Source organism: Sipha flava, unplaced genomic scaffold, assembly GCF_003268045.1.
Source record: "Sipha flava isolate LNK unplaced genomic scaffold, YSA_version1 264_pilon_pilon, whole genome shotgun sequence".
In the NCBI taxonomy this organism is placed as follows: Eukaryota; Metazoa; Arthropoda; class Insecta; order Hemiptera; family Aphididae; genus Sipha; species Sipha flava.
Genome location: NW_020272926.1, coordinates 17,656 through 89,744, shown reverse-complemented (window position 1 = coordinate 89,744; position 72,089 = coordinate 17,656). Strand labels below are relative to the sequence as shown.

The 72,089-nt window shown below is 27.1% G+C and overlaps 6 protein-coding genes across 12 annotated transcripts in view; 2 read left to right on the top strand and 4 right to left on the bottom strand.

Annotated features, from left to right (window-relative positions):
- Positions 1-10,815, top strand: part of LOC112685064 — a 19,717-nt gene extending 8,902 nt beyond the window's left edge. The window contains exons 2-5 of one of the 2 annotated variants that reach the window (XM_025556832.1): positions 4,831-4,963; positions 5,055-5,189; positions 5,629-5,784; positions 10,741-10,815. In XM_025556832.1, coding sequence (XP_025412617.1) covers positions 4,831-4,963; positions 5,055-5,189; positions 5,629-5,784; positions 10,741-10,769 — 453 coding nt within the window. In that variant the 3' untranslated portion in view covers positions 10,770-10,815. The remainder of the gene's footprint in view (positions 1-4,830; positions 4,964-5,054; positions 5,190-5,628; positions 5,785-10,740) is intronic. The other variant, XM_025556833.1, reaches the window with a different exon arrangement.
- Positions 10,816-30,277: 19,462 nt separating this feature from the next.
- On the bottom strand, positions 30,278-31,012 carry LOC112685068. The gene is made up of 2 exons (XM_025556838.1): positions 30,602-31,012; positions 30,278-30,536 (listed from the first exon to the last, which is right to left on the bottom strand). Exons 1-2 carry the CDS (start codon positions 30,792-30,794, stop codon positions 30,376-30,378), a joined length of 354 nt encoding a protein of 117 aa, XP_025412623.1. The 5' UTR covers positions 30,795-31,012; the 3' UTR covers positions 30,278-30,375.
- A 1,281-nt stretch (positions 31,013-32,293) lies between these two features.
- Positions 32,294-35,066, top strand: LOC112685065 (methyltransferase-like protein 4). 3 transcript variants are annotated; one of them, XM_025556835.1, is made up of 6 exons: positions 32,294-32,645; positions 33,056-33,443; positions 33,562-33,908; positions 33,998-34,172; positions 34,308-34,485; positions 34,593-35,066. In XM_025556835.1, the coding sequence occupies exons 2-6, from the start codon at positions 33,213-33,215 to the stop codon at positions 34,763-34,765; spliced, it is 1,104 nt and encodes a 367-aa protein (XP_025412620.1). In that variant the 5' UTR covers positions 32,294-32,645; positions 33,056-33,212; the 3' UTR covers positions 34,766-35,066. The 3 variants fall into 3 exon arrangements, with proteins under 3 accessions (XP_025412620.1, XP_025412619.1, XP_025412621.1); XM_025556834.1 differs by having other exon boundaries at positions 32,294-32,732; XM_025556836.1 differs by lacking the exon at positions 32,294-32,645 and having other exon boundaries at positions 32,897-33,290; positions 33,354-33,443.
- Positions 35,067-35,861: 795 nt separating this feature from the next.
- LOC112685077 (lysophospholipid acyltransferase 1-like) lies at positions 35,862-42,683 on the bottom strand. Its single transcript, XM_025556847.1, has 11 exons — positions 42,609-42,683; positions 39,118-39,266; positions 38,923-39,000; positions 38,767-38,858; positions 37,575-37,686; positions 37,370-37,505; positions 37,149-37,263; positions 36,759-36,964; positions 36,480-36,680; positions 36,260-36,411; positions 35,862-36,153 (listed from the first exon to the last, which is right to left on the bottom strand). Exons 1-11 carry the CDS (start codon positions 42,681-42,683, stop codon positions 36,054-36,056), a joined length of 1,416 nt encoding a protein of 471 aa, XP_025412632.1. The 3' UTR covers positions 35,862-36,053.
- Positions 42,684-45,896: 3,213 nt separating this feature from the next.
- On the bottom strand, positions 45,897-51,257 carry LOC112685079 (nucleolar protein 58). Its single transcript, XM_025556848.1, has 15 exons — positions 51,047-51,257; positions 50,881-50,957; positions 50,000-50,099; positions 49,714-49,922; positions 49,455-49,654; positions 49,207-49,352; positions 48,434-48,560; positions 48,206-48,369; positions 47,925-48,127; positions 47,717-47,841; positions 47,532-47,645; positions 47,070-47,144; positions 46,528-46,608; positions 46,394-46,453; positions 45,897-46,064 (listed from the first exon to the last, which is right to left on the bottom strand). The coding sequence occupies exons 1-15, from the start codon at positions 51,089-51,091 to the stop codon at positions 45,997-45,999; spliced, it is 1,794 nt and encodes a 597-aa protein (XP_025412633.1). The 5' UTR covers positions 51,092-51,257; the 3' UTR covers positions 45,897-45,996.
- A 5,911-nt stretch (positions 51,258-57,168) lies between these two features.
- Positions 57,169-69,430, bottom strand: LOC112685069. Of its 4 annotated transcripts, none has more exons than XM_025556840.1 (15): positions 69,194-69,246; positions 65,114-65,294; positions 64,826-65,053; positions 64,659-64,770; positions 64,222-64,430; positions 63,938-64,159; positions 63,715-63,774; positions 63,471-63,618; positions 63,330-63,408; positions 61,867-62,120; positions 61,225-61,328; positions 60,587-60,751; positions 58,180-58,337; positions 57,677-57,896; positions 57,169-57,615 (listed from the first exon to the last, which is right to left on the bottom strand). In XM_025556840.1, exons 1-15 carry the CDS (start codon positions 69,244-69,246, stop codon positions 57,220-57,222), a joined length of 2,589 nt encoding a protein of 862 aa, XP_025412625.1. In that variant the 3' UTR covers positions 57,169-57,219. The 4 variants fall into 4 exon arrangements, with proteins under 4 accessions (XP_025412625.1, XP_025412626.1, XP_025412627.1 ...); XM_025556841.1 differs by having other exon boundaries at positions 57,220-57,615; positions 68,927-69,430; XM_025556842.1 differs by lacking the exon at positions 69,194-69,246 and adding an exon at positions 67,825-68,404 and having other exon boundaries at positions 57,220-57,615.
- Between the last annotated feature and the right edge of the window lie 2,659 nt (positions 69,431-72,089).

The following is a 72,089-nucleotide window of genomic DNA, read 5'->3' as shown; positions in this document are numbered from 1 at the left end:
TATTATACGTACATACACACATACATACAGTGTGAATAAACCAAAGCTTGGCAAACATCCACCGGATGTTCTAGCAAAGATTTATATAATCTTTTGGGGCGCCTCTTTCCCAACATTTCAAGACGTTTATCTTTGTGTAGGTGATAATTATTTTCAAAAATACGTTCCAGTAATATTAATTCTCCGTCTTTTGCAGGGATACGGGTCATCGTTAATTCATTGAACTGTCTGAAGTATATAAAATTTTTAATGCTTAACTGTTTTCTTAAGCAAATAGTTACTTATCCAAAAGCAAAATACCATTAGTTCTCTAATAAATAATCTTTTATGTCTTTGAGAATAAATTCCGACTTATTGTACAAAATACAAAGAATGCATTTTTACTAGACATCATAGTATTTATGATATATTTATTTAACAAAGTGAATTTCACATAATAGTTCAACTGTATTTTTCAAACAATATACTTCTCGGAGTAAAATATTAACAAGTCAATAAAACTATATTGATTATAACCAAAAACTGTTTATAAATATCTTTCAATTTCCAATCAATTAGTGTACAACTGATAAAAAATAATAAGTTTACTCAACATAAGTGGACCCACTTAAAATGTATTTAATGTAAAAAATTTAACCTTAAAAATAAATAATAAACACTCACATAATATTAATTTTATTTTAATTATTTTTATTTTAGTATATATACAAAAAATATATAAATATATATAAAATATATAATTAAGACGGAACACTTTTAATATTATTAGAATTTTAGGTATATGATATGAATTATATAAAAAATATAAAAAGAATATTATATGCAAAAGTTACAGTACACAAATTAAAAATATACAAAATGCTAAATGTAATAGTTATATTTATATACAGTATTTTACAATAAGGAAAGCCGGTTCCGTAATGGAATCAGATGAACTACGTATTTTAGGTTCATTAGCTAAATAATTGGTGGGACACATAGGGACATGGAAGGTCATAATGTATATTAATAAGTGCGTTGTGGAACTTTAAAGATTATAAAGTTGAGTAAGGACGGGAATTCATTATTATTATCATACTTCAAATATTATAGAACTAAAAAAATATTATATTATTATATTTATAAATAATCTTATAAACTGTGAATATTATTATTATTCATATAACTATGTTGTAAAAGATTTTCATTGACATTAGTTTCAAAAATCCATAGTGTAATTTTGTCATTGAAAAAATATATCATTTTTTTTATAGAATAGGTAATTAAGAACCAACTAATTAATATTCAAATGATCATTTGGTAAAGAAAATTATTGGAGATCAAATGTCATTGTCTTCCCATATAAATTAGATCCCGTCAGCTTGCGGGTAAATTCTTACTAAAAGTTATTCCTAATTCTTCTATGCCCATCTTTGATTCTTTATTATCTCTTTCTACGCACTGGCAATACGTCCCTAAAACACTCTCCATTCTTACTTCTATTGCATTGTCCATCTTTCTATTTACTTATATTCTTCTCACCCCAACAAATCGGTTATACTGTTATGATATCCCATATAAGTCTTTAATTAATTCCCCATATATTCATATACTCCCAGACATTTAAGTTCCCATGTGATAAGTCTATATTAAATTGTGTATCCTTACTGTTAATCACCTTTTTAACGATTTTATAAGATCAAATTTCTTGAACTACTATTTAATATTCACTTATAGCTGTGTTACGGACAATTCATCAGGTTTTTCTTTTTTCATTCCCGATTTTCAACTAAAATTTGTTGACAATTGTGGTGTTGGCGACACTGTGATTGTGCTGCGGTAACGATAACCGAAAAAACGCAAGCATGGAAAACGTTTTTACATATTATGATATATTTTTAAAATAAAGTACAATAAAGGTTCTTATACTAAAACATAGTTGTTTTATTTGTGTTAAATACGCGAGACACAAAAACAATCTTCCTCGTTTTTCTTGCTCGTTTACTGCGGAATGCCTTTCTATCCTTTCAGCTCTTAAGGCAATCGAATCTCTAAATTATGACAAGTTTCTTATCACCACAGATTCACAATAAGCTATTTTCTCAATTAATTCCAATCCCTTCAAGTCTAATATTTCTCCTTTTGCCATTATATTAAAATCAATAATTTTTTCTTTTAAGTCTTTCAATCGATGCATTTAATTGTAATGGTTTCCAAGTCATTCTAGTATATATGATAACGAGATTGCGGATAAGCTTATAGTTTGCAGTCTCCACCAAATCCATCACCAGACCATCAACCCTCAATATTCCACCTTCTAATCTACTTCCCATCCTATTTATGTGTTATAAACAAGCTTGGCAAAATAAATGGTCCTCTCTCCCAATTAACTTCGCTTCTTGGTACAGACTTATTAACCCTTCAATTGCTTCTCATTCCTGGATTCATGATCTACCTCTATCTATACAATATGTAGCTCAATTCTCACGTCTTAAGTTCGGTCATAATCTTCTCCTCCCTCATGCATTCCACCTATCATTAAACCACTATCTTTTCTGTACTCGGCATGATGCGATGTTAAGTGCAATTTTTCGCATATTCTAATGACTTGTCCTTCGCTTTCAGACTCTCGCCTCAGTTAATTTAAATTTCTCCGCTAACATAATATTTATCCTGTAAATCCTTCAGTTCTCAATTCTAATTTTATTCCAGTCATTATAAGTATTCTAAATTTTATAAGAACCACTCAGTTTCTAATTTAATTTAATGTTTATTATTTATTTATTACAACTTTTTTTTTTATTTTTCTGTTCTTAAAATATTTCTCATGATCTGCATGCTTCTTATGTTATTTTTTAAAATAAGAGTTAAGCTGTTATAATTTAATAATTAAAAGTTTTGTTCTTTTTTTTTAAAAAAAAAAAGTTCTATCATTAAGTATTCTAAGCAATCCATATTATTGTCTTACTTTTATTTGTCACAAACGTATATTAAATATTTTAATTACTTATAAAATATAAATATTACCCTGACAAAACAATAAACAGCTAGAGGCAATGCTCATTTGATTAGAATTGTATTCAATAATTCCTTTTTTCGTAACTAAATTCTCATTCTCTACATTTATAAAATGAATCAGAATAATCAAATATTAAAATATCCCACAGCAAAACGTTCTCTTCTTTCTTGACCTTTAATGCATTTTTCAAATAAATTAGTAATCAATTTATTAATCATACCAATTTATAATAACCGAAATCAAAGTGTCATATTCAAATTTAAAGTTTATGAACGATTCGAATATAACATGGAACCATTGTGAAATGTGATTGTTTTGAACGACTAAAAAGATAGAAAGGTTTTAGTACTTTATCACGTACGAAAAATAAATAGTTTTTGTCCTACATTTCAATCCTTTCTTACAAAGAACCAATCAAAACATTAATTTGTTTTATAATAAAACCTTGTAAGCTTGTCTTGATTTTCAATTTTTCGTCAGATATTTTATCGAAAACTTGCATAAAATAATGTTATAAAATTCTACGGTTCACGTACAAATGATATTAATGACAAACGCTGACGCACTACAGGAACATAATAAATCTACGTAAACAAGACTAAAATAATAAATTGATTGTTATTTCATTAATTTATACAGAATAAAGTATACATCTTTTAGACTTTTATAAACATTGGACGTATAAATGTAAAAACATATATATAATTGAACTAAACACAACCGTGATTTGTGATTGAAATATTAACAATGAATTCAATTATGTTTTCAAAAATATATGGTATATAGTAGTTAGAAATTAAGGTGCGTTATATTTTTAAAATTAGTTCAACATTAACATTATTCTAAGCGTGAATGTTATTTCCCTAAAGTGTACTTGACCCCGTAGATATATTTTTGAAAATGTCACTTAAAATTGTTTATTATAACAACCTTTTTTTTAAAAAGAGGCGTGTTCTCCGGTTTCCATTTTCCGGACCCTTTTCTTTTAATATTGTTTGATTCATTATTCAAACAAACAACTCAAAATATTCTCAAATGTAGTTAAACTGATGACTATAAAATTTAAAATATGTTTATAAGTCAATTTGTATTAAGCTCAAAGCTCATTAGTTGGTATTAAAGTCTATTTTATTTTAATATATTTTTAAAATAAAAAACTGTTTGTAAGTCACTCACGTAATTACGAATCATGGCAAAAATATATATTTCACAAAAAATATAAACCTATAATGTTATTATGGTTAAATATTATATGAATTACAAAAAGAAAGAAAAACATTGTTTAAAAATGCTCTTCATAATATGTAGAGCGTTTCTAAACTGTAACGACTTCCCATATTTTACGAAGCATGCATTATTATTGATTAAGAACAAAATTCTACTTGATATTTATTTTTCTTTGTATATTTATGTACCTATTCGAACACCAATAGTTCAAATAATCAGATGTATCAGAAATTAGCATTATTAATAAAATAAATAATTTTTATTAATATCAAATTCAATATAACAATCTACAGCGTCAATCCGTAAAAAATACTCACAAGTATATGAGCAAAACAAAAAAAAATTGTTGATAATATTATCAACTGAAATACAATCGTTCTCACTGTTTGAACATAAATGGCGATAAGATGTTTTAATGTTCCATTATTAAAACTTTGAGTTCGTATCTGTGAAATGATATCACTCGATACTTTTCACATCTTTGTATCTGCTAAGCAATTTTATGTCTCACATTTGATTATTTTACTGTGAAGTGCACAAATTTTATATTATAATATACTCGTATGTATACGTAAAATATTTGAACGGAGTTTTTTTTTTTTCAGATGAAGAGTTTTAGTGTTATTATGTTTAGCATGTTGATGGCTATGCTATTGGTTGCCATTACAACAGTCAGCTCAGATAACATTAGAAAGGATGAAACACCATTGAAACGTTTGGCCAGAGCTCCTGAAAAATGTAAATGTTCCTATATTAGTTGTTCCTGATATTCTGGTGTTAAAGTAATGATGTACTTAATTTTAAATTGTATTTTATTTAACTGACACAGCCTGCCATTATGACAAGACGCCATGGTCACCGTGCGATGATAAGACAAATATGAAGACACGCACATTGACTCTAAAGGAAGGTGATGAAACCACCTGCGAAAAAACCAAGAAGATGGTGAAGAAATGCAAGAAAGGTATTTAAGAAAAGTCTAAAGTTTATGAGCCAAAATCCATAACTACTTTAAAGCATGTTTATACTATTATGTCATTTTTTTAAGCGGGTCAAATATATAAGTACATATAACACTCATAAAAACGAAACGAATCATTTTGGTCTTATTAAAAACCCATTAAAATAACCCACAGGACAGTAGATGATGATATAGGCACGAAGGCAATAAACGAATCTCTTCCTGTTTAAATCACCTCACAGTTAACGATCTCTACCATTGATGTTTTAAATAAAATAAAAATCGTACTATGATAATAACAATTACTAAATATTAACCGAGAGTTTAAGCACAACAACAACAACAACAAATATCTCAATCTATCGCCATAATACTATTATAATATTTGCTTTTTTTAAATATTAAACGCATGTGGTTGTCTTTGGGCTGTATGTTGTTTTAGCATGCAGGTATAGGAAGGGCACGTGGAGTCCATGTAACTCGCACAACGAAATAATCAGGACGGATACACTCAAGCATCCATCCACCGAAAACTCAAACTGTGAGAAGACCAGACAGATAACGAAAAAGTGCAAGAACCGTTTTCGGAATCACTTAGGTAAAAAAAAATCTTTAACCCTATAAGCCCTTCAACGGGTAGTTAAATTTATCCATCTTACCTGAAAAATATTTAAAACTCTCTATTTATTGGTTTTTACAATTTTAGAAAACATATATTATTACTTGAGTTATACTTTCATACATTCGTATATGAATATCAGTTTAATCAATTTTAAAAATATTTAAAAAAAAACGAAAGAATAACATCTACAAAAGCTATTTGAATAATACTAAAATAAAAGTTCATTCTGCGATTTTTGTAAAACCCGTTGTGAATATTTTATACTAATCGAAAACTAATTGCAACTTAATCTCTAAATCCTTACTACAAGAATTTTTCAACGAACGACATTTTTGAAATATTTCGCTTGAATATTCTGGACTTTCGGTCTACTGTTCAATAAAATATTACAATGAATACATTTTATTCTTACTTGTGTGTTAAATAATATTATCTTGCTCCTACTAAAAAAAATAAAATTATAATTTTTACCTGCCAAACGTTGTTAGTGAGTTAATAATATATATTAAATAAAAATATTTACATCATATCTGCATAAAATTGATCAAAAATAACGCCTTGTTTAGATTTCTTAAGAGTGTTTTTCAATCACAAATAACAATGTTATCGTTTTATTAAAACTAAAACAAGTATTATAGCGCAGCACACATTGTTACTTTATACGTTATTTTTAAGTGGTTATAGTAAACAGGGTTCTTTCATATTTTTTTTTTTAAACATAAAACCGATTCTTAGATGTAATCAACTAAAATGTTGTAAACATTCACTAAGGACGCCAATTTCAAACTAATGACCCAGGAACGCACATAGTACAATATTTCGATTGCTATACAGCTTATAATATTAATTACAAATTTATATTACTAATATATTATTTAATACTTTATACTTATATTTACTATTTTAGCGCATTTAACACAAATATCTATAATACTACCATAACATCCATAGCAATAAAACTGAAGATCTTAGATCTAAACGGATATCGGATAAATATTACATGAGAATATTATTAAAAGTTGGGTACATGCATGCTCTTTTAATATATGTCGTATCTCTGGAATAATTTTTCCGAAACAACGAACTGTAATTTACCAATATGAGCAAACTGCAGAGTGCAATTATGATAAACGTCATATTTGCGATTTATCATGTTACCAGATATATAATTTAGCAGCAAAAAAAAAATTATGCCAATAGCCGATCAATGTTTTTCCTATAATTTAACACGGAAAGAAAAAATAATTAGTTTCAATAAAATCTAATTAGTTTTTTTAGGACTTAGAAAAAATGTTAATTTTGCTTTTTAGTAATGGAGAATTAGATAACGCCTTATATGCTTTAATACTAATAATTGTGAGCTGACAAAATATAGAAAAATATCTTTCAGTTTCCGCTGAAATGTTATCCGGTGAGCACATGTACATATGGTTAACTTAAATAATGAAATAATAAATAATATATACAAAGGTACCCCATTAGTGTACAACCATGACTATATTGAATTCACCGAATTTTATATCACATTCGCCATGTGAAATAATATTATTCCCGGTAACGACCATAAATGAATCGATACGACTGTATATGTCTAATCGAGTTAAAAGTACATTCCGGTATGAATTTGCAAATCAGTAATCTATGCGGACGTCGTTTGTTCGTTTCCGCAATCAAAGTATTTCCGTCTCTATAGCTGCAGTTTATGTACTCGTATATAGTATTCATCCGCAACCAATAACTCGATAAAAATAATTGTTTCGAAATACTCTTGAATATATTATTCTAACGTGTTGCAATAATAAATGATGATGATATTTTTTCTTCGTTCAACGCAGTACTACTTAATTGTTGACCGAATTTAAAAGTAAAACCGAAACAATTCTCTTACAATGAAAGCGTAATCATAAATCGTCATAAAGAAACAATTGAAACGTAAACACGTACACTAAATACAAATCGAACATTTTAATTAGTGTGATATTATGATCGATAGCAGGAACCGTTAAACTGGCATCTGGCACACTTGATCACATAATGAATATTCTATTCGTATATTTTAAGAGTTGGTACTGAACAGAGGTCAAACCGAATATCGGCGACCACTCATTTTTTTTTCGCTTGTAATAAAATTCCTGTTTAATATTCAGAATAAAAAGTTATTCGAACTCCAAACCAAATTACACATTTTCAAAAAACAATTCGAAATAATAATACAATTCCAATCGCTGTTAAACTGTTATATATATATATATATATATATACATACATATATTTCACATCATATATACATTGCGCAATCAATATATATATGTATGTACGTATAATTTTCTTTTGCACGCTGTAAAGGTTGAAGGGAAAGTTAAACACGATTCGGCACTTGATTCCGGTCCAATAAACCTTTTACACTGCACCACATTACACATTTCGACCGTACGAGCGTTCTCAGTTATTGCCCAATTGGCGGGCAAGAACCCATCCAATCGTTTCGTGTACGTAAAAAATAACGGCACACTGTTTATTTAACACATTTAGCTAAAATGATTTGTATGCGGTACCTAGTGAACCTAAATGCGTTCCTCTTTTCGCTCGAAATCTGAAGTTAATAAATCTGTACGGATACATTAGTTCTGGTTGCGGGCACTCTTCCGCGGGCAAGCGAAAAAATGATCCACAGTAGACTTTCCTAAAAAACAGTTACCGATCTCGAGGCGCAATTCGGTTAAAAGTTCTGGCGCCACGCTATTACATCGACCGCCGCCATAGTCTGTTGCAGTTACCGTACAGAAAAACAAAAAAAAGTATTACGCGTATTGTTTTAAGGGAGGGTGAGAAGGGAGAGAACGTATATTAGTGCTTCGCGTATAATATCAATAATATTAAAAGTGCACTCACTCAGTACACCGAATACGTTGCATAAAAACATTTCGTATTTCAAAAGCCATCATTCATCAATACCGTTTCCTACCTTCTATTTTCATCACTAGGGCTCGGATGTTTATGCACTTAAAATGACTGTAATATTTATACATTTATGCACTGAAATATTACCGAAAAAAATATGCGAAAAAAAACAGCAAATATGGATTTTAGATTAAAAAAAAAAAAAAAAACTAAAATATTCATAGTAAATTTTATTTTACCCTTCGAATTATAATTGATGTGTATTTAATTTCGATCATATTTTATCGATCACTAAATCATCGACCAAATGACTCGCACCGGTATTTGATTCGGTAGAACGTGAAACAAATTTGTATCCAAGCTCACTTAAAATTGAATAAATTAAAAAATATACACAACTTTATAAAAATCCAAGTTTACTCTTGACCGTACGTTTAAGTAAACCCTCGAAGACTACACTGTTCAGAATCATGCGTTCAGTGATATAATAAAATCACACGTGAATTATTATTACTCTCGGAATAGAGCAGGGTACGTGAGGTGTCGATGTGAGAAACACAACATATCAACAAGACGAGATGTCCTGAAGCACAACTATGGAAAATTTAAAGAAACGTATTATGAATTGTATGGTTTAATTAACGTACACTATTAGCCTTCGGTCCAGGGTCGAAAAGGGGAAACTGATACAACCAGTGAATAATGATGTTCACTATAGTAATATAATATTTTAATTTAAAACAAAAATACAAGTGTCATTATTTCTATATTAGTATATCCAATTTAACTATATATTTTTCAACCGTCTCTTAGGTATCTTAGGTCTCTTAGGTTTCCGTAGTATTTGTAGCGAAAATGTGCTATAACGTCCGTATAAATTGCGATTAAAAACTCATCTCAACTACGTCTACGTGCATTTCAATCACGAGAAGATAAATAAATAAAATTGTCTCTCCAGCCGCCCTTCCTTGCATCCTCGCCAATGCCGCACGTGTCGATCGTTCACATCATACGCCGCAATAGAATATAAAATAATCATTATCGCCGATGGCGGTGGTAACGACAGGTCATTGGATGAAAGTCGAAAATGTCTCGACACACGTGCACAATACAAGTACACAAATGTATAAAGATCGTTTAACCGTGAAATATGCATACAGCGCGCACATGTGCCGTTTATTTTTAACAGTAACACGATCTTCAACCGTATCCCTAGGAAATGATGGCGTTTCCTGCGTCGTGCACTGCACGTGGTAGTGCTATGATATACGTTTTTACTACTCCATTTTTTTTCTCATATATATACAGGATGTGTCATTCAATGGGCTAGATTTTTAACGTATCTAACACGTACAAAGTACCCGCTTAAATAGATCACTCTGTTTATGTGCCGGGTATGTATTATACCAGTGCCCAGTAATGCATTCAAAGTGTTTTCATGGTAGGAGTTGAATAGAAAATAATACAATATCGATCCGCTGAACTTTTAAGTAGTTGTGTTGATTACAATTTCTAAAAGTTCATAATGAAAACTGTAATATTATATGTTACGAATTAACTTTTTATATCTTAATAAGTAAATAACTGTAAGCTTTTTACTACATCACAATTTCTAAATAATGATAATAATACATGTACATAATGTACTATGGAATAAATAACTACCCACATTTTTTATTACCAAGTATTTCAAATAAATCAAAAACTGAAACCATAAAAAAAATAACAAGAGGAAGTACACTTCTTTCGTCTCCGCTACAATTGAATGCACGTGTTTACGTTTTATGTTTCATGTATTATATAGGATACAAGTAAGTACGCATATAGGATATTTTAGGTACACATGCGTATATTGTTCATACCAGTATGTAAACAGTGGCTCAGTATAAAGAGAATAATAATACTAACCCCTTTAAAACTAATAAGCCATAATAGTACTAAGCTATTTAATACAAGTAAAAATTCAATGAATATAATACTTGTTCCTAAAATGGAGGTAGCTAATTTTAAATTATTTTTCATTCATTTCAGGTCACAAGAAAAACCACAACAAACAGTAATGCATATAATATACACACTACGGAGTGCTAACATGTTACAAAACAAGAAAAAATAATTGCAGTCATCTCTCCCACTACCCCACTCACTATATCAATCTCCTCTATAACTTCTTCGTCATGTGTGGAATCATTCAATACATTTCCTCAGTTTTTCGACTTTTTGCTTTAATCGTAAACATAACAATTAAGTTTAATACATATTATAAAATTATACGTATATCTTATATTGTGATTATATTTATAAATAAATAATAATAATAATAATATAATTATTATTATTATTACTATTACTAATATTATATTATGGTTACGAAGAAGTCTTCGTATTTCTCATCTAGTTAATTTTCTAGAACGTCAAAAAATGTAATTAAAAAGGATCAAATCAATATCATATTCTCGCTACATTTAAGTATTTAGCAGTTCGAATTATTCATAATAATACGGTAATCATTATATCTATTTTCGGTATTTATTTAGTATAATGGTATTCATTACGTCATGATAAAATACGCTTCATTCCAAAGGTTTGAATAAAATTAAATATTTTAGAACGGTACTCTGTTTCCGCTTTTGGATTATCATTATTATTATAATTATTTTTATTTTCATTTTTATTATCATTATTATTATTATTATATACGATTGTATGATGTATGGTTTAGTTTATAAGTTATTTTTATAGGCTTGATTTATTTAGAGTAGGATTATATTATATACTCCTAATTTTAATTTCTTCTTATTTTAGCAGCGCATGATTTTTTAAAATCAATAAAAATTTTCAAAAAAAAAACACGAATTTTTTTATTATAATTTATAAGTAATAATACTTAGTTAGTATTATAACCTAATCATTTCAAATACTATATACCCTAATTTAATGACCAAAATGTACAAAAGAGAACAGTTGAATACACACCATTTATAAAGTATATCCCATAATCAAATTGCATTTAATGTTGAATTTGTTTTATACTATTTTTTCGGATTACGACTATAATTTGTACACACTGAATATATGAATTAATGAAAACTAAGTATAGTAGTTCAGCATTTTTACTGATATAAGAAAATGAGTATATATATATGTGTGTGTGTGTGTGTGTGTGTGTGTGTGTGTGAGTGTATGTGGCTTAATATAAATTAGCTATAATATATAGTAAATACTAAGTGATGTCGACAATCAAATCAAATTAGATGTATACCTAAAGCTATAATTTTTGACAGCTTGAAATTCACCGATTATTTGAGTGGCACTCCTTTGTTCGACGCTATCAAATTAATCCAAGGTCGCTTGTGTGTCAACATTTGAAGGGGATGACATTTTGATAGGAAAAAAAATTAAAAAGTAAGGTAACAAGTTTTCGTAGTAATAATATTATGAAGATAACATACAAGTAAGTCATCATTATACATATTATATTTGAATATGTGACATAATAAATTATAGTATCAACAACCAAACTTATTTTATTAAATAAAAATAAAAATTTATAGATATTTTATCACTTTTTAGAATGCTAACCTAACATATTAATGCTGCCCAATAAAAAATTATGCTCAGACCATATAGCATATAATAAAAATTTCCATCTTTCATCATTGAACACACAAAAATAAACCTTCCGTTTATTATTTATATCCTCTAGATACCTACTTATTACACATTACTCACATTAACAAATTATATTATTGAAACGATAAATAAATACTTATTGATCTGGTATTAGGCAGTTCTACGAAGTAATGCGCAAAAATTACTTCTTCCCCGTCTGATATAAATTATAAAATATCCTGGTGGAATATTCTGTATAAAATAACCCAGTCTTAATTTGTGTATGTTATAATTGAATTTTAGAAAGCACTAAATTAATTCCAAAAATCAAGATGTATACCGTATATTTGCATATATAATAATTAATAATCCTTCATTTTGACATAATTCTACTGCAGAAATTGAACTGAAGCAGTAAATAATTAAGCATTATTCAGTTCGTATAATTAACTTATTATAGCCTTAGCAATAATTCGGGCGGTCGGTAATTGAGCCACATTTACCTGCTTCATACAAAATATTTGTTTACTTTTTACTACCCTGAAATTGGACTACAAATGAACAGCATAAAAGTATACAAATATACGTTTATTAACTAATAATTATTTTTATAATGCATAAAATACAATAATTTTTTTTTTAATAATGCCATACGTAGGATTAACAAATTTAATATAATATAAAAAGTCAATTAAGTTAGTTAAATCATAATGATTATCATCAATTTTTTTTTTTTCGTTCTTTTATCGTTTTATTCTTTTATCGTTCCTATACTTCTCATTTAAATATATACTTCGGATTGAACCTCCAATGAAACATTAAAAATTATGAATATATAAAAATTATTTTTAAAATATGAATGAAAGTATTCGATGGCAATAGTGGCCCAATCACCGGGTCTACCTGTTATGAATGTAAAACTGTAGTAGTCCAATTACCGTATACCTTTTTGAAAAAAGGTTAATTGTGTCCCGATTCCCGGGCACCCAATAATTCAATTTCAAATGATGAAATAATTAAAATTATAGTACGCTACAAAATCGAGAAAATGAGACTTAAAACCAATTATATGAAATACATAATTCGTTTTTATATTATAATATATAAAATATGTGAACCCACCAAACAATGAACTTGAGTTGAAGCTTTTCTGGTCACAAATGTTTTCCATTCGTAAAATGTTACCTTTGAGATCGATTGATTGAATACGAAATGCGGATCGATGGATTCAACACATTCCGACAAATTGATCGGAAATTTGGATTAAATCATTTTAATCCGTAATCCGGATTGATAGAAATAATGTTCAGCTTTAATACATACTTTTTCGCATTGTTAACATTTTATACTTATTTTTAAAAATGTAAAATGAAATTTGGCGTATAATTTCGAAAAGTGATTTGTTAATAGTGAACGGGCACAAATGTTGATGCATCAAATAGAGGGCTGATAGACATGTCAGATGTAGGTACTATAAAAAGCAGTGTATGTCTACAGTATTAATAATAACTGATGATTCCATTTTAGAAAATTCTAATGAGCATAACCACTCTGCAGATTCAGTTCAAAAAATCGATAGGCAAGTTTATAATATAATAATAATAGTATATATAATATATTAATAATAAAATGTTTTTTTTTTTTTTTGTTAATGTCTAATTGTTTATGTCTTTTTTTTGTTACTTTTTTTCGTCTAAATATTCTTATTATTATTGGCAAATTTGACAACATCGCATCTAATTCCATACGCAGTCGTATACATAAAAAGGTAACCCACGCGCAATCGTACTCCGGTGTAAAAATTGATTTTAATTAAGTTCAAAATAGTGTTGAGTGATTTAAATCAATCTTTTTCGTGAAATGAATAAATTTTTGAATCGATCTCCATGATCCTAATATGGATACTTATAATTAATTTTTGTGAATCAAATTGAATCGTTGATACGATATTTTATGCAAATCGATTCATTATTAATTGTTGATTCTATTTCCGATGTTTTCATAACGCTGTAAACACTACCGTTTATTCTTATCACGAACTTTTCATTCTGAATTAAATCGATAAATTTTCAAGAATCGGCCAGCACTAAAATTTACTACACGTTTTATATTTTCATCTACTTTTCATCTAGAGCACAAATCAACAAAGAATGTCATCTATTGATTTTTTTTAAAAAATAGCATACAAAATGAATCGATCTTTTGTCATTAATTTTTTTTAGATCGATATTTCCATTCTGAATTAAATCGATTCGAAATATCGATTCACTTTCAAGAATCACCCATCACTAGTTTAAAATATTAAAAATGTACGCTAGTCTATAGAAACTTAACTTTGTGGTCCAATTAATTGACATTCAACGCTTCATACGTGTAATATACCTGTATACGATTCAAGTATTATTTTCATTCGCATGCCTATTATAATATATTTAATATAATGTATCGAGCACATATAACAACGCATAAAATATACTTAACAGTTGTACGCGTAATTCTACACTGTATCATTATATATTATATCATTGTGTATTATATTATATTTTATACTAGTTTTTTCAATTACTAAGAATTTTCTCAAGTACATTATGTTCTCGTATACACTATATATAAATCTATAAAGTATAAAATAAAATATACATATTTGTACGTGTACATGATCACTAGATAACAAATTGATGCTCACTAATTAGTACATAAATGTATTAAATATCCAAATGAAAAAAGAACATATCGTACCGAAACCCAACATGAATAATCTTTGTTGTCAATGCCTCCATTCGAAAAAAATTTTTAAAAAGTTCATATGTTAAAATTTCAATTCGTTTCATTAATATTAATGATGTATATTTGATTAAATAATTTTAAATAATATCTTTATGATTCAACAATTAATTTATTTTTGAATGATGTAGATAAAATAAAATAATTTTAAAATGGGATATTTTTTTTGTAACATTGATTAATTAATTGCATTTCATTAAATCGTATTTAATCTATGTATTATCCAATTAAAATTTGATAAAATAATCGATTTCATTCAAAGGTAATTTACAAGAACATAATACACATTTCAAACTAAGCTGTTTAGAATTAGTAAATTAAAATTTTAACTATGTTTGATGTTAGGTAAATATTACTGTTATTACAATTGTATTGACTAAATATATATTTCTGACGATTAATATCAGTATAAACTATTTCTAATTAGTTCCTTTATAATCATTGCAATATACTGAAAATTAAATATGTAATTACTTTATTTTTAATATTACTGAAAAATAAACACCGTGTTGAAATATCAATGATGATGATTTCATTGGTTAGAAAATCTATCTAACTAATTCGATGGTGCGGTAACATCGCTCTCTAAACTTTTGTATATAACTTTTTGAAAACCATTATACAACAATGAATAGATAATATAGATATAGTATTTTAAAAGTTATGTAAATTGTTAGGTTACAATGATAAATCATTGCATTATAAAAACGATTCTGAGTGAAGGTCGAATTATATTTATTAAAAATCTTATCTTAATTATTCCTACAAAGTACAATTCAATGAAATACAAACATATTACACAGTAAAATAATTGTTTACAAATATGTTATTTGAATCACAAGTATTAAAACAGAAAATTAAATAGGTTCTTCTTTTATCTAATAAAATAATTAGGCGAAAATCACACTTAAAATATTTAAAGCCTACAGGTTTAATATTATTTAATGTTATATATCTAACATTATTTCATAGTTGTTTTTCAGATTTTCATTACACTTTGGAAAACTATGGAGTCAACAATCTAGTAAAAATTTGTTTAAATATTTATTGCACTATGTCTTGATATAGTAAGCATTTATGATGTCACTGACGACTTTAGCTGTTGCAAAAAATGTTTAGCAATTACATATAGTACATATGTATATATCAGTACCTACATAGGCTTAATAAAAAATAATTAAAATTGCTAAAAAATTTTTGCAGCATCCCAAGTCGTCAGTAACATTACAAAGGCTCACTATACCACGACATAGTGCAATAAATATAATTATATTATTATTTTTATACATTTTATTATTTAAAATTTTACAGTTCAAGGAAAATGAAAAGTGTATGTGTTCTACAAAGAAATTTTTTTTTCGTGTTGATATTTTATCTTTTAACCTAACCATAGGTTTCAGAAGTTTCATAATGTCTTATTTTGATTAAATTTTTAATTGCAAAAATATTTTAATAGAAAAATTTTCGATCCTAGAAATAATTTTTTTAAAAATTAACGAAAATAGAAAAAAACATGGAAATAAAATGTTAAAATAGGTTAGACAAAATACGTCAGGCAAAAAGGGTTCATGTGCTATAGAAAAAAATAAAATTGAAGAATCGAAAATGTTGAGTCCAAAAACTGTAACCATAAAAATGTTGATATTAAGCTCAAAAGAATTCTACAGATTATGATGTTTAAAGTGACATAAAGTCAATTATGTAGTCAATAAAGTAATTTACTTAACACTAGTGTATATAAATTAGTGTATATAAATAAAAGCTGTTCGTTGAAAATGTAAGGATGTAGAAAACTATTTGTGTATACCACTTAATCTCATCTAGTAACGCTTGACCACACAAACAATTGTCTATCACTTAATGTTCACTATTATAAAACGAATCAGGCGCGTCACTAACCACATCACGTTAAAGTAATAAACGATATCGTCACGGAGTTAAAACATGAATCCACACGTATGGTTACTCCTCACCACTGTAGTTTAAGGGACCGGTATTTTGATGTTCAATTCGTATGAACTAAATACGAGTTTTCTTGCGCACTGTAAATTATTATAAAAAAAAAAGCCATAGAAATTAGAACTAATAAAATACATTTTCTCACTTTATGATTTTCACTAGTACTTTCAAAACCTACAGTGCTATACCAAACGCAAGAAAAAGAAGCTCAATCCTATCTTTAACCTAAACTTGTAGACGATAACAAGCAAGAAATAATCGTAATGCCTCATATTGTCTTGGTCTCATATTATCATCACTACCTTTATTCTATAATTCTGTTTTCGAAATTAATAAAGGTTACATACACAACAAGCATATAAGTTTAAGTTATTCCGCGCGAAAATGTTGTTTCATACTTTAGTTAGCAATTCAAATAAAAATGTATAAATTGTGTACGGGAATGTTGAGAGGTCGAAATCTCAAACATTCAAATTAGGTTGTAAAAGATAACGCAGATACAAATGTTTTATGGGTATGTACCATTTAACCAGCATATATTTATCAAAGTACCTCTTAATGGTTCGAAAATAAAATGTCATTAAAACAAAAATGCTTTGAATAGTGTAACTTAACACCACAAGCTCATTAAGATACGAGTATAAACTACACAAAGACTTAAAATTAACAGTCACAAGCAACTTAATACAATCATGAAACATACACATTGTACTCAATTATGTGTTGTTAAAGTAAAACATTTGTTTGGTATTTTCAATGTAAAATTATAATTAAATGTGTTGGCGTTATAAGATAAACAACCACAATTAGCTGTCTACAAATCAAAATAGGAATTAAAAAATCAATCGAATGGCTTAATATATAGCCATAACATCTATTAAGTCTTATGATACTTGATAGGAACTTAATGACAATGAATCACTGAACATAATAACAAGGCATAATTAAATGTAAGCCAATGGTATCAATAATATCAAACAATGTAACTGTTGTGTATTACTTTTTTATTTTTATTTTCACGATCACTCGTAATGAAAATAATCGTCTCTATCTAAATCGATCGCATTATACCAAACCATAAATAATTATTTTTATTATCATTACATTTTTTTCGTATTTTACACCTTTACTGGAAAATAAAAAACTGTACAATGGTTCTCACATAATGTAATCGTTTACGATAATTCACTTAACATGACGTGTTATTCTGACAATTTAACATGCTTACATATTATATACCAATCTGAACTATTTATACTAGTCGCTATAATAAAAAATTGTTTCATGTTTAATATGGCGTATTTATGCCATTTGAAAAGCAATAAAAAATAAAAATTTCTTCACTATATAAAATAATTAGTACTATATTTATATGAAATTTTTACATAATGTGTGAAATTTTATTCATTTTAAACAGTAGAAAAATTCATAAATACGAATTTATAATGAATTATGGCATTAAATTAATTATTTCATGATAACATCTAAAACGTGAATTGAATAACATAAAAATATACATATATACTGTACTATTAATTCAATAAATGTAAAGGTATTATATAATATATACAATATAGGTTGGAAAATGTTAAATCTTATTTAAAAAAATGGTCAGATATAAAAAGATGAAAAAATAATATATTATAATATACGATACCTTAGTTATGTAAATTGTAACTTTATAAATAATTAGTTGATATTTGTTAACTGATCCAATAAAAAATTTAAAGTTATTTAGTACTAGTGTTTTATTTCCACTTTTACTTTCAATAACTTTAGCCATCATAGAATTATAAATTTTAAAATTTACGTTTTATTTTAACACACACGCAGTTGTAATACACTAATTAAACTGTGCTATCTTTTCACTTGTTCATAAAATATGTATATATATACAGTATATACAGTTTCATACCTTAGCCCTTAGATTCAGAACGAAATTATATTGATATATAATATCCAATGGATACGAATCTATGATGAACTTAACGCCATTATAAAACAATGTTTTTAAATTGCCTATGAGAATCGCCATCTAACGAAGTAGATTCTGGGAAGAAAATCCTACCGGTTATTTTGTATTTTTAATCAGTAATCAACTATTCAACGATTCAAATTATAATACGATACTTCGAAAACCCATACGGTTGGCAATAAAGTTAATCCTATGGACACCGTTAATTGGTAGACATTTAAAAATATTAAGAAATTTATATTTTTTTATACAATCAAAATAAAAATCATTTGATAACAATAATTTTCCATTATTTTTTATTTAATACTTAGATACATAATATATATAGTATTGTTTATTATTCAATGAGACAATATCTAATATTAAATATCGCCGAAATATACAATCTATCAGTGTTGTACATTCATAAGTTGCAAACTCTCGGCCGGAGCGACTAAAAATGCATAAGTACAATTTAAATTGCACTTATTGAATTAATTCGTGTATAAATAATATTATTCATTAAAATATTATTTTTTTATGTTAAGATCAATACTTACACGTTGTATGCCAAGAAAGTTAAAATTCTTATAACCTCCAATGAAACATATATATACTAAAACAATCTACACAACTTCCTAGTAAACAATATTCTTCGCTGATCCATTAGTAGAAATCAAAACCACCAAGCTACTGGGTGAGTTTACATGTAAGCTACGTTGGATTGCTAACGTGAAAATCAGTTTTCTCTCAAGTCTATTCGCACAAATTTGAGAGTGCCCTTGAGACTTGTTTATATTCATTACAAAATAGACTTTGAGGAGAAACTATAATCGTTTAAATTCAATCGGTAGATCATTAGGAGTTAAAGAAATTCGTGACACAATACAGATTTTCTTCGCGCACATCCAGTCAAAAGTTGTTGTTTCCAATATATTCCGATTTAAGGCTTTGACTTTCAGCCTGGTACTGTTGCACAGTTTACGTGGTGTTAAATTGCACAACAATATAATAGGGATTCCCACACACGGAATATGATATAGTATACCTAGTGGTCTCAACGAATTTAAAAATTTGACAGAATAATTTATGGCGTAGATTATGTAGTGTCTATTGAAATGTATAATTTTTCTTTCTTCACAAAATACATCAGCAAAATATCATCAATAACAGCCAATTGAAATTTTTTAGGATAAGTATTGCACATTCACCCAATCTTTCCATAAGCTTATCATGAATATGTGCAATATCTTGATATATTTTTGATATTGAGGCTGTTGTTGCAGGAATTGTCAATACTAATTGAATAAGTTTCGTAACTTTTTGATATACTTCTTGGATCTCATTTAAAAGAATATTTATAATTTATTTGAAAAATTATTAAAAATATTTAAGAAATGTTTGAGGTTCTTACTTATAAATATAAAATCAATAAATTCCATAAGAGCAAAATATTTCAATGGATCTGCATATATTATGTAAAGCTCATTTTTTAGATGATCTTTATCAAAAGTATCTGGATAGTGTTTAAAAAAAGTTGTCTCGATTTTTCTTCTAGAAAATGAACTTTATATGATGCAAACATTTTTTTTCATTTTTTTATTTCAACAAACTCCAGTTTTTCAAAATCTTTAAATATAATATTTATTTGAACAATTAATGAATCGATAATTTCATATGTAAGTTGACGTAAATTAGCTTTTTCCTCATTTATATACTTTAAATCTGAGTTTAATTCAATAGAACATTTTATTATACCTATAAAATTAAATCTATTATATTTATTTTATACTTTTAATTTCATTATCACAATATTTAATATCAGTAGTTGATTTATTTTGTAGAATACAAAATGTGTGATCAGTAAATATAAATATTTTACCAAAAAGTACCAATAAGTAAACAAATTTTCAATTGTTCATAATGCTTCAATGTATCAGATGCAGTACAAACAGAAGTAAAATCCCAGCCAGGGTCATCAACTACTTGAGATATGGCATTTTGTAGTTCATTGAAATTAGTTTTTATAGTTAAATCAGCTCTAGGATGATAATTACAACGTGTATTGTATGAATTTGGTAATTCAAATCCTTAATAAAACACTTATTTTAGAGGATTTACTAAAAAATGTGTGGAACATGTTAAGGTTTGCTATGAATAATTTAACATATTTTATTGATTTTGCGCCACGAAGTAGAACTAAATTCAATTTATGAGCATAACAATGTAAAAAGTAGGTAAGATCCACTCCATGTTCCACTATTGAGGTATAGGATTTATGCCCTCCATTTAACATCAGGTGCATGTGGCTTGCTGGTAAATTCCTTCTAAAATCACTATCCCACAGCGATCATCACATTTTCCACACTTTTTACTCACTTTACCTCAATTGGCACTATGACCCTAAATCTATGCCAGTCTTATCCGATATCACTAACTTATTATCAGATTTCTTCCAATACAGCTTTTTTGAATCACCTCAATGTTAATTTCCCCAATTTTATTGTTGTTTACATTGATGGTTCTGTCTCCCCCTTTCTGCCGGCTATGCTTTTTATTTAAATGTTTCTCTTACAAATAATTTCCCCACTTCTTCTTTTTCCTTCACTGTTGAGTGATTCGCCATCATCGAAGCCCTTACACTCATTTTAAACTTTGCTCCAAACAAATATCTTATAGCCTCCAACTCTATGTCATATCTACAAGCCCTAAATTTCAACCCTTTCAACTCTCACCTATTCCCACTTGTCCTTCGCATAAAATCAATTGTTTTTAGTCTCTATTTAGTCTACCTTTTAAATTACACAATCAATTTCATATGGATTCTCAGTCATACTGGCATTCACAACAATAAGTTTGATGATAATCTTGCTAAATCCACATCCAATTTTATATTCCCATCCCTTACTCAACTACCTCATTCTGACTTCACTCCTTATGTAAGACGATACACATCTAATCTATGGTCTGCATATTGGAATAATCTACCTGCAACTTTTGCCTCGAGATATAGGGATATAACACCCCATATTCTTAAAAATATTTGGTTCAAAAACTTAGATCTGCAAAGATCACAAATTATACAATTTAACAGATTATGTATAGGTCATTCTCTATTACCAAGTCACTCATTTAATCTCGGTCTAAACAACTCTTCTCTTTGTACACTACATCTTATTGAATGTATTTGCGATCTTCCTCATATACTATTTACCTATCCTACTCTTATATCCGAACGTCAAGCTTTAATTAATTCTCTCAGATCTCTCAATTGCTCTTTTAATCTCCACTCTATTCTCAATATTAACTGTACCATTACCATAAAAATTATCATAAGATTAATTTTGGATGCTAGCTTTATTATATAGTACCTTTCTTGTGTTTTTATTTAATTAAATTGTAATCTACTTTGTATAATTGTTGAGCTGTATTAGTCGTAACTTAAAGCTATAAATAAAAAAAAACAATGTAAAAAAATAGCCATAGGATAAATATTGTGTATAATTGACTGCAATGACGTGACAATTTGGGTAATCGATTTTTTGAGGGTGAGTGGGTATCGGCAAAATATTCGGTTCGAAACTGTTCGATGATAAAATGTTGTTTTGAAGAGAAAAATATTTCACCTGATTGTCTCAGTTGTATCTTCCAGTTAGAAATTTAATTTTCAGTTCATTTTTCTGTTTCAATAATGCACGATAATTATTTATAACTTATATGCTTTATTTATCAGCTATATATTATACTTATTTCACATTGGTCATTTTAAATGGAAGATCATCATTAATAAAGTTTAAGATTATAAAAAACCTAATTGTATTTGGCTAATTAGTTTCTTTTCCTACGCAAAAAAAAATACAATTAAACATTACCCAGCACGTTGTTGGCTGCGTAACACAATAATAATAATAATATAATAATAATCTAATACCCAAAATAATAAAATATATGTTTTTTTGCCGTGGTTATGGTTTTGTTTTTCAATATTATTTCCACACTACCATTGGAATAATATTATTATTGTAATCACTAATCTTGAAGAATTTGTATTCATCTACAAAACGACATTATTATTGGATCATATAAAAGTAAGTACACTACTGTATTAATAAAATGATCAGTTTTCACGTTAAATAATCGTATGTACAAACAATATACACGTAAGAACGTACTATGTGTACATAGTATTATAAAACATATTTATTACTGATCAAATTTTTTTAAGGGATTTTCATTTAGAATACATTTAAATGTATTTTATTTTCAAAGTAAATACACACAAACACACATGACATGCACACACATATTTATTAGTATTAAATTGTATTCTTACAAGTAAAATTGATAACTCTGAATCAACCATCGAATTACTTCCGGCAAATTATAGTGATATCATAAAAAACGAATTTCAGATGTTCGAACCAGAGTTCCAATCTTCAGCAAAAACTATCGAGAAGGCTTCGGTCTTAACGAATATAAAACGTAAGGTGCAAATTTTTGAAAAACTTACATCCTCGTCGAACTCAAATAGTGGACCAAGGATTTTGAATTTTGTACCTCCGGCTACGATTAATGTACAGAATCGATTAAAAGCATTTGAAGTTATCCACACTGTTTCACCGGACAACACATGTCGTCCGAAATCTCCAATATATTCGGATTTTCCGAGCTTGAAAAGTCGACTGGAGGTCCTTCAAATGTCTACCGTGAATGATTCGGATGACGTGCGTTTAGCAAAAGATTTAAAAAATTTAAGGAATGTAAGAATATAAATTCAGCTATATAATATATATAATAATGTCCAATCAATCTTAGGGTGTCCCATGAAGTGCGCAACTTTTAAACAAATAATAAAACAGTTTTATTTCAATCAAAATACATTTATTTTTATATATTGACATTCAGTTATATCTCCGATTTAATAGTGGAAAATCTGGCATATGACCATTTCCACAAAGTCGGCATGTGTTGACGCGCTCGATGAAATGGGCAATTACCCGCTCACAGATATCTGGTGTGACGTCGGCAATGACTTGTAAGATTTCCGCTTTGTTGAATGGTACGCGGCTTGTTAGCGTACACTTGAGATTTAACATAACCCCACATAAATAAGTCACAGGGGGTCAGGTCGCAGGACCTGGCAGGCCACTCCTAGTCACCACGCAATAACATCAGTCTTCCCGGGAATTTGTCTTTGATTATGTTGATTGTTTCACACGAGACGTGGCATTTTGCACCATCCTGTTGAAACTATAGGTTTTGAATATCAATGTTCTGAAGGAAAGGCTATAAGAAGCTGATTAGCATGTGACGTTAACGTTCTCCATTGACTGTAACTGTATCACCTTCCTCTTCCTCAAAGAAAAATGAGCCTATCACTCCACCGGCCCAAAAACCACACCACACAGTTCTCCTTTGAGGGTGCATTTGATGTTCGTGGGTTACTCGTAGATTTTCATTTCCCCAAACCCTGCAGTTTTGTTTATTAACAAATCCACTGAGGTGGATGTGGGCTTCGTCACTAAAAATTATGTGTTTCACGAAATTTTCATCCACTGCCAGTCTGTTTGTAAACTGCTCCATGATGACTAAACCAATACAGAATACAACAACTGATAATTAAATCGGAGTAATTTTAAATACTAAAAATTATAAAAACAGTGCTGCCAAGAAAATATTTAAAATATGATAGCTGACATAAAGTTGCGAACTTTATGGGGCACCTATAGAAGGCTTGATTTTCGTTTTAGACGGTTATGAGTTTTCTATATTCTTCAAGGTATAGGCAATTACGTCCCGATGATAAGGGTTCTTTGGTTGTACCCCGTAATGTTTCGCGTCTTATCTTATTTCATCTTGTCGTAGAAAATTTCTTTTTTAGTGGGAGATAAATAAATAAATAAATAAACTTTCAATATTGTATAAAACGATTACAATAATAATACTCATTTGCACTGTATTCAATTATTATCGCGATAAATTCGCATATTTTAGCAGAAGAATTTAACAGTGGATTCCGGGACCGGCAACTTTATGACATTTCATAAAAGTGATATGGCCAGACAAAAATTGATGGCGGAGAGATACTCGTCTTTTACAGGCAGTCAAATCGTCGTGGGGGAATACGTGACTAAAGCAAATGAACCGACAGCCGAAGATTGTAATCACAGCAGCGGTGGTGGTGATGGTGGTGAGACGGTCAACACATGTCGACCGAAATCTCCAATATCTTCGGATTTTCCGAGTTTAAGAAGTCGACTGAATACCCTACAAATGTCTACCGTGAATGATCCGGACGACATACGTCTATCAAACGATTTAAGAAATGTAAGGAACGTCACTAGAATGAATAAATCGACAGGCGAATATAGTAATCACGGCAGTGGCGGTGGTGGTAGTAGTGAGACGGTCAAAAATCAAATTGCGACGATAATACATGGATCGGTGGAAAATATAATCGGCATTTTCCTCGCCAAAGAAAAACAGAAGAATGTAACAGAGAAGACATCAGTTTTTTCTTCCGCCAATATTATTATTTAAGCAATAGGACATGTCATATGCATGTACCTATTCATCATTACTAATTGTACATAAATGTATAAATGTTTTTCCCTTCACTGAGCAATATATTATCGTATATTATACAATGTTATCTAGTTATGATTTTAAAACGAAATAGCGCGCTATAATAATCATGTATTTTACATGTATAGTTTCATTGTTTAGTGTTTTACGTAACGTTTAAAACCTTACTGTTAGTTGCAGTCAGTGCCTTACAGACATTACTATCAATAGGTTTATGGGAGCAGGAGTGCAGTACATTTTCCAAAGCTCTTTATTCAAAACATTTAACATCAACATAAATAGAGTAAATTTTTAATAACAAATGAAAAAACTAAGAAACTGAGCGTATGAACTGGATGGTTGATTACGTCTGAAGTGTTGGTGTTGAAACGGAGCCTTTATATACTATATGCTACTGAATCGTTTCCTTTGATGGTTTTCTTATCAAGCAGTTTTTTGCAACTTGCGTGTTCCACTTTTACTATGATTTTGTCGTTGACTATAATTTATATGTATATTTGCACGTGGCTTTCTTCCTGTTACTATTATTTGATTGTTTCATAATTTGGTCATGATCACTTTTAAGTTTTACATAGTAATTGTTATGAATATAACAATTATATCTATAAAACATAGGTGTGCGCAGATTCCTGTTTCCGGTGTGGCTTTTATTTTTTTTTTTGATCACCCACCCCCTTTAACCTATTTATGAGGGACCTATTTTTGAAAGTTGTTTAGTACTAGTGTTTTATTTCCATGTGTACTTTCGATAACTTTAGCCATAGAATTATAGAATTATAGAATTCATAGAATTATAAATTTTAAAATTTACGTTTTATTTTAAGACATACGCAGTTGTAATGCACTATTTAAACTGTGCCATCTTTTTACTTGTTTATAAAGTATTTGATTATTTAGATATTATAATGGTTAATGGACATAAAAGTACATGCATAAGTACGATAACGGCTTAACATACAATTATATACAATAAATGTACAATATACATTGATTATATTGTGTGTATATTTATATATATTTTACATCAATCCGAAAAACTCATGAAAAGTATAGGTATTTTATCTTATTTGGTGAAAACGTGTTACGCCCTTCGAAATACATGGAAGTCATCACAATGTTTAAGCTTACAGAATATGAATATAATGTACTTAAAATGGAAGAATACGGTAAAAATAATTTATTATAATTTACCGGAAACAATATAAAACGACCAAAAATTATGCAATTTTTTTTTGTTTGTTCGTATTTCCAATAACTGTCATTTAAATATACCACGCTATTAGGAATACTAAGTATACTAGGAATACTGGTACTAGAAATCAGAGCGAAAAATAATTATTTATTACAAAAAACTACCAACCCTCAAAACGTTTGTAATTTGATTATTTTTCGCGTCGGTTCCGCGATAAATAATTGAAGAATTTGCAAATAAATGTTTTTGTTAGTTGAACAAAAAAATGGTAGTCGAAACAAACACATTTATTAAAATTAAATATCTAAATATCGAATTTAAATACTTACGAAAATATCCAGATAAGAATATTTCAAATTGAATATGCGGTTTCTTCTTTTCCTAGTGCCATTAGTCGAATATGTTCGACTTTAGATTTTTAACTCTGTTCAAATATTTATGGCATAACAGTTTCCCTTTTCGGATGTTATGTTGTGTGTTATCCGTTGAATAATTCATACATCCTGAAGATCAATGAACAATGGGCATAAGTAGGTAAGTACCTACCTGTGTTATAAGAGTTTGCTACGTTGACGAAGATTTCCGTATTCCCGTTGTATTATATTATAATTATAGACAAATGAACAATGCTTGTCATAAAATTATATTGTTAATTATATTATTACGTGTATTAAACGTATGCGTTTTTTTGGCTTGCTCGCTATTTATTAAATATTGATATAGTTTAAGCAATTCCCTTTACGCTCAACTATTTTGTACAAATTATCAAACTCTCGACAGATCATTATAAGAATATATTTAATAATCTATCAAAGTAACTTTGATAGTACAAAAAAAAAGTATTGGGTAACTACTAAAGTTGATGATAAAATGCCAACTATAGTTTAGTTTATCAATTTATAACAATATATAAATTTAAAAACCAAAGGAACTTACTTATCTAAAAATATATGAATAATGTGGTTTTATGACCTAATCTAACCCCCCCCTAAGCTTAATAACTTTAGAATAAATAAATAGTAATTAGACAGTATTTTTAGGACAGTAAATGTACCTGACACATCATTTTATTTAATTTTTTTTTTTGGAAAAACTTTCAACCAGTTGCACTAAATTTATGAATTTGCCAGATCCAATCTACATAATATGTACCTACATTTAATGATTTTATCTATCGATCTTTGTAAAAAAAAAAACAAGTTTAAGATTACAATACACTACACAAGTAGATTAATTTTAATTACAAATATCTTAAATAACATTAATATTATCTGTTTTAGTATGGAAAAATATTAAGTTTCTTTAACAATAGGTAATCGTTAACTTTTTTACAAATATTTCGATATCGATAATCGAATATACTTTTCACTTTTGTATATTTTAATATAACAAATTTGATCATATTGTCAATCCATGGTTTTTATTTATTTTGGGATCCAATTAAAAATAACGCATTATAATGAAAAAATAATAAATTTAACCAGTGACACAAAAAAGTATTTTGTAGTGCTTGTACTGAAGTCAGTTATCGTTAATGAGCGCAACAGAAGTTTTATTTGTTGAGGGGTTAATTTTTTATTTTTTGTATCACTTTGATAAATTACATACTTTTAAAATTGTATTTGTACCTATTATGTGGAGCATTGATTTAATATTGGGGAATTAAGCCCAACCCCCCCTAGAACTATCTTTGAATCAAATGGTTATTGAGGTTTTATTATTAAGTAATGTAATAATATCATTTAATTCTTTGTAATTGTTAGATTTTTTATTATTAATATATTAATTAATAATTATGAAAATAGCTTATTATAACTTGTGTTTGGATTGATATTCAGATATATCAATAAATCAGAATTTCAATACCAATGTACCGATACAAATTATTTTTTTAGAAATCACCGATATTCAAAAAAAATATTGTTGGAGAAACCTACCAAATGTATACTGAACAAAACATTGAAATTAGATAATATCAAATTAAAAAATAAAACAGTCGAATTTACATACTTCACATTTGCATGAATCAATGTGATAGTTCCTATTTTAATAAAAATAGTGAAAATAATAATTTTTGAGTGGTAACACTTTTTTTTAATGACTCTGGTAATATATTGTTTAAAACAATATTAATTGAAAGAAAGAAAATATAAGATAGTTTTTTAAAAACCTAATTCCTTTCATTCGTAAGTACTTATAGACTATGGCATTCTCAGTATATTATTTATAGTAATACTACACAAAGAATGTGTTTAAGCAAAACCAAAATGAAAATATAACATAGTTATTGATTAATTGATATACATTTTTGTAAAAATGTATTTTTAATGGTAAAATGTATGTATTTTAAACTTTTTAAAATTAAATTTTATTTTACTCAGAAGAATTCTTCAATTTTAAACTTCAATCATTAAATCAACTAAATAATAAATAACAATTAACATAATATTTAGATAAAATACTAATATATATATTATAAAATATAATTTATAAAAATATTAAATGTTAACAGCAGTTACAAAAATGTTAGCTTATTGGACGACAATTGAGATTTAAGCTCTTAAAAAATAATACTGAATTTTTCTTTTAAGTCAAATACACCAATTATGAATTACGTGTACATAATCTAACATGATTACAATATGATTTTCACAATTGAACAAGCAAATAAAAGTAATATATAAAATTTAACAAGAATAATTTAGTACAATGTGTTAATTGTAAATTCGTAATTAATCAAAAATATATAAATTCTACTTTATAATTTACACTCATCCATGAGTTATAAATACAACTATTCTTAATTTAAACTTATCACAATGTGGACGGAATAGTTAAATTAATAATAAAAAAAACTTATTTTTAAGCTCAATATAGATATAAATAAACATTAGTTTAAAATGTTGAGTAGTTCTAAAAGTGAATATAAAAAAAATGCTCTTTGATTTTACTAGTGATTTAAATAAAAAGTTATATTTTAAATGATTTTTTTATAATTAAAATTATAAAGTAACATTATGTAATTTCCTAGAATACAGCAAACAAACTCTATACACATAAAATGCTGTTGTGTTTTATTCAAATTAGTGACATGCATATTTCAGATCCAAAAATTGTTATTATTTATTAAAGCAAGTGCATTTAAACTAAAATAAATTGTGTAAAATTCTCTATGAGAAAATACAGTTTACTAGTATAACAAAATTGACATACTTAAAATATATTGTGTTCATTAATCAGTCCTGTTATTATTATTTAAAATATTGTTAATTATATGTTAATAATAATTTTAATATTCACATTAAATTTGATTACACTGAGTCTAATTTGACAGATAATACTTTGCTGTATAAACTTAAAAATAATAAAATTTCAACCCATATTAATTATTAATTATTTAAAATTATAATCAAGCATATGATACTTGTTCAACATATTCATCATTATAATGATTATAATTGTCTGGGTCTCTGTGTACTGGACAGAACCGTTCACCATAGCGAACTATGGCAACGATAACGAACAACACAAACATTGCCAGCAACAAAATCAACGGTGCAAACACATGAAACATGGCGGTTCAGATATCACTTTCTTTTTTGTGGAGCTCAACAAATTCTTGAGGCACACCTGAGTCGTACACAGGTTTTGATTTCGAAAAGTTAGTCTCCAACTCTTTAAGGTCCAACGGAGCTTGCTTGGCCGGTGTCTTTATCCAAATGGGCAGTATATAACGGTTGCCTGCGGGGAAAAAACAAACGAATAAACAAACAAATACAACAAGCGTCTGCATGGTCATCGCTTACCCGTTTCACTGTTGCGCCAGTAGTGTCTGTGCTTGGAGAAGCAGCAGAAGAAGAGGTTCAAAACGAGCAGGATGACGGCGAACACGGTACACACGCCGAGCGTGGCGTAAAACTGTTGATAGTTGCTGGGCTCGTGTTCACTGAAGAACGGGTTTCTTGTGAACTCGTCCTTATCGTCTAGAACCACTGACATAATGCGCACGGGCGCTGAAAACGGTCAACAGAAGACCGTTCACTGTACTGTTTACTGTTTGTCAGGCATTCAAGCGGTCGTGCAGTTCTCGGGACACGATTATGGCAATCCTCGGTCGTGGTTCCCGAACGGCTGAATTACGTTATGCGTGAAAAATATAACAACGGACAACGCGAAACAGGTAAACAACAACAACAACGGCGACGGACGGGTTGTGACAAACGCCCTGGACTGGAATCCTCGTCGTAACGCCCGTGATAACGTGGTAGGTGGTATTTACGAATCCTTTTGTTCCATGACAATATGGTCATCGAAACTGATAACACGGGAAAATACAGTAGTCACTCGATAATTCGAACCTCGATAATTCGAAAAACTCCATAAATCGAACTAAACGCTAAGTCCCATGAGAAAACCTCTATAATTAGAAAAAAATACATGTATTCCGGTCCCCTCGATAATTCGAAATGTCTGTCGGTGAGGCACACTCTACAATTCGAATTTTTTTTTCACGAATCTCTATAATTCGAATTTCACACAATAATATTCCTCATCTTGAAAATATAAAAATTAATTTTTTACCTCCCAACACTACATCAACTTTCCAACCACTAGACCAAGGAATAATAAAAATTTTTAAAATGATGTATCGAAAGGAAATTGTTCGAGAAGTGTTGGCGTGCATGGGTGATGTTCCATGTAAAATTTCTATACTCACTGCTATGAAAATGGTACTCAAAGCATGGGAAAATGTTAGTGCACAAACCATCGTGAATTGCTTCAGAACTTGTGGTTTTATTAAGGATGGACAGAAAATTGGTGAAGGTATTCCTGTTCAAAGTGAGGAGGTTGAAGTTCTGCTTAGCACATGGAACAGACTAGAAGTTCCCGTATCATTTGAAGAATTTGTTCACTTTGACGATAATGTCGCAACTGCTGGTACTTTTACTGACGAGGAAATTATTCAATCCACTTCAGTCAATCAGCACAATTCTGACAATGATGACGAGGAAGAGGAGGCGGAGGTTCCTGTCATATCGTTAAAAGAAGCAAAATTGTTTATGTCAGGATTACGTCAATTTTTTGAACAATCTGAAATGGACGAAAAAAGATGCGATACAATTTTTAATGCTATTATTAAGTTAGACAATGCTATGGACCAGATTGCGACCAACAATTTTTCACAAAAAAAAAAACAGATTTCTTTAATATGTAATATGTATATAAAATATAATACTATGTATGTGTAATAAATAAATATCAATTAAAAATTTTAAAATGTACATAATTATATTTATGATAAGTTAATGTCAAAATAAACGTTATATATATATATATGTATATATCGTACAATGTATTTTATTTATTAATTTTTTTCCTTCGATTATTCGAACACTCGGTAAATCGAAAACCTCTATAAATCGAATTTTTAACTCGGTCCCCCGAATTTCGAATTATCGAGTGACTACTGTACTACTACAACCACAGAACATTCAACCATAGACGCAGTGCCGCAATAACCGAGTGTGTAACGTGTGTCGAACACGCGGGCACATAGCTCCGGCTTATAATAGGACTCGGTGATAATAGTTTAAAACTATGTAGAAAGCAAGAAAATAAAACCATTTTCTAATAATAATCATTACTGGAGATTGAACAATATTGTTGATTAATTTTGTTTTGTACACATTATCGTACATCAACGTTTCTTTTGCGGCCTGTATAATCGAAATTCAAAATAGTTTTATTAAAATTAATTTGTTCCCCTGTAGATTCCGGACGCGGGGAGGGAGGATTAATTTTATTTACACACAGGCCCAGATTATTGAAGTTGTGTCACTGCATAGACATGTAATTCCTAATATATTTACGCCACTGCTTTCTATAATAGTTTTTTTAATTTATTATGTACTAATTGTCTTCTCTACAATATGATTAGTAAGGACCTACATCTCCGTAATATATCATACTGATGTCTTTCTATTATAGTTATTTTTAATAGAAAAACATCAGTATGATATATTACGGAGATGTATATATTTTTTAAAACATTATTACTATACATTATTACTATACTACTAACATTATATTATAATGTGTGCTTGTATTACTCTCTGATTTAAATTAATAGTTCCTTTCTATTGTTGCGAATATTATATTATTTATAATCATTTCCCGATCCCTACTATTTACGATTAATGTGGTCTCTCCTATGTAGTAAAAGTCGTAAGAACCTATATCTATGTATGTTCGTAACACAGCTATCCTGCGTGTCAGTATCAGCGTTATCACCGGACTCGACGTACGATCTCAAAACAACTGCAGCTCAAATTCTTATTTGAATTTAATATTTTTACCTTTATCTAAGTTTAGTTTTTATTTTAAGTCTTAGGTCGCTTGTATAATCATTATTTAGCCATGAGTGTCTTGTACAACGATGACGTCGGTTATTTCATATCGCACGAGTTGTTCATCTCGAAATTGTACCGTACAGCCGTGAGCGAAAACATTATGTTTTTTTACGAACATTTTTTTCACATTGACAATCCATTCGTTAAGGAAAAACAACAAGCAATTAACACCCGATCGAAAGATGATGATGACTATGGCGTCAGCACAAAACGCAAACGGAAACATCTACAACCTATGGTAAATCATTCAAATTATCACGTAGAATTGGTAATGTTGTTTCATCAAATCGTTCACGGCAATGCATTCACTATAAAACACATTGTTTCGGAAAACGTATAACACTCATTGTTTTTAGGTAAATGAAATAGTTCAAAGAATCAAAACTTTCATATCTAACTTAAAAACCAACAGTGTTATATTTTCTGTGCCGATTAGCACTTCTGAGAATAATAGCTGTGCTAGACAAGCATCTATTGAATTTTACGAAAAGACCAAAGAGTTAAAAACATTATTTGGACAAAACTCAAATCCAATTTTACATGAAGAAAATGGCTATATGTTTCCTCCGAATTGTAAGTTTTATTGTGATGATGTTATTAACATGAAAAAACTCGGAAATGAAAAATATGATTTAATATTGATGGATCCACCATGGACTAATACATACATTCAAAGGAGAAAAAAATTTAATAGAGATGAAGGGTATTAAAGTAATTAAAATACTATATGTATTGAATATATTGGTTAAATAGTATTCACTATTAATAGTTATTAATGTTATATATTCTTAGGTATTCCATGATGATTGACAAGGATTTAGCACAGTTACCAATAGACGATTTTCTTAATACAAATGGTTTAGTTTGTGTATGGTGTACAAATTCTCAAAATCACATTGATTCATTGAAAAGTGTATTATTCCCAGCGTGGAAAGTAAAATATCTGGCATGTTGGTACTGGATAAAGGTACTATTTCTAGCTTTAGTCATTGATTAAATTTACATTCAATATGTATTTAATCAAAACTTACTATTAATAATTTATTTTAATATTTGTGTAATTATAAAATATTTGTTGAATGATTAATTTAATATACTTCAGGTAACTAAATCTGGAGAATTTATTTGCAATTTTGCATCATCAACTGGTAAACAGCCTTATGAACGTATAATATTTGGAAGAAAAATTGACAGTGATTCTGAATTAATAAATCCTGAAGAAAATAAATTAATTGCAAGTGTTCCAAGTTCAGTTCATTCACATAAACCTCCATTAACTGGTAATTATGGTTTTTATTCTTAATTTATGAAAGTAATTCAATTTCTTATTGTTACTGATTCAATTTTTATAATTTTTATATTATTTTATGTAATTTTTTTTTTTTAGAATTATTAACTCCTTATTTGCCTTCATCTCCAAAATGTTTAGAACTATTTTCAAGGTATTTATTACCCAATTGGACAAGTTTTGGACTCGAAGCATTAAAATTTCAACATAAATTTATGTTTGAAACTTCAACTATAGAACATTGTTTACACAAATCCAAAACTAATTTATAAATTTTTAACTAAAATTAAACAAAATTTAAGTTCATTGCTATTAATCATGTAATATATTTAGTTTTACAATAAAATAGACAGTTAATTTTAGTCTAAATCTCAAAGAAGACATTTGTAAAATTACTTTTCTTGTGGCCTGTTCACTAGTAAGAAACCCATTTAATTGTTAATACACTATTGTACTCTGCTTAGCTGTTAAGTGTGTACTCAAACTAAAATAGTGCCTATTGTTAATTTAATTGTTAGCATAAAATATTTAACCTAACACCATAAAGAGAAAAAAATTATAATCCCAAGAAATAAATACACTTATATATTCAAATATACTTTTTTAATAATATAATTGATGAGATACAATTTTTTTATGTATAAACAAGTTTTTATAAACTATATATTTTTTTCTACTTTGAAATTAATAAAAAAAATTATGAGCAAAATATTCATAATTTTAATTTGAGTCTTTTTTAATAAAAATTGTCCTATTATTATACTTACAATATAATAAATAATTGTTATTCAATTTTTCAGAAATTGTATTGGTAATTTAGAATCTTACCAAAATTTGTTTTGATTGATAAAAATAATATATATTATTAATTTCAAATGTAAGTTTAATTTATTCTACTTAATATATTATGGGCTATTATTTTTTTTTTACTTTGACAAACAGAACACTGAAGTATAACCATTGTTCTTATAAAATACAATTTTATCAAACCATTAGAAAAATATCAGAGATGGCCAATGATATCAAGTAATTTTCAAAATGTGAAATACTTCTAAGAAATAAGTATTTTTTAATTTTATTTCGCCACATAAAATTAAATAATTATGTATACATACATTCAATTAAATTATGAAATTATAAAAAAATTCATAAACACATATATATTTCTAAATAACATAACAAAAATTACTATTTATAATATTATTATGAGTAAATAATTCTATACATAGGTTGTCTATTTAAAAAAAATTAAATTAAAAAAATGTATCTACCAAATAATTCTCATTATTTAATTAAAAATCTTTGTGTAATAAATAAAATTAAACAAACAATTATTTGGCCATCCCCAACAAATTAATACCTAATATATTAATATCTATAAATCATATTACTTTCTACTACCCCAAATTCTGTTTAGATTCTTAAATCTTGTTGACATTACTTTATTTAAGTAATTTTAGAAAACTGAACTTTATAAACATTTGATTTACCACTCATACAGTCTTTTATTGATCAGATACATAGAGATTATAGCAACTAACTATAATCATCAACATACAATTATTGTACTTTTTTCTTCACTGATCTGACCGGTGGAACTATTAATGGTAGAACATACAATCCTAACGCAGCTAATATGTGTAAATAGAACTTAATATGCCTGAAAAAAAAAATTATAACAGTTAAAAAAGCACACCAAATATTGCAAACTATATGAAATATTTAAAAAAAAAAAGTGGTAAATAATGTAATTAGTTTTTTCTCACCAAAATACACGTATGGCAGGCATAAATTCTAATATTATGAAGGAAAATGTCATGTAAGATAAGCAAAGTCTTGTCAAGAAACATGTAACAATGTCATAGGCTAATTTAACAGGTTTAGGTTGTTGGAATCTGTGCCATAAACATCTCCGAACCTAGAATAATAAAAAAAATACTATATTTACTATTTTACTATTATAGTTAAAAGGCTTTATGTAATAACCATTCTTGCACTATTTGTAAATAGTGCTCCAGTAAGGAATGTCACATAATACCCAGGATAGAACCCATGCCAGAATGCAGAGAGGGTATATGTCATGACAGTATTGTATTTAGGCGATGCTCTTTCATACATAACATAACGGAGCCATAGATTTGTGCCTTTGTTCCATGCATCAATTGTAGCTCTGAAGTTAACACCAAACTAGAACAAATCAAAAAAAAAAATTTATATATTGTGATGAACAAAACCTAATAATTTTATGATTATTCAAATGTATACCTCTACTCCTAAAATATCGATGTTATCAAGTAAATTCCATTTTTGATCACCTTTCTCATTATAACCAGAAAATCCAAAACCAGAAGCATTGCAAACAGCATCAGCTAAAGTCCAAGCAAAGTAATATTTAAATCGAGTTAGAGATGTTATTACTATAATAAACCAAATTTTTGAGTAAAACGGAGAATTGCGTAAAAATTCATCATCTGAAAATATATCAAAAATGTAGATTTTTAAAACATTTTATATAAATTATTAATAGCTCAAATATTATATAATTAAATTAATAATTAATATTATTTATTTATTAGTCTTAAACCAAATTCTAAATAATTTTATAGTATATGAAATAAGAAAAGACATAATAAATGTTTTAAAATAGTTACAAACCAATTAGTGTAGAAGCAGGATACATTGGTACGATGAAATAAATTATAAAAGCACACATAAATGTAATCAATATCTTTTTCAAAACTGGTATCAAAGGTGATGGAGCAGATTTTGCCTAAAAAAAAATATTTACATTATGGAATATATTAATTAAATTAAATAAATATAAGTAGATAATTTATTAGATGTTTTCATACAAAGGAGTTTATGATAATATTTACCTCTTTTGGTATTTTTTTAGGAAAATTGGAACCATCTAAATAAGCCATATAGTCCTCAAAAAATGCATTAGGTCCTGCCAAAATGGTTTGAAATGTCAATAAGTAGCTGATATAATGCATTGGTGTTGGTTTTTTTCTAAAAATATTATTAAAATATATATTAGTATATAATTAACTTGAATACATTTTTTTAACTATATTCAACCTAATCATATAACGCTTTTGAATATCTGTTAATTCTTTTTTGTCAACCAAAAGACCATCATGTAAACCACATGCTAATGCTGATAATTTTTGTACCATTACCATAACTGGACCTGAATAATCAATACAATATACAAATATCAGCAAAAATACTAAAATTGATTAATAAGATATTAAAAAAAAAAAAATTAAATTTATGCTGTATAATTACCAGCAGTGTTATTCTTCTATAAATATATATGCAATATAATTTATACAAGTAAATTATTAGCAACTAATTATAGGTAATTATACCTACACTAAAAAAATTAAAATAGTTATAATTAAACTAAAAAGTATGATACTTATACTATAATGAACATCATATAATATTAAAATCAATACATGTATACAATCACATACACAAAAAAATATTTTGGGGAGATTTTTAGGTTATACATTTTTATTCTTATATAGTATATAAACTACTTTTACTCTATATTAACATATTTAATCATTTTTGTGAATTTTGGGAGGAGGGATTGAACCCGTAAAAACCCTTTTGTACACACCTATATATATAACTTTAACTGAAATATAAATGTAACAATGAAGCCCTCACATTTTAATTGTTTTATTTAACACTAAACTGTAATAGGAATTTTAGCCCTTATGCCACCGTCATGGTAAGTATAGGTTAGGAAATATTAGGGTTAGCATGATTAAAATACATACAAGTGAAACTAAGGGGAGGAAGAAATGATTCATTCCCAAGTGTAACATTTTAGAGGGTGTAATTTCTACAGCATATAATCTATTATCGATTACTAGTTTGATATTTATAACTTTGTAACTGATAATGTATTTAAAACTCAATAAGTATGATTGTATGCTAATTATTAAAAAATATTGTAGAGAAAGGTAATTCAATTTTGGCCAATGTTAGGGTTTAATTTTACATTGTATCTAGGACGTAAGAAATTATAGTTCTACCTCTGTATACAAGTACATATATATGTATATATATGAATAATTATACAATTAATTTATAAAAATGATTCTCACAGTTTGCAGTGATTTTCATTAATTACAGAGCTACACTATTAATGTTGATCAATCCAATAAAAATATTTTAAATTGGAAAATTATATAGCATACACCTAGACTCAAGCAGACTCAATTACACTACAAATCATAACTTTAAACAAATTTACCTGTAATGTCTAATGTATAAGATCCATACTCATAAACTTGACGATAAACATGCAATAATGATAAATAAACACAACATATGAGTAAAACAGCTCTGGAAAAATTAAAATAAGAATTAGGCATAATTAAGAACGATTACTATAATAAAATATAATTACTTATGTATCATATTTGGACTTAAGGTTTGCAAGGTAACATAACATATTGATGGTAGAATAATGAGATGTAACATTTGACTGAAAAAATTACAAACATTCATAAGTAGTAATAGATAGTAAAAGATTAATTAATAATATAAATACAATTAAGATAACAAATTTGTAATTAAAATTTTTTAAAAAATTGTATATTACTATCCAAAACAGATGTAAGCCATTGATAAACCAATGATGAGCCCAATAATTTCTCGAAGTAGTATAAAATATTGATTTTTTGGGGGTAAAAATGTGTACATTAATGGTGCTATACATAATGCTACAAGTTGACAAATAACAAAATTAACCTGAAAAAAAAATAACACACAATTAAAAAATATATTACATATAAAACCAGTAATGGGTATTAATATATAAACCTTATAACTAAATTAGACAATTTATTAAATTTAAGTTTTACTTTTAATTTTATATGTAAACATTTTTAAATAAATGTTTAGTTAATTATAAACAAATAAAAGAACAATATATATTACTAAATTAAAGTAAAATCATTAAATTATTTTATTTTATTGAAGCAAATTTACAAATTTTAAAATATAGCAATTCCAATATTTAGGTTTAAGTGATTATAACAATAAAAATGCATTATTATATATTAATAATGTCATATAAATATTTTGTATACATTTCAATGAAAATAAAAAAATTTAAAAACAAATTAATTTTATATTTTGCTTAATATAGCAGGACCATAATGGGGAATTAATATAAATAACATATACTCATCTGATACATTTTAATAGTTAATTTGAATGGAATTTTTAAAATAAAAATATGTTTAAGAACAATAGGTATATGCTCAAAAAAAATTTTAAATTTTAAGTGTTTTAAATAAGAAATTTAATCATACCAAACATTTTTAACATGTATTGACCAATACCAAACATAAAAGGTCAACATGTATGATGACTTGGTTAAAATATACTGTGTACAAGTACAACATAAATCAAATCAAAATATGCAATAATATTCTATCAACATATTAAATAGCCTAGATTTAACATAGTAAATTTGCATATAAATTAAAATAATACAATTTATAACTATGGTCTCCATGATAAAAATGTTACATATGTAAACATGTACTTAGTACACTATTAAATTATAATCATGATCGATTTATAATTGAATAGTATTTCACACAAAGTAGTTACTCATAGTATTAAATGCTGGACATACTGCATTAAATTATTAAGCAATCAAACTATAAGTACATGTAATGTCATTGATTTATAAAACGAGCATGGTATAAGCTGTCAGAATGTCAACTTGTTATATAAGTAATAAGTATTATACATTATAATAGAATCACGTCATCACAAATATTAATAACTTATGTACTTAAATTTCTATGTAATTTAATTTATTATGGTATTATACTTCCGTCTTATAATATTCCTTAATATTGTCTAACAGTGCAAAATATGATACCATACATTAACTTGAAGGTGATCATTGGTGTACATACGGGGGGTTGTCGGGTTCAAAACCCCCCAGGGCCATTTATAAATGGTTATGGATAAGCATAATTTAATTAATAAAATAATTTACACTAAAAAAATAAAAATATTAAGAACTTTATGGTTTTAATATAAATTTTTAATCTTAATTAAAATTTGAGTGTGTTTAGAATCAGGGATGAGCAAGATATTTGAAATAAAGTATGTAGATACAATATAGATACTGAGAGAATATTAAGATATACTAGATATTAGATACATACATTTTTTCCCAAAAAAGATAATAAAAAAAAAATAATAATAAAAAGATAACAAATACTACTGTAGATATATTTTTTTCATCATTTAAGATACAAAATACAATTAATATTTTTTTTAATTACTTTTAATGTAAGTAAAAGTAATAAAATCATTGTTTTTCAATATTGTTTATTTCCAATAAAATTAAAACTCACAAACATTTATTGTGGGGTGCAGTAATAGGCATGACCCATTATCTTAAATTAGAATTATATGATAAAAAACAATATATAAAATACAAATAAAATCAATATAAATTTATTAATAACTTATTTATTTAAAAATGACAAATTCTTTTTAAGAGAAATTAAATTTTTAAATGTGTTAACACATAACCTAGAATATGTGGGTAAATATATAAAGCCATTTGAAAAACATTATTTAACTGGTGCTGAAGAACACAAAGTTCTATTGTGGCAAATAAATAATTTAGCCTAATTTACCCTAAAGTAGTTTTCTACTTCTCGAATTTAATTAATTTAGTGCTTTTAACAATCAACTATGTACATTAAATAAGGCAAATTTAAAATTGAATTTTATTTTTTTCTTAGAAAAGAATATATTTTCATTTATATCTTGTATTTTTTAGACAAACAAAATTAAAAGATACAAGATACACAGCCACAAAAAGTATATGGATACAAGATACAAATGAACCTATCTAAGATACTTATCTTTGATAAAAGTATCTGAGATAATGCCTATCCCTGTTTAAAACTAACAATATATGAAAATACACAAACATGCATGAGGTCAACCACCAAATTATTTAGATCTTCCCTATACCTTTGTAAAATATCATGTTTATAGCCACTTATTTAACCTCTTATAAACATTATTTCTAGCATTAAATTTGGGTTTTAAAACAGCCACTAATTCTAACCGCAAAAAGAAATAAACTAATATTTGCAGTAAGAATTCTTCTTATGTGTCTTACCACATTAATTTTTACACATTATTTTTTACAGGTATAATTTATAAGAAATGCAATGTTTCGCTGCCACCATTTTGTCCTTATAAAAAAACCAGTCCACGAATATTTTGTCCCTGTAAATTATTAAGATAGGACATTTAGTCCTATTAAGGTATTTTAAATCGCTATGTTTTTTAGTTTAAAATTTAAATTATTTTTATAAAACGCCATATGTCCTCTAATATTTTTAACATATATGTATAACGTGTATAATACCACAAAAAAGGTTATGGTTGAAAAAAACGTGTCCGAGGATTTTAATAGTATATTTAAAAATATTGTAAGAATTAGACTCCCAATTTGTCTATATTTTTATTGAGTTCTATAATATATGCAATGCATCTGTAATAACAAAAAAAAAAATGAATTTATAAATTTTCCAAAAACAAATCATTATGAAGATAAAATAAAACAATACTTTAATGAATTTAATTGTAATAATGATAATCATATTTTATATTGATTATTCAATTACATTGTAATATTAGAAATAATAAACTTAGTTAAATATTTTATCATTAATCTTATTATTCATTTTTCTAAACAGGTAATGTAAAAATAAACAATTCCATCTCAAATTTGAAAAAAAATATAGGTAGTGTTTCATCGATAATAGATGAATTCCCAATCAAACATCACCCTTTTAAAAGACCTAGACTAATTTAACTTTAACTATAAGTTAAGGCACTCATATATATTGGAAGACAAAAAAATGTTGGAAAATCAAGCTTTGCTAGGGATTCAAGAGGAATGAATGAATCATACATTTTAGTAAATAAGTAACGAACAGGAAACCATAGCCACCTTAAAAGTTATGAGTGTTGTGTGTCATATACATATAATTGATGATCTGACGAACGTCGTAGGAAAACAGACGAGTTACACATATTTACCAGATCTACAGTAAGTCCGATGTTGGTTGACAGCGACAGGAAGAGATCACTCCCGTGATAGTTCTGTGGTTTCATTATTTCGGTACCGTTGCTGGAGGACCGTACGCGGATAAAAATTTAAAAAAATAAAAGATTTACAAGGAAAAAAAGTAATGTGGTAAAGAAAACCGCGCCGGTCACGTCAAGTTTGTCATACCGTCTGATAAAAAGTGATTACTGTGGTGAAATAATAGTGTCACAAGCGCAACCGAAGAACGGTCCGAAAACCACAATTGACGGACGGAAAACTGATCACAGAACTGCAAAAATGCAGCTCACGGAATTGCATAAACACATTGCAATGAACATTGGTACGGTTACAACGACGACGACGGCCACAAGCCGATTGTAGTTTTGTAATTACCACCGCGGCGAAATATAATGCCGACGACTTATCAATAAACCATCACGCACACTAGCAATCGTTATCAAAGATAATATTAACTGATAGTAGAGAAGGTCAACGAACCCCACGGAGTCGTTATTAGCCTTTTCGTACGTCACGTAACGATCGCAACAATTGAAAACGTAAATGTTATAATACGGTAAATGATTTACCGACATAGACGCAGGGCCAGATTTACCTGAAATGCGTCCATAGGCAGTGGCGTATTTGAGGAGGTTGGGCGATGGGACAATTGCCCCCCCCCCGAGAATTTTTAGACCAAGACAATTATTATATAAATAATGGGTATTTTTTTTATTAAGAAACAAAAATTATGATTTATTTTATAGTATTACTACATTTGAAAACTTTTCAAATTGTACGCTAATTAAATAACACAAAACGCTAAATTTTTCATAACGTTTTAATTGTCAATAACGGTAAACGGAAATTTTTTTAAATGTTTAAATTTGTATAACGTTTAAACGCTTAAATTGAATAACATTTAAATTAGGTACCTATTTATAGCGTTAAACGCTCAATTGCTTATAACGTTTGTAGGATGCCCCATAACGATAAATATTATATATTATTTTGATTGAAGATCCAGTTCATACTTAATGAAAAATTAGATAAAACACAAACGAAACTTTCAAAACACAAATAGGTGTTAAAAAGAACTACACAAAACACCATTTTAAGTGGATTCGGCATTAGATTGAAAAAAAAACCACAAATATTTAGGATTCACCTGATATAAATATTACCAAAAATTTTACTTGTAAATTTTGAACCTGAATTAAAAAAAAAAATTTGAGTTGCTCCCTCCCTAGAAGTAAATCTAAATACGCCCCTGCCCATAGGCTAATTAAGAACGAGCACCCCTGATTATTGGAACATAAATGAGAACTGAGACCCCCTTCCTAATTTATTTACAATTTTTTATGTTTTTATAATGAATTTAAAAGTATACTAATTGGGCAAAGGAGGCGAAGGCGTGTGTTCCATTGTTTTATTTTATTTAATGTATGTTCTTACCATGTGAGTCTTTTGTCAATAATTATTTCCCGATATTTTATTGAGTTTGAGTGTGGCAAAGAGTTGTTATTTAGCATAAGTGGTCATTATTCACTTGTACTGATTTAGTTTCGTTTAGCTTGATTTTCTATTATTTAGTACACCGGTTCCCAAACTATGCACTGCGGTTTATAAAATATATTGTTAAAAATGTAGATAATTTTTTATTTATTAATTTTTCCTTATTGTTTTCGTAAAAATTTTATAGCAAATAATGTAATATTTTCTATTGTATATTCGGACATTCACATTTTAACCTTATAATATATTTAGATAGTAATTAAAATCATAATAACAATAATTTTTATTAATATATTTTTTAAGTTTAAAAATGCATTCATTTATAATTAAATTTTAATAAAATGTTGTGTATATTTTCTTTTTGTTCTGTCTTTCATGATGCTCACAAAAGGGTACCGTGGATAAATTGGGTCAAAAAAAAGGCACCGCGGAAAAAAAAAGTTTAGGACTATTGGTTTAGTTTATGCTCTTGTTATAATCTGAGGGTCATTAATTGACAATAAGATTGCTGTTTTGTCGCGTCGCGCGTAGACACACATGAACACTTACACAACAAGGGGGTTCCTGTGAACGCATCTATGGATGGTTACACATAATCTATTTGCAACTATTTAGATAATCAGAACTACAAAAACCACAACCGTGGACAGATTATTAAATTATTATTAAATTGTATTATTTTATTAAAATAAGTAATAAGAGCGACAGTAACCACATCCTATATCTGTGCGTCACTGAATATGAGCCGGTCGGGAGATTATTCACAAATACAGAATTCACAGGAAATTATCTTATTTTATTATCAGTTTTCATATACACACACACACACACATTTAAGATTTACACACGCTTGCATATATCAGATATAAAAGGGACCTGAAAACAAGGGCAAATCAGATGAGTTTTGGCTATACTGCACTGAGTACCTTCACGTCAGCATATGTCATGTTCCGGACTTAGAAATATTTCAAACTATTTTTATAAGTTATAATTGTTAGGACTTAGAATAATTTCTATAATACAAATTATTTGGACGTAGAATATTTATAAATTGTAGTTAGAATAATTTTATAAGTTTAATAAATTAAATTATTATGAAGTCTTAATTATTCTTCACTACACCTACATCCAAGCGTTGACTAAGACATTAGCACTGAAATCACGGATCAAACGGTTGGCACGTAACAATACTTGCCAAAACTATAATTAGATAAAACATGATTATTGGTGACAGTGACTGGAACATAAGTGATCAGCATCTCTCAAAAAATTGTTTTAATAATTACCAATCATGTTAAAATGAAAATTTTTTAAAGTATTTATTTTAAATAAAATAATAAAGATTTTTGAATTTTTATATATTATTTCGATTTATTTCAGCGCAAAAGCAATAGGTAAACCAAAAATATTGTTGATGCTGCAGCGAGATATTTTTTAACCCACTTCTTTTTTATAAATAAAAAATAATTTTTTTTAGTCTTTAATTTTTGAACATTTAACTATAAGTAATAAACAGTATATAGTTGTAAAAAAGTAAGAAAAAAACTAAGTTTGTGGGCAAGATGGGTTTTTTTATTTATTAAAATCTCAAGCCTCAAAGAGTTAAAATATTTGTAAAAATTGTTTCTTAAATATCTTAGGACAAAGATATAAATTGTAGTTGAACAAGTATTATCATTGAGCTGCAGAAAATATTAAATTATAAAAGGAAAAATGACGAAGGAATGCAACAGTTCAATATTTTGTGTAAGGTATACAAATACAAATTAAAATATAACATCTTGTGTAATATTTTTATGTTAGTCTAATTTATTTAGACTTATAAAAGTGAACAAAAATAAAAATTGATAATTCTTGTAAAAATCTTTACTCTGGATTTAAAGATTTTTTCTTCTTCTTCTTTTTCTTTTCTGAGTTAGTTTCAACATTTAATTCTGCAAAATTAAAACAAAAAAATGTATACTAATTGTAAATAAGAAAATATTTAAAAAATATAATCTCCATAGTTCAAATAAATTGTTAATTAATTTAACATACAATTTATTTAAAAATTAAATTTGTCAACTAATTTAAGAATTTATTAGTTATTAATTTACTAACGATTTAATCAATTTTTTTAACCTGGTATTTAGTAATTTAATTTAATTTTGGCGTTATAATCTAAAAAAAAATTGTTTTAACCGAAATATTTTATACTAAAAAAAACTGACACATGAAATATAAAAATTGTAAGTAGGCTGGTCTAAATAGTTAAAAACGTTACCTGCAGTTTCAGTTTCTTCAATTTTATTCTTATTTTTCTTTTTCTTTTTACCGGGTTCAACTAAAACAATCAATAATATAATAAGAATTCTGAAATTACAATACAATTGTTCATCACACAAGAAATTAACATACCAATTGTTTCATTAACTGATGTATCTGCAACAACAGAATCATTATTTTGCTTCTTCTTCTTTTTCTTTTTGGGTGTATTTTCTGTGAAAAAAATTAATTTATATATATATATATAAATTAATTGAATGAATACAAAATATGTATTAAGTTCAATTAGGATAATAAGACTAAAAAAATTAAATTTTTCAATAGCTGGCCGACAAGACATTTCCTTTGATAAAATTATGTATTTTGCTGCATGGGTTACACTTAGATTGATTCACATTAGTTAAGCACTTTGATTATAACACACAAAGTATAATTTAAAATTCCCAGTTAACTAACTTTAAACTATCTAATCTACAACTTCGAAAAAAGCAGCAAAAATACTTATTTTAATCAAAATTGAATAAAATATTAAAAAATATGATGAAACATCTAAATAAAATAATAGAACTATTGAGTTAATCACATTAGATACAACTGATATTTGAAAATATAATTTAATTACTATTAAACAGCAAAATAATGTAATAATTCAGGAAATAAAATTGCATATTTACCATCCTCGGCAACAATAACATGTTCTTCCACTTGTTCTTGATTTCCTCGTTTTTTCTTTTTTTTTGATGGTGTTTCTATAAAACAAATATTAATGATTAGTTAGTTCAAATATCAAAATATATTTTGCAAAGCTTGGCCAATTTCAATTTTTAAATGGTAATCTAAAAATTAAATATCATTAAATAACATGAGAATGATAAACAATGGATTAATTATATTTTATAAAAATTATTATTTGTTAGTTTGCAGTACACCGCTTCTAATTTAAAAGTTTGTAAACAAATCATTATCAAAATTAAGTCTTATGACATAAATTAACATAATCTTTATAATTTAACTTTAATTTCTTTAATATTTATGTGGCATAAGTGAAAAAGAAATTTGATGTTTTTAAATATTAACAATTAAAGAAATAACAAAAAAAGTTAAAATTAATTGATTAAAAGTTAAGGTAATTTTACCTTCAGTTAATACTGAATCTTGTTCACTTTTAATTGAAACATTAGCACCATTGTTTAAAGTGTTTCCATTTGATTGTTCCTTATTCTTTTTCTTCTTTTTTTTTGGAGGTTCAACTATAATTATAATTAACAATTAGTATTAGTTTTAAAAAGAAACAATATTAATATAAAAAAAGAATGATCACCTCCAGGTTCTTCTTTGATGTCTTCAGATTTTACTTCATATTCTTGTTTCACACTGATATCTTCAATTTTACGTTTATTGCTAGGAATAGTTGAGTCAGCAGCAGCTGAATACTGTACTATTTCTCTAAAAAAAATAATTAAAAAAAAATAGTTTAACAATCCATTTTTAACATAAATAATTCCAAAAGAAACAGATAATAAAGATACCTTTTAACTTGATATTTTTCAAATTTAGCCTTAGCTTTTGCAGTTCCACTAATTCTAGTCATAGAACCTTCTTCCATTAAACGAAGTTTATATTCTAAATTAGCCAAATGATTAGTACCCAAGTCCATACTAATTGTATCAGATTCTCCAAATGCATCAAAACGAGCAGCAAGAGCAACCTTAGCTGCCAACATACGAGACATCTAAAAAAAATGTAGAAATTAAATTAAAAAATATTAAACATGAAGATTTATTACTTGATTTAAATAATTTATACTCACTCTTCCTTTAACTTTAGCAGTTGCTCGGCCAACTAAACTGGAATGATAAATAAGACCATACTTTGGTGTATCATGTTTTTTCTTTAATGCTCTGAATAATGCTTTTTCAGCTCCACAAAGCTGAATTGTTGATGCAGGCATTTTAGCAACATTAACTAATGATCCTATATAAATACCATAAAAAATGTTTAACAAAATAAATTAGTAATATAAATAATTTAGAATTACCTCCTTGAGCCAATATTCTAGCTCCAACTAGATCACCAAGAAGTACAGTTACATTAGGTGCTACAGCCATCATTCTAGACTTTAAATAATCTGACAAAGATGTTCGGTAAGTAGAGATGTCCAATATCTATAATAAACAATAATAAAATGACAAATATGTACAAAATTAATTAAAAAAAAAAAAAAATTCTCATTATTATTATTATAAAGATATTTAATACTTATAATGGTAAATAGTTAAACTTAATTATATTACAAATTTGATACAATAACCATTAAAACACATTTAACTTGACACAACTATTAAGAATTTGTTAAATGACACAACAAAATAATAATTAATACTCCAATATCAAATTTTAAAAATTATGTATATCAAAAACATAAAAGGAAAATATACTAGAAAATATTAAGTTGACTAATACTTTAAAATTACAAACAGAATTTTAATAATATATAAAATTATTTACTACCCAAGAAATTTAAAAATATATGACATTACATGAATCCAAAAATATATTTTATATATAAAACTATTAATTAAATTGAGAATACATAGAAGATATTAAATATTGGTAATTACTACTTTTAAAGTAAATAAAATTATAACCAATTAAATTTTAAATGAAAAAAAATTACTCCTGTTACTAAGTATGAGAATTGTATAATATAAGAACAACTATAATATATGTATTTTGGTTTTTGGTTCAATCATAACATTAAAGTTGAAAATTAGAACATTAATAAAAACTAATATATCAACAATATTATACCTCATCACATATTTGTACTATATGCTGTATATCATCATCAGCTATTTCTGTTCCCATAGAAATTTCAGCAGCAGCCTTAACTTGCTCTTCTAATGCAGGACTCAATATAGAGGATAAATCTATTGATTTAGCATTTTCCCTCATACCTAAATAAAATAAAATAATAATCATTTATTTTTATTTTTTTTTTCTTTCATATAGAGATAATAATGATCATTTTATAATATCAAATAAATTAAGATACTTACCAAGAGTTTTAATGGTTTTAACATATTCTAAATTATCAGTGAGAATCTTTCCAAGTTCTGGGAAATGCCAACCATACCATTCTCTACATCTCATTATGTAATTGTTAACTTCTTTATCAAGTTCATCTAACAGTCCAATAGCTTGTACTATCATTGTATCAATTTTGTCAGGGCTAAATTTAAGCTTGTAACGTGATAAACTGTAATAAATAAGATACATTCATAAACTGAAGATCTATAATGAAACATTAAACTGTACCTGTGAGCTAAACCTAATGACATGGCAGTTAAGTCTTTCTTAGGAAGGCCAACTAATAAATTTTCAAACTGAGACCGAATGCATCTAAGTAAATCACCTGCAGAAGAACTAGAAACACAGCTGATATTGAATTTCTCTTTAATAGCTGAACCAAGTTTTGGATCAGCAACCATCAATGAATCAGTAGTATTTACATGAGATTTTATAACCTGACAAGCACATTCATTAATAATAATTGTATTTATTAAATCAAAATTAAATATTAATAAATTTTTAAGGTTTATACTTTTTTTAATGATTTGCACATTTTTCCTTCAATTAAAGATGCAGCTGATGCCAATGCTTCTGTTGTATCTTCAAATTTTTGAAAATGTTTTAACTTAACGCTGAAAATGATTATATTGTCATAAACTTAATTCAATTTTAAGAAGATCTTAATAGATTAATCTTATAATATATAAAAATATTAAATTAACAAAATTTGTAATTAAAAATTAAATGTACTTAATAGGTAGTTAAATGTTTGTAATCATATGATCAATAATTAAAATTATAAATCATTCAAAATAAAAAATAAATAAATTTAAGGTATATGAGCTAAAATATATAGTATATTATTAACTGTGAAAATAACAGAATTACATGATGCATGAATTACTCAATGTACAATAACTGCTAAAATATTTTATAAATATTATAATATGGCTAATTTTACCAGTTAGGTAAAAACAAATGCAACCTGTGGTTAATTGTTATTACTATAAACCTTGTTACTTATGGAATTATTGAAAGTAAATAGTTCACAATAGGTAAAACAAATATAAGAAAATTTTAGTACTTATAAAATATTACTGTAAATAGTTTATAAATAGTTATTTCTAATTATACATTACATAGTTGACAAATAGATAACAGCAACATTATAATAGTAGTTTAACTTGAAAAAAAAATAAATGCTATTTTATTAGGAGTACACTGAAACTATAAGACAGCTGATGAATTTAAAACTATCTGTTATAAAATAATAATGTTCAAACAGGAATTATTCATAATAACTGAGTATTTTTCTCAACTACTTAAACGCGAAATAATTTATCTAAACTTAACCATGTAGCATTTCAACTACAAAATGTAATATATAGTTATGGAGTTATGGTGTGTAATTACATCTTAGACGATTCCTCCGGCGTCTGAAAATGACTGTACAAATCGTTAACATTTTTCAGTTTCTTTTCGTCCAGCAACTAATAACAAAAAAATCCAAAGGAAACCATTAACGTGAAAAGCCGACGTAGACGTGGTAATGAGAGATAACCAGCAAATATCTAAATACCTTAAAAATAGCGTATCCAGCTGAGGTTTCGAACAAAACCAACATATTGGATATGTTGTCTATAAACGATAACTATTAAAAACCCATACAAAACAGATAAATTGCGTAAAAATTAAAAAAAAAGTTTATATCCAGAAAAAAACACAAGAAGAGCTATAAGTAAGGCTCGTGATACGCGCACATGTTTGATTTAATTTTCAAACAAACTCGTTTCGGTATTAAGTTCTTACATCACGCAAAGTTTAAGGTTATATACGGGTTCAATGCCTTGGAAGAAAAAATCTACCGTGGTAATCACAGTCTTTGAAGACCCATAAAATAATAATTCTTATTTACATGTTTATGATGGAACCAATTATAACAATACAAATAATAAATTTAAAATAAATTACGAAAAAAAAAATTAAATACATAACACTTGAAATGGTTTGAGTAACACGTTTAAATAGGATAAATAAATAAAAACGTAATTATATACTTAAATAAAAAACAAAATAAATATAATAAATAATTAAAATTAATCATGAAACAATTCTGTGTACAGTTGAGTTATTAAATTACCAATAATGTTTTCAGTATTTTAGTTTATAGCCATTTCTTGATCTGTAGTCGATAGCTATTTAATCTCTCTTGAATTATTTTACTTCTTAATTTCATTAACACATTAAATCGTTATTAAAGCATATGATTTGTGCTTCAAAAATAAATTAAACTGTCTGGGACTGAATATAAAAATATAATAAAAATCATAATGTAATACAATATCACATAATATACATAAGTCCAAATAGTTTTATTTTATTTATTTTTTGTAATTTTAGAAAGAAGGATCTATATTTAGGGTATGCAGTTGCATACCCTGCATACCCCCTGCGCACGCCTATGATACAAATGCTTTATAAACGTATATTTTACAGGGTAATTTTATGTAAGATAGTTTTGCTTCTGTTCCAGGATCGAAGACATTTTTATTACTTCCTCATTCCTACAAAATTAAATTAAATTAAATTAAATTTTTAAATTATAATAAATACCATATTTAAAAATTTAAAAAAATTCAGCTATACTTTGTACTTTAGGTTATTAGGTAATCTGTGTATGGTCCATATGTATCTATCTATGTATGGTCATTGATTTACAAACTAGTTTACTTTACTTATGAGATTTGAAAAAAAAATTAAAAGTCGAATAAAAATTTTTCGATCACTTCGTTACGACAATCGTTCACAACGAACGCGATGCTGCTCTTGTCTGTTATTTTATTTTATTTTCTTTACACTACAAAAACCTGCAAAACCGTGTTTGGTATCTTCAAAACTAAAAAACCGACCTGAATGTTTTTCATCATCATACCAAATCCTAAAACGGCTCAATTCAGAAATGTGAAAATATTGATAGGTAATTATAATAGCTAAAATTACTTTATCTAAACCGTTATATTATTTTGCTGCCTTCAGACTCCTCGGCTGTCAGCCGGTCGTAGCTTATTACTCTATTATACCAGAAGTGTGATTAGCTCATATTACAAAAATATTTAGTAAAAATACTAATCAAACCTAAATGCAAACCAATAAAAACAAAACTAAAAACCATAAAATTCCATTCTTTGTGGAACTCAAACCCACCGAGATGAACAAAGCCTTATTTCACATAACATCTATTCTCCACACAAAAATTAAGATAGAAAAACCACATAAACGTCCTGAAATCGTACAATGTTTCAACTGCCAAAATTATGGCCATTTTAAAAGCTATTGCTTTCAGGGATGGACTGGGCCGGTGGGCAGGTGGGCAAATGCCCACTGGGCTGTTCTGTGTATTTATTGTGTATTTTTTGTTACTAAATACTATGTAAGTGGTGAAAGATAAACAGTACGGTATTTAGTAACAGATTACAGAAAAATTACTAAATAAGAACATAAGGTTTATAGACGATAGACAATATACACGGTGTTTCAAGTCTTCATCCGATTACGAACTGATATAGTTCGGCAACAGTTAATCGCAGGTTAATGACCGATGTATTAATGGAAAGATTATATAACTAAGTTTATTTTAAGTTATTTAGTTGATAAATTTGGCATCGTAATGGTTAGTGAACTAGGAACCGTTAGTTTGTTTCGTTATGACGACTCCACAACAGAAAGCGTTTTACGTCATACGTTTCAATAAGTGCGAGTTGGCATTAAGCATTCAACGTGATTTTCGAAGAACTTAGGGAACTGAAGCTCCTACTACTCAAAGGATTCGACGTTGGCACCAAACGTTCCAAGAAAGTGGTTGTCTGTGTGCACAGAAACTCTCAGGTCGACCTCGTTTCTCTGACGGAAACATCGAGCATGTTTAACAGTTTTATTCGAAGTTCATCCCTGGTCACCACGTTTCCCTGACCTCACAGTGTGTGATTTTTTTATCGGGCTACATAAAAGATAATGTGTATGTACCACCATTACCTACAACCTTGGAAGAGCTTAAAATTAGAATCAAAGATGCTGTTCATGTCGCGATATCAGATATGATCAGCAACGTTTGGGAAGAATTTGATTACCGTATAGATGTGTGTCGAGCAGCCGGTGGAGGTCATATTAAACATTTGTAACCAAAGTAAATAAAACTTGACTATTTTAAGAATATATTTTACTTTATTTTACCCTTATATCTTCATTTTTAATATAAATATAAATTTTTAAAATTGGATGAAGACTTTTGATACACCGTGTATGTATTTTTACAAACCAATAAATTTTGTAGATATTTACTTAGATAACGTGTGCCTTTACTTCGTTCGACGGCCTATAACATTTTGTAAATAAACCCTTATAACCACAGACTCGTGTGTGTAACCACAGCTCGTGGTAATACGTAGCTGTTCATGTTATCTATTTTAAAAACAACAAATAATAATCAGGGGTTCCCTAAAAGACAGTCAGCAACACCACTAATGTATTTTGATATTATAACACTCATGCATGATTCGATAAGCAATAAATAATCGGCCTGTAGATTTAATAAATTACCTTGTGTCAGTGGCGTATTTATGGGTGGTTCTGGGGGTTTTCACCCACCCCCCCCTCCAATAGATGAAAACGTCAAATTTTAAACATATACTGTGTAATATAAAAGTTTTAGTTTTTTTATTCAATAAAATATTAAAGTATAATGAAAAAAAATATATATATATATTAATATAAAAATAATAATATATAATATTAATATCGCTAATAATTAAATTGAAATCGGATAATAATAATAACAATTGACCGCACGGCACTCACACGAATGGTAAATAAATAATCTGATGTGAGGAAATTATCGGTAGATTAGAATATCAATATTTTAATCCGTGACTGTCACGTCTTTTCAGTTATCAGTATGCACTAAACATCTATGCGCAACATAAAGTAATTTTAATACAATTAATACGATCATACGTTTAATTTAGTTGAATTTCATTAATTTATTTTCATTTAATTGTTGAGTTGGTATTGAACCAAACCAAAAAAAAATCTAAATGAGGAGCGAATAAACTTTGACTTAAAAGAAATGCTGAGTTGAAGGCATCAGTTAACGACCTGAAACAAAAAATGTTTATTGGACATTTTTCGAATGCTGTTAGAGCTATTTTTTTATGTTTAAAGGCCACTTTCCAAAATTTTCCCACTGGCCCGGTGCCTACCCAGTCCGCCCCTGATTGCTTCCATCCACCTCACTGTGTAAATTGTGCTGCGAACCATACATCTTTTTTATGTACTTAAACTTAGGAAAAACCTCTAAAACTCTCTATGGAGGAAACCATCCTGCAAACTACCGTTGATGCTCTGTCCACAAAGACCTTGAAAAAATCCATAATGATTCTAAAAACATATTAAAAAAGAATGTAAGCCAAAACATTTATGTAAACGAGGGAAAAAGTTTATTTGATAAAACATCTTCAGATCCATCGAATTTTAATCCCAATGATAATAAAACATTCCCAAATCTTTCTCACACGCATTTTCAGAACCATTCTCCAAACACAAATTCAAATCAAAATTCACACACACATAATCAAGCTTGGATTAAGGGGGGGCAGAGGGAGCCATGGCCCCGGGCCCACAACGGATATCAAACAATAGTGGGCTCCTGGCGGATAGTAGGTTTTTTCGTTTTTTTTTAACTTTTTTTTTAGCTCTGCTATGTATATACTATTTTTGTACGAAATTCTCATATTTACTTGTTGTTTTTAAGTTCCATGTAAACTTATGATAGTAAATTAATGATTGATAATTATTAATAAATTAGTAAAAAGTAATTTAATTTATGATATACCTACTGATCTATTTATATAAAATATTAGGTGGTATTAGACAATGATGGATTGCCATATTGAGTACCTAATAAATACATTTGCCGTGGTCTACTTTTTATTGTAAAATCATATTATTTGATTAAAAACAAAAGGTTATTGTTTTATGTAGCCTATGTCGATAAATATTAAGACATCTGGTTAAGTTGTTAAATAATTAAATCAGGTTACCTATGAAAAAGATATACTAATAGAATAATAACATTAATGATTATATAAAAGTGGAAATTTTTATTGCCTAAAAAATAAACAATAGAACATAAATGTAATAATATCTTTTAAATGACAATATTTAACATAAATGAACAAAGGAATGGAAAACGCTCACATAACATAAAATTAATTTAATTACAGACTCATTAACTCCTTCACACAAAATAAAATAAGGAACAAATGCCTATGAATACACTGGTATTTCAAGTATTAGTTTTGACCTAGGTAAAAAGTAGGTAAAAGAATAGGTAACTTATATAACTTTTCATCCGTTATGTGGTTAAAATATATAAATGTAATAGCTTATAATTCAGTGGTAAGAGGGGTTTCATATTTAAGAATTATGTCTATCTTTAAGGTTTCATTATTCGAGAAAAAAATTATAGAATTTGAAACAATATAAAATGCAGTCTAAATATGAATAGCTATTATTCAAAATAGATGTACTAAGTTAGTAACAGTACTCAAAATGTAATTAAATATATATATATGTAATTATAATTTTTCAAACAATGAAACCTAATGAAAGTAATAATAAATACCCTAGAATTTTTTTTTTTTTTTACAGTACATTCATTTTAATTTATGTAATAAATAACAATGCATTTTCAGTACTATACATAATGGTCTAGTCTTGAATGTTGACATTAATTGATAATTTTGTGATATAATACTAAAAATTGGGAAAAATATGCAGACTATATTTGATAAATTACATCAAACTAAAATCTGCAACTGGTAATGGGATAAATAATTAGAAACTTTTAATTAAAATGCATGTGGTAATTATTATTTAAGTACAGTAACGGAACACTAAAAAACCTTAAGAAATGTATTATCAGAAGAAAAAAAGTTAGCAGTAATTCACAAGTACTTTTTATAGAATTTTCAACTGTCACTCTTGTTCATTTATTTTATGTTATTATAGTTTAGATGCTTACCATTAAAACTATGATAAGTAATAATTTAACAGTCAAAGTTCAACAAAAGTGTATTTGTATACAGTATTATAAATATAATGTATTAATACTTTTTATGACCTTGTATACTAAATATTTATTGTATTATACATAATGAAGCAAATATTCCAAAAATAGATAACAAAATTAAAGTTACACTAATAAAAAATGTACATAACAAAGTATATTCATATAGGTACTTTAGTTATACTAATTTTGTAATACTCAACTATGGTATAACAATAACAATTCATTTGGGTAAATAAAAAAAATAATATTTCATAACTTAAAAAATATAATCATATTCATACTTATAAAATAAATTAGTAATTATATATTAACTTTCAATCATCGTCCTAAAATATTTTACCTTCCTTATCTATTTAATTTGGCTTTTTACTAAGTATATTTCTTAATATGCTAATATCATAAACTTTACTTGTAAAGTCTTAATAACAATACAATTAGGATTCCAATAAGAAAAATCAATCAGTCATTGTTATTAAATTTTACTAATAAGTAAAAATGAGAGTACATAATTATAATATATTTATATATATTATATTTAAATAATCATTATTATCGTTTCTGTACATTAAGTCGGATCAAATAAAATTTACAAATAATAAATTAATTCAATATTAATTAAATACAAATTAGAAATAATTCATATTATTTATCCTTTGATCTACATCAAAACGTTGTCTTTGTCTAGGATCTGCAGGAACCTGCATTTGTTTCCTGCGTGGATCATTTGGAACAATTGGAACCGTCATCATTTGTGGACACATTATTGGAGGAGGCATATGTCTCATATCACTATCCATAGGCCGTTGTACAATGGTGTTAGGTGTTGGTAGAAGTGGAGCACGAATAGATGATGCATTAGTGTTAACCACTTCTTGGTGAAGTTTTCTAGGATCTCGAGTAGAACTTTTTGGAGGTACTGCTGGTCTTACTGCTGAATTGACTGTTGCAGGAACGTTTTGAATAAACATTGGATCTCTTGCTGCTGTTATACTACGTCTAAGACGAGGATCATCAATGCCCATCTATTTAAAATGTACAATTTTAGTTAATTATCTTAAATTAAAATGAAAAATTTATTTTTACTGTAGGTGGAATTTTAGAGTAGTCAGGTACTGATACTTGGGTTGGTGTCATTTGGTATTTCATAGGAGGATGACTATCAAGAGACGCATTTATCTCTGTAGCTGCCGCAACAGGAAATTGGAATGGTAATTGTCTTAAATCCACATCAGATTTACCCAATTCAACTGCATTACTATCATTATTAATAGGGCTAGCAGGAGATTCTTCTATAATATTTTTACTGTAATAATAATTATAAATTATAATATTTGTATTAATAACAAAACCAAAAATTCAGATCGAAGCAACTTCAAAATATAGTCACAAACAAATATATAAAAATTGCATTTGAAAATAAAAAAAATATACCTTATAATATTTATATTTTACATATTGCAAACTATTATTGCAGTAGCAATTTAACAATACATAATTATTTTATGGTAAATAAAAAAATGCCTTCTTATTTTAGTTTGAATATACATATATAATAATTAAATATGAACAAATAATACAAAACCTACTTTTCTTTCTGAACTAAATCAAACTGTTGCTCTACTGGCGGTAAATGAAATGGTGAAGGTTGATCTCCTTTGATTGATTTATCATTTCCAATTTGTGCTTTTATACTATTAAGAAGTTTTGCCATATCATCACTTATAGTAATTTGGTCATAATCAACCTATAAAAATTAAAAATATATTATTATATATAAACTATTTTAAATATATTGATTCTTTATTTTTATTAAACATTTTCTCCGTATATTTATTGTTTGCTTTAGAATATCGAAAACTGCATTGTGTCATTTCTTCTCTTAATACTTTTTCTATGAAAAAATGCATGTTAATTATTCTAATTTTACTTTTGTTTTTCTAAACATTCACTTCCATTAAAGTATTTAATATAAAAACAAAACTAATAGGAGTGTGATTTAGAAAATTATTATAGACAAAGCTTTATAGAAAGGTTGACAACTCTGTATTTTTTTCATGCATACATTCAAAATCTGCATAAACTGCAACAGGTACTTTTATTGAATAATTATAATTATTAAATAGTAAAATATTATTGTAAGGTTCTGTCATTACTACTTTGGTACACTTGTTATTAATACAATAATTTTTATGTTCATTTAATTCATCTTTGGTTACAAAATTAATTAAACACATTTTACTTAAAATTTTTTATGTCCATCTGATGAAATTTGATATCCTACTAGTTTTCATAAATTTTTAATTCAACAATGATGATAATTATCTATGTATATAAGATACAACGAATTAATAGGTTTCTTGGAAAACGTCCATCAAAATCATTAATAGAGTATACATTTATAGAAATGTTTAATCTTTCTTATATTTTATGAATACCTGTTAATTTTATTGGAAACAATATCTTTGAACTCTTTATCAAACATATTTTCCTATTTTTTATACTTTAAAACTCTCTATCTATCTTTTTCAACAGGATATAATACAGAAATTATTGACCAAAGACAACATTTATCTTAATTTTTCACATTAATAATAGATTTATTATTTTTTACCCTTGGTAGAAGATTGAATATGAAGCACCTCTATAGGTATATATTTATTAATACTTAATTGCAAATCAATAGTTTTATTAGGACTATCCTGATACTTTTACTTCAAATGAATGTATTTCATTAAAAATTATGTTTTTTGCTCCTAAATAGTATTGATTTAGATCAGTAGTATTTAATATTATTTAGTTTTTTTGTCTAGATTAGTGTCATTATAATCTTTTTTTTCTGCATATATTTTAGTGATAAATTTAATTTTAAACCATTTTGTTTACTTTAACTTTCATGAATTTTACCAAAAACTATTCTTTCTACATGGTTCATAAATCAAATTGTATCTTTAAAACCGAGTTTATTTTTAATTATGGTTGTTTTAATTTTACTTGCAAAATCCGTTTCTTTATTGAAAACAATAGTACAAATATTTTTATTTTTCATAAAAAATTGTTTACTTCACCTATGAAAAACTCAATGGTCTTAAGGTATTCTTAATACTTAAGGTTTTCTTATTTTATCAATTGTTTTCTTACAAATTGGCTTAACCAATTTTTGAAAGTTATTGTTCATATACAAACTTTACAAAGTTTAGGTTCATATTTAGTAACCAACAAATTTCTTTTATAATTACTTTTCATTTATTATATATTTACTTTAACTTAATCAATTTTCATTGATTTTTTATTTCTGAACTATTTTTGCCCAGTTTAGTTATATGCAGTCTACAAAATATTTAAATAAGGTTAAAGGCTCATTCAACAAGGCTAAAGAAATATATGTTGAACCCAGACTTTATTTTTTAATTATTTTTAAATTAAAATCAGCTGAAATTACTAGATGATTTATTCCTTATATTGAATTAAAAAAGTTGGAGGTCTTGGAAGCCCCAAACTTCAGTTTATTTTAAATTAAGAATTATTAGATTCTCCTTTATTTTCATACGAAAACCTGAAACTCAGATGTGAGTTGTACAAAATAAAAATAAAATATAACTTTAATAGAAAATAATAAAAAATAATAGAAAAAATTGCAAAAAGTTTTTACCCAATCTTATAGTGTTTCGTGGTAGCCCCCATTCTTTATTTTTATTTTTATTTATTTTTTTATTTTACAGAGAATTCCTACATATCTCTATCTCAAAAAGAGATTTATCAAAGAATTCAGTTATTCATATAGATTAATATGTATAACATTTGAAGGTTAGAATTATCATAAAACTTCTTACTATTCAGTGAAAATTAATGTTTTCATGATTAATTAAATTATTTGAATAATTATTTATAAAATAATATAATCTTAGTCAATTATTAAACGTACATTTTGAAAAGTTAAAAAATTCTAATGTTATTCAACAAAAATATATAAACAAGATATCATTACAAAATTACCTTTTCAGCTTTTGATGAATTTCCAATTGATTGTTCTTTTTCTTCATTATGTAATGCATTTAGTACATTATTCATAGGAGTAGAAATAGAATGATCAGAAATATCACTAGAATATTGATCCTCTTGGCTATAAGGATCTTCATTCATTTCTGTGGTTTCATTGTACTATAAATAATCATAAACAAAGTTTTTTTTATTAAAATTTAATAGTCCCCTTAATATGTATTAAAAGTTAAATGTAATTGTGTTCATTTAATTAAATAAATAGTGAAACATCTATTCTATTTACTAACAAAATTTAGATAAGTTTAATTATAGACAATTCAGGCAAATAAAATAAGGATAAGGTATTGACTTGCATCATATTTTTAAGAATTTTAAACATTTATAAAAAACAAAATACAAAAGTAATATTAAAATAAAAATATATGTAAAAAAAAAAAAAATTTCAAGAGAATCTATCTAACGGATTCCCTCTCCTGCTGTAAATAACCCACTGAATATTGTGTAGTATTTAGTTCATAATCAAATTTATCTACCATCCTAGATAAATAGATATTTTTTATCATCATTAAAAATATTATCATTACTATATATATAAAAGAAAAATTTGTTTAACAATATAATAATTAACTTACAAATTTTTGGTGAACTTGAATTCGTTTCAATAACTCTTTTTGTTTTTTTGGTAGCTGTTGGTCTTTTCCGTCATTTTGGAATTTTTCTTCATCAATAACAAGATCTAAAATTATAATTTAAAAAATGATTTATTAAATACTATATTACAACTAAAAATTATCAAAAATATGTTATATAGTGGTTCAGTATTTAGTTTATTATACTTAATTTCTATCATATAAAAACTAAAATCAAAGACAAATCTATAATTTAAAAGTAAAAATGTCTCATATCCGCTAATATTGATTTAGTCTCTAATAGTAAGATAAAATTAAATGTTTAAAATTTATGAAAAAAAGTACTTCCTTGGTTATGAAAATAACCAAAGTTAATTTTTTGGAAATTATTTGCGATGAGCCAATAATTAATTATGTTATTAGTTTTATTTATTTATAAATGTTATAATAAGTGTTACAATTAATATATTTATATAACTAAATGCTGATATTCAATATTAACCTTTACATTAAGTATATACTCATTTATAATAACAACTTTAGCCTTTAATTATTAATAAACAAATTGTATAAAGTCTAACATAAAAATAAATTGTTCTGCTAAATGTTTATATATATATATAAAAAAATATTATTTTGACTTGCCATTAAATTCATCATCATCGCTCAAATCATCTAATAATGGCTGATCATTATTATGCAGGGTCAAGTCTTCTTTTCTTTGTCTGCTTTTTTCCATTCTTTTTTCTTCATGTCTTTCTTCTCGCTGTTTTTTTCTAATTTCCTTTTCATGTTTTTGTTTTACCCTATTGTTTTTATTCTTATCATGGTGTTTCTTAACTTTATGCACTGGACGATTATTTAGAACATTAGATAGTTGTTCAGTTTCATTAATTTCACTGAAATTAATAAAATTAATATTATTATTACAAATTTATTTATAAAACTGAAAAAAAAAAATTATAAATATTTTTTTAAATTTATTATAAAATGTTTTTGTATTTAAACATTACAGCAATGCGATTAGATTAAACATACTTAAAAAAAATTTAAGCAACTTAACTATTATGCAATAAATATAAATTCAAATGAGAAAGTCAGAGGAATTGATGAAATTGATAATGGAATGAATGATAGGAATGGAGTAAGAGTTGAGGAGAAGATTAAAGTCAGGAGTGATATAACCAAAAGAAGATAAGAATGAAAAAATAAATTATTTGTTAAAGAAGAACAAGAAGAAGGGAAGTAAGTTAACAATTTAGTTGAAATCATAGATTGAATCCTTGCGACATCTAGTACAGGGTGAGGAAGAATTGAGAGACAGCTTGAAAAAGTAGTAAAAAAGGAGGGTATGCCCACTATGGATACTTTGTGTGGTAGAGATGACCAATTTTATTTCCAAGTGTTGTGGAGAAGCTCCATTGTAGGATAGGAAGATCGGAAGCAGAAATTTTAGAAATGGAAAGATGTATAATGTATTTAGTGGAATAAGCAAGATGGTCAGCTTGCAAAAATTATGTTTGTACCAAAACATTTATTCTCAAAATAAATATTGAATTAATTTTAAATAAATCAAAAATGATAAAAAATGAATTGTATAAGTTCTAATTCCAACTAATTTTTATTGAACTGAATAATTTAAAATAAAATATATGTCTATGTAACTTATATTTATTTATTATCAAATTTATTTTTTATCAAAATGACCGTTAGTATCTTTATCAGTTTTTTTTTCGCTTGGAAGGAGTAAAATGTAGTGCAGAACTTGTACCCCTTTCTCTAAGGGAATTTTCACATGTATAGACTTTACCTCAATGAAGGGAGTCTGGTGAGGGGTAGTATAGGCAAATAGAACAATGGCATAGGAGAGAGACTACAGAAAATTCTGCAGAATTAATTTTTGCACTGAGCCGGGTTCGAACTGGTGACTGTGCACGTAGTAGCCAACTGTATGACCACTGCACCATACTGTCCTTTATATTTATTTTATAAAAAAAATATACAATTTTTAAGATTTAAAAATCATTTTTGGAAAAAAAGTATGGTAGAAATTTATTCTTTAATACTATTTAAAAAATGACTTTTAAATAATTTTGATTTATACATACAATGTGTCATCGGTCGTAGACTCATCTCGTGATGGCGACGGCATTGGTGTACTACTATTATTATTATGACTATTAGACTCTAAAAAAATGTATAGAATTTAGATATAATTTATATTTAACAAATAAATAATTAAAAATTACCTGGATCTTCATCTCCATTTTTATCAGTTGATTTTAATTCAGGTGGAACAGGAATTTGCATTTCTAATAATGATGGAATTTTGTTCTTATCATTTTTGGAAACAAAATTATTTTCTGTAGCAGATTTTGAATCTTCTTCGAAATTGCTCTGAAAATTTTAAAAATTGAAAATCAACCATAGGATAATTAACATCAATTAACATATTTATTATACATAGTTCAATCAATATACATATATAAATACCTTGAAGTCTTGATTTTCATTCTCATATTCTGGTGGATCATAACGTAGTTTCCCAAAAGACTAAAATTAAAGGCTCATATCAGGAGATATAACTAATATATTTAAAATTCTTTATTTAAAGTGATAACATATAATTAAATAAATAACTTTAATACTAAGAAAAAATAAAAAGTATAATCTAAATTACAAAATCATTATAACGAATAGTATTTATAAATTTTACCTTGAGCAATATTTTTTTTTGATCTTCATCAAGCTTAGCATGGCTAAATCGACAATTTGGTCCTGAATAGCATTTCATACCAGTATGATAATACTTGCAAGGAAACTCGCTATGCATAAATGTACATCGATCATCTTTACTACAACAATCCATTAAATAAAATTTACACAATTCCATTTTGCGACCATTAGGTTGTTGATGAGAATAAGTACAATTATTTTCCTAAAAAAATTTAATTTAAATTTAACATATATTGAAACTTATTAATTATTTACATGTTTTACCTTAAGACATTTTCCTTGGAGAAAATATTGACAAATTTTTTCTTCATCTTCTGGTCGTTTATTTTTCATTAAAGACCCAACACCCATTCGTCGTTTTGCAGACATACCTCTATTCCTCCTATCCATATCTCCACCACCGCCTCGCCTTCCTCTACCTCTTCTATTAAAGTTATTTTCTCTTGGAGGCCGAAAATCTTCTCCTTCATTTTCTATTCAAATCAATACATCATAAACAATCAAATACAACATACATGAAAATAGAAATATTAGTAAGAAATGTTCATCAAAATTTCATCTTTTGACTTTAACTAATATAAATATGATATAACAATGAGTTTAAATGTGATAACATATAACATAAACAATAAAAATAGTTATCTAAGTAGAAACAAGAGCTGAGGGGGTTACTGTAAACATATTAAACATGATTTATGTACCAAATTCTCGTGGAAATGACTCAAAATTCGATACATCAGGAATGAATTCTTCATCATTAACACCCTCAACCGATTCCATTGGGGTCTCATTTTTTCTTCTATTAAACATCCCCTATAAAATAAAATAAAATTCAATACAAACTTAATTATTAAATATAATGACTTACATTTTGATTATTTCTCAACAAAGTATCTTTTTCTTCAATTTGATCAAACCTACGCCTTTTACGTCTAGGTCTATCATCATCCATAAGATAACCAACATCTCTTTTCATCATACTTCCTTTATTTCTAGCAAATCTATCCCCTCTGGACCTACTGTTATTAAATCCTGCAAACGGTTTACTTGAAGGACCATGTAACATTTTTTGATGAGATGGTTGAGGACGTTGTTCCTAGAAAAAAAAGAATTTATAATAATGACCCTAATATAATTAAAAATCAATGTTATATACCATTTCCCACTGAAGTTCAAAATCTTTTTCTTTAGCCCCTTCTCCAAGACAAATTTCTTTAGATGCTTTCGGTTCTTTATTTTGTTCAGTTGATTCAACCATTCCAGTATCATCTTCTTCATCAAATATCTCTCCATCTTCAAGGTCCTCTTCAACCTCGTTTTCACAACTATTACCATTGCTAAAACAATTTAAAACTATTTAACTTTTCAAAAATAATTAAAATATATTTTATTTATATAATTTTCAAACAGTATCAGGAACAAATGGCAACAAATATTTAACAGTATTTTATAATTTGAAATGCAATATCAAGTATATATTTGTAAATTGATCTATACAAACAACAACATTTAATGTTTATTGAACTGTTAATATAAATATGTATATAGACTGAGTTATACATTTTATTTAAAGTTAACAAAAAAAAAAAAAATTAAATTTTTGAATTAGTATTACAGTTAAAAGTATTAATTTATATAAGATTGAATAAAAGTATTATAAATTGTGTACAATATTTTTAAAAATGTTATAACATTTTCTGATATGTATTAAAGTATTCATTTTTTTTAAGTATTAACTTCTGATTATAGATGAAGTATTTTTGATAATAAATCAAATATTAAATACTTAAAAATAGTTCAATCTATTATAGTTTTAAACTATCATCAAATTCCTTCTGCCCCAGAAATATTTTTAAATGATAGATAAGAGTTAGAATATATTGGTTAACTATACGCTTTAATTAATATTTTATTTTTTTATACAATTATTGTACATAACATTCTATAAAATAAGTTTTTGTAATGTGTTTATTATATACATTCAGTGTCTTTATAAATCTATTACCCATTGACTCTAGTAATTAATAAATACATTAGCTTTAACAGAAATTTTTTTTTATAATTTTAATCATCTACTTTAACATGCCGAATGGTTGATTCAATATGAGACCTATTACAACTAATATTAAGTTATATGTTTAAATTATTATTTCATTAAAATAATAATTAAATCTTCAAATTATCCTTGATAGTTTTAAAATCAAAATTCTCGATAGTAAATTCTATATTTATACTTTGCAATTAATGAAATCATATTTTTAACACAATTATCCAGATATTTATACAAATACTAAATAAGCATTAAATATTCTGATTGATGGTTGGACTAATGCATATATCTACTGACCTTTCAAAACGTGTTAATAAAATAAAGGTTATATAAAATATATAATAAAATAAAGTAGGTAGATTAAGTCTATTTACCAGTGATTAATAATAAATATAGATATAATTATCTTGCGTTATTATAACAGCACATATTACGTCTACATAAGCTAATATTTTTATAATTGAATGGGTTATTTTTAATATTTTTTTTTAAAAAAAAAAAACAACTAGGTTTTCGTACTTCTTCACGTAGATTTACCTACAGATTTTTTTTTTAATTTTTATATTTTTATGAAATCGATAATAATGCATTCATAGTATTCAGCTAAAAGTTCAATAAATCAAATTATATTAAGATAAATATTTATGTTGTTTGATTTTAATTTTTAAATAGAGGTATATACTTTTAATAATTATTTAAGGCATATAAAAAATAATATGGGAGCCTACAAAAACATATTTTTATTCAAATGTACGTGAATAATAAGATAATAATAATAATAAGAAAATTATAATAATAAGAAAAAATATTATTTATACATTGTATTTATAGAGGGCAATCATTGATTCATTATCGTATGTGTATATATAATTATGTATTATATGGTATATACCTAAACTAACATTTTATTTTAAAACAATTATATTATAGTTAAAACATAATTGTTAATGTTTTAAATTTTAACGTATTAATTATTGCATTAAGTTAATAAAGCGATCGGCTCTAATTCTATGAATCAAGATAGATACCTACTGCATAATACTTCAAATCTTAATTTTAATGGCTGACAAAGGTCTTAAAAATGGCAACAACGCACTAAATTATGTGCACTAAATAATCTAACGAATCAACTTTAAAATTACAAAAATTGCAACGCATTTTTAATACACCTTACACTTTGACCAGAAATTAAAATTGTTCGACGTAGTAAAGATTAAGATTTATTAATTAAGGCGTACAAAGGGAAAATCGAGTAATAATAACACTCTATTGAAAATATACTTTATAAAGACCGAAATTGAATTGTGATTTACGTAAAACTTACAATTAAAAAATATAATACGGTTCAGATAGTAAAAACAAATACTACGTCGAAATACAATATTTAATGTGGAATTTAGAGAACTGAACAAGTGAATTGTGTACAATTAAATTACGAGTAGAACTAATTAAAATTATAAAGTTATGTACTTTCAAATGTAAACGAGAAACCAACGCCTTAATGTAGGACACAATGAGTCACATTAACCGTAGTCATGCATTGATTTGTGATTAATATATAAAATAATAATATTTTCGATCGGGTTTTATATAAGTCTAAAATGGCAAAACACTTAATAGTTTTGACAACTCAACAGTGATTTAATTGTTAACAGCTACATTAAAATTAGACTTTCGACAGAAAGCAAATTATTTTATAAAATATATATGTATAATATGTTTACAGAAATCATGTAATTTGTTTAGTTTAATAAATTTAATTTTCAAATAATTGATTTATTATAATCGTATTATTATTACTATTATCATACTGATACCTTAAAACACTTTGTAGGTCTAATACCATGGTGTATGGGTGTGTATGTATGTGTGTGGGTACAAGTACAATTATCGTGATTGAACAATAAAATAGGGATATCTTGGTGCAATATAGGAAGGCAGTGATTATAATATTCGCAATGGTCCGTAAAAATTACGAAAAGCAAACATGAGAAAAAAATAATGATAATGATGATGATATGAAAATGGGGAAACCGGCTGTGGAAAATAATTAAAATAATATAACAATCGACTGCACGGACAGCGACACACCGACACCGTGCGATTATTCTTCACACAAATGGGGGCAGTCGCCAGTATGCAGAAACGGACTAGACGAAAAATTATGATAAATACAATTGCAAGCAGTATTGCGACGATTCGATGGATTCAACACGATGTGAGAGAGCGGCAGGACATCAGAGGGGGTATTCAGGATGAGGAAGGGGAGTGTGTGTGTGAGAGAGAGAGAGAGAGAAAGAGAATGAAAGAGAGAGATAAAAAGAAAGAGAGAGAGAGCGAGCGAGACATTTAGCGTGGAAAGGTGAATCACGTAATTGGAAATAAAGCGGAAGAGAGAAACAGCTCACCAAGATGAAATAAGAGCGGAGGGTGGAGGAGGCAAGTAGCACACCATAAAATACGTATATCGCGAATTTAACACACACCACACACACATATATATATATATATATATGTATAATATATATGAAATCGTATGTACGAGAAAAATAGAAAAACAAGATGGCGGCGTCCAATCGATGCGCATACCGACGGACGGAAAAACTACAGATATGTTATCGATTTTAGTCTATTTACCTTCGGCCGTTTTAAAAGCGTGATTACAATTTTCCGATTTTCGTTGCATTATCGAAAATAAGAATCCTTGGCAAATTACACTTACACGTATAAATATCCAAAACCCAAAACACATTGTTCCTGATACTGCAGATAATGGTTAAACATGATAACCGAGTACGAAGCTCATTAGTATGAATATTATAAATATAAATAATATATATATTATATAATTATATGTATAAACTCATAGCCCCTAGTATAAGGGCGCGTCTCATTGAAAATTTCCTTGGATTACTGCACCTTTCAATCGGCTGGTCTATATTGGTGACAAGGGCCATTTTATTTGAGGCTGTGTTTCGTCGCTTTCTTTGAGGACAGATTACCCAAAGTACGTCATTCAATCGGATCAATAAAAAAACATTTGTAAACGTAATTACGAAAATTTAACACTTGTTACACTTAAATAGTTAAATAATAATTATATTTATATTTATGATTGGACTTATGGATATGATTATTACTATTATTATTATATTGTTTCTACTACTTATTATTAGTACTGTTTACTATTTAAATGCAGGCATCTTGAATATTCGACAATACATTCGATGCACAAACATTGGGCAGAGTTCCGACTTTTACGCGGCTTCACTTAAAATGTCGGTCGGTCGGTCGGTCGGTCCGTCCTTGGTAGCCGCGGAATGTTTAACACGACGCATACAACGGCGGCGGCTGACGAGTAATTTTTGTCCCGTTCGGCTGGTGGGGGAAACGCGCAGTGACGTGTGCGCGAACGCACGCATCGGACAGCGGCCGTCTGCCTAGGTCGGATATCATCCCCCCATCATCCCCGCCTTGTTGATTCCGGAATGATAGAAGGAGGACGTGGTTGAGGGGATCGTCGGCTGTTGTTACTCGCGCACGTTCTAACATTCTACACCTTTATGGGTCTAACTTCGTGCGACGTTGCCGCTGTTCACTTTACAAATAGTTAGGCGCGATAACAGATAGCGCCACAGTACTTTACTCGTTCACGTGTCGTCAATGTTTGCAGTGTGTCCGACCGCCCATTGTGTAACCACCAAGGGTACGCATGAATTCCACTATCGCCACTACACCCGACTCCAGTAACACGAAGATGAACTGGACCAACGACCGTATTACTACCTACATACCAACCACCCTATACATAACCCGAATAGAAAATATCATCCTATCTACGTTATGAATCGCAGATTTTATAATCCATTTCGTATATCCCCTTCTACAACAGCTCGACGATTCGTATCGTATCGATTATTACAGTGGTTTGCCGACAATATTTTATTGAACTGCTACGGAATGTTTGGTTATAAAAGTCCCGTACAACGTCTGGGACCATGACATTAGTCATAATCAGTGTTGTGCTTAGATAAAAAAAAATTATCTAGATATAGACAGATTCTGTAGAAATTGAATTTATCTAAATATAAATAGATTAATTAATTTTTATCTAGATATTTATACACGGTTTTACCTCAAAATTTTAATGTATAATAATAATTGAAAATTTAAATAAATTTGTATTTTTATTACAATATTCACACAGTTACACAATATTTTAAGAATGCTAAATTTTATAATATAAGTTTAAAATGAGTAACAAAATGCTTTCCTTTGCAAATATATTAACTTCCTGTTGAAAAGCTAAAATTTAAAAAAAAAAAATCATAAGAAAATATATCTAGGTACTAATAACATTATATATTTATATAAATATAAAAACAGTATACAAACATATTATTATATTGAACAAAATTAATGATATTGTATAGTACTTATACTAGTCGTATTGTAATATTGCTATTTTCAATTATTTCTATATGTTAGTATCTATAAACCATCTACCAGCTGCAATAATAACCAGTTTAGACCTATGGTACGTATGGACTAATTATTAGCTACGGATTTTGTGAATTATCTAGATAAATTTATCTAGATGACTATGATTTTTATCTAGATGAAAGTTAAATATTATTTAATAATTTAATAACTTAATATTTTTTTTTCTAGATAAGATAAAGATATAAAGTTTTTATCTAGATAACATATCTAGATAAATTTATCTAAAACACAACACTGGTCATTATCCATTGATTTTTTTTAATTCGACGCCTCAGTCGTTACGACTCACGAGTCATATGTGTGTTGTGGTTCGACGTTATGGTCTAGTTTACACTTATAAACTTTTAGTACACTAATAGTACACTTATCAATATAACCACGTACGAGTACCACAAATTCATACCACGGATTCTACTTTGATAATATAAACACACCCCACGTACGTATGACCAACGGTAATCGGTCAAAATATCCAAACCAAAATATTCAAATTTATTAGTTTTTCCAAAAATTAGTATCATATTATTTAATTGACTTGTTAGTAGCAATAATACCACGGTTATTATCGATTATGACCGTTATGGGTATTGTTAAATTGAGATATCATTCCGTTTTGACTTCTGGTTTTTACTGTTGGGTTTTATAAATTGCCTAGTAGCAGTAAATTGAACGAATATTTAAACGGTAATAAGTCGCAAACGGATTACTGAAATTAAATTCTATAAACGTTAAAATAATTTTTTTCAGTATGTTTATAAATTTTTGCTATCTAAAATAAGTATTCACGGAAAAAACAAAACAGTTCAACCCACTATTAAAATAGTAGATTTAACAGTATTTTATAATTGCTATAGGGATAGCTATAATATTAGTGAGATTCACTATAATGTTTTAGTTAAATTATTATAGTCATTGTTACTAGAAAATAAAGTAATTTTTACTAAAATTTTATAGTTCACTGTATATTTTTATTTGGTTGTCCAAACAGTATTTATAGTAGTACACACTACAATTTCTAATAGTTAGAACTGGAAGGTTTAGTTCATAGCAGAAATTTAATTTACTATAATAAACAGTTTATTGAGCTATAACTCGTAATAACCACTACTATAAAATTAAGTATTCGTAACCAAATTTTATACTTAATTATTTTATAATTTAGCAGTACCTGCTGTCATATATAGTATATTTTACTATAAAATTACAATATTATATTCATTCAAATTGTACCTAATATAGTTGCTATTTTTTTGACTAGTACATGATATTACCTATACAATTTAAAAGAACGTTGTTAAATATAGTAACCAAATATAATTTCGTTTTTGTAAGTACAATATTTATTTATTTATTGTGTAACAAATTTACTGGTTATTTGGTGACTAATTAAAATAACAACATATCAAAGTTTTTGTATAAGTTATTATTCCAAAAAACAAATAACAATAGGACATATCATAGATTAAATATACAATATACGAGTATTATATATACTTTATATAAACTACATATATACTTTTTTTCAAATGAGAATTCACTGTGGGTGCCAGACACAAATCTGGTCGAGCCCGTGCATGTC

Bases quoted from the DNA above. Each gene is read 5' to 3' on its own strand.
- LOC112685068 (XM_025556838.1), bottom strand. From the start codon at position 30,794: ATGTCAGTGGTTCTAGACGATAAGGACGAGTTCACAAGAAACCCGTTC. The intron at 30,537-30,601 runs GTAAGCGATGAC...TTTTCCCCGCAG, and splicing joins CTGGCGCAACAGTGAAACGG to GCAACCGTTATATACTGCCC.
- LOC112685065 (XM_025556835.1), top strand. From the start codon at position 33,213: ATGAGTGTCTTGTACAACGATGACGTCGGTTATTTCATATCGCACGAG. The intron at 33,444-33,561 runs GTAAATCATTCA...CATTGTTTTTAG, and splicing joins GGAAACATCTACAACCTATG to GTAAATGAAATAGTTCAAAG. The intron at 34,173-34,307 runs GTACTATTTCTA...AATATACTTCAG, and splicing joins CATGTTGGTACTGGATAAAG to GTAACTAAATCTGGAGAATT.
- LOC112685077 (XM_025556847.1), bottom strand. From the start codon at position 42,683: ATGAAACCACAGAACTATCACGGGAGTGATCTCTTCCTGTCGCTGTCA. The intron at 37,264-37,369 runs GTAAATATTATC...ATTTTTTTTTAG, and splicing joins CTAAAAAAATACCAAAAGAG to GCAAAATCTGCTCCATCACC. The intron at 36,154-36,259 runs GTGAGAAAAAAC...TTTTTTTTTCAG, and splicing joins CCTGCCATACGTGTATTTTG to GCATATTAAGTTCTATTTAC.
- LOC112685079 (XM_025556848.1), bottom strand. From the start codon at position 51,091: ATGTTGGTTTTGTTCGAAACCTCAGCTGGATACGCTATTTTTAAG. The intron at 50,958-51,046 runs GTATTTAGATAT...TTTTGTTATTAG, and splicing joins CTGGATACGCTATTTTTAAG to TTGCTGGACGAAAAGAAACT. The intron at 48,128-48,205 runs GTGAGTATAAAT...CATTTTTTTTAG, and splicing joins CTGCTAAAGTTAAAGGAAGA to ATGTCTCGTATGTTGGCAGC.
- LOC112685069 (XM_025556840.1), bottom strand. From the start codon at position 69,246: ATGTTTGTGCATCGAATGTATTGTCGAATATTCAAGATGCCTGCATTT. The intron at 65,295-69,193 runs GTAAACAGTACT...AAATTGTTTTAG, and splicing joins AAGATGCCTGCATTTAAATA to CAATGGTAATAGTTGTGAAA. The intron at 57,897-58,179 runs GTAGGTTTTGTA...TTATTATTACAG, and splicing joins GATTTAGTTCAGAAAGAAAA to TAAAAATATTATAGAAGAAT.